A 72,089-nucleotide genomic window follows, 5' to 3' on the forward strand; every position below is an offset into this window, starting at 1 on the left:
CTGACCCACCTCCTTGGGCCTCAGCTTCCTCCTTCTCGGCAATGTAGAGCAGTGGTTAAAAGCTCAGACTTTGGATTCAGATCTCATGTCTACGTGACTTTCCTTCCTAGCTGTTTGACTTTGGGCAGGTTATTGTTGGGGGGAAACTCTTGGGGTTTCTGCATTGCGACTCCCGCCCACCGTAGACTTGGAAGCAACTGAATGGTAGGCATCCATTCATCAGCTTTATTACTAATAAGGCTGGATGGGACCTGTAGGCGAAATCAGTTTTCTGAAGTCTAGACGTCTGGATTCATCTATGGGTGAATCTTACCCAGGTGTTCAAAGCAGGCGGAGAACTGCAGGTTTTCTCCTATGGTTGTACTCGGCTCACCAGACGCAGAGGCGGAGGATGTGTGTGTTGGGGGTGGGTGCTGGGTGGGGACAGCTGCTCTGAAAACGTCGAGAATTGGAAGGGAATGAAGGACACCTGCTCCGAGCTTTCCTCAGTCTCCCTAATTCGACACATCACGTTGGGAGGCGGAAATGCAAGGTGGAAGGACAGGTAGAAGCTCCTTCCCAATCCTCCTGAGAGGCCTGAAGTGTCCGCTGGGTGCACAGGCAGAAAGCCGAGGAGAGAAGAGACCGTGCATCACTTGATCTCGTGTGAATCAGATCCTGTGCTTCGTGTCCAGGTAAACTGAGCGGCCGAGCCCGGAGTAGAGGCGGAGTAGAAATGGTCCACACCAAGTGGCCATCAGCCACATCTGCTTGCGTGCTTTCAACAAATGGTTTATTGAGTTCCAACTCTTTAATAGACACCCAGGGGATATAAGAATGAATATGACAGGAGCCCTTCTCTCAAGGAGCTCACAGACTACTGGAGGACGAAAATTGCAAACGAGTGGGTGCATCAGGGTGTTACAGGTGCTATGAGAGGGGTAGGTTCCAGGTATTGGTGCAAACGAGGGCTTGGCTGGTGCAGTGGGGCGGGGAGTGCTGGAGCTCTGGAGTTAGCCTGCCTTCTTTTGAATCCCAACTTGGTTACTTAGTTGCTCTGGAACTTTGGGGAGGTAACTTAAGCTTTCAAAGCCTCAGTTTTGTCATTTATAAAATGCAGATGATAATGGTAACCACGTCAAGTGATGATGCATGTAAAGTGCTTCGTGAGATGCTTGGCAGGTACCTAGATGCCAAGGTAAATGCTACTTATCATTACTGTTACTATTACTATTATTATTATTGCTTAGTGGGAGTTTAGAGAGGGAACACTTGAGCTGAGTCATGAAGGATGAATGGGAATTGGCTTTGCGGAAGTTAGCAAGAAGTCAGGGCCAGCGCACGGCACAGCTGCAAGGGGCCTCGTTCCCACTGTAGTCTGTGTGAATGGCTCCCCCTGGAGTTGTGCGGTGCACAGTTTCCACGGCAATATAATACGCAGTGGCCTGGAAGTAAGGATGTTCCACCAGCAGGAGGAAGGAGCTAGGTCCCAGCAGGACTTCTCTTCTTCAGGCTGAGTGCTGACATCCTCCACACCAGCTGGTGTCATGGGGACAGAGATGCTTAAGGAATCACAGCAGCTACTGCAAACAGACAGAGAACATCTTTGGATAATGTGACTTTGAGAGCTGCAATTCCTTGTGGAGACCGGGCACACCAGTCTGGACTTCATGCCCGGCCTTGTTCTAATGCAAGCATCCAGCCACCTTAATCTTATGCTGTTGGTATGAAGCCTAATTTAAGACAGGTGTGTGTTAAGACAGGTTGGACATCCAGAAGGTCCAAGAGGCCTCTCAGCACCTTGGTCTCTGTCTCTTCAGGGCTGGGCCCAGGTGTAGATCGCCGATGTTGCCCTGGTTACAATGCCTTGGTGAAGAACACGGCATCTCTCCCTGACCCATTAGGCTGTATAAATGGAGGTTTGGCCGAGGATTAGGGCCCACGCCCTGCCTGCTGTGGCTGTCTCTGCCGCCTTTCAGAACTCCAGATTCTGGGTGGGCCTCAGTTGCCCGATTCAACTCTTGTCTCATTGGACCTGAGATACCATTCTGCTTCTCTCTGACTCAGCTGATTTTGCTGGACTCAAGCTCCGGTCTCCTTTAGGAAAGCTGTCAGGTTTGAGCAGCTCACCATTAACCTATTTTTAAATCCTGGGGCCACCAGTATTAGTGTGTGACCTTGAGCTATTTACTTAAATTGTCAAAGCAATCAGTTTCTTTGTGTATAAAGTGGAGATAGTAGCGCTGACCTCATAAGAATGTTGCGAAGATACATGGGATTTGATAATACAAAGTGCTTAGTGAATGATACAAAAATAGTTGTTTTCCTCATGTTGGGGGCACTCATAAATTCTTCTTGGATGGCTGCTCTGATTGCCCTTCCTGAATGTCTGCCTTGCCCGTTGTCCAGAACATCTGGGTACCTGTGACACATAGGTGGTCACCCTAGCAGCAGGGGCAAAGCCTCCTCCACTTGCCCCATTCTACTGAGCCCCAAATACAGTGAGGCCCCAAAACCTCTAGTATCACTGAATTTTGATTGGAACAAGTTTTTTCCCGCTTTTGTTGACTTCCTCTAGAAATTTTCTTTTTCTTAAAGTTCTTGAGTATGTCAGGAATAAAGAATTTGATCCAGTGGGTTGAAAAGTATTTGCCAGTATTTTTGCCTTATTCCCTAGATGGCTGACTCAGAAGGCAGGGTGTCCCAGCATCAGCCATTCCACTTCCCCCATCTTTGAAGGGATGTTTACCTTCACGCCAGTTTCCTGCAATTTACAACACTAGACATTAATTTTCCCAGATCCTATTGGTGCTTCCAAGAGGGAAGTTGAGTTGACTTGCTAGGAAATCCACCTCTGGTGCAGATAGAAAATAGTTCCAGAGACAATGCACAGAGAGGACATCCCTCATCTTGACAGTCATGGTCATTCCCTAGAGCCCACTCCAGCCTGTCTGAGAATCGTGGGAGAAGGTACTAACCATTTTTTTTTTTGTCTAAATCCAGCACTTTAGTTTTCTTCAATAATATTGGTTTTGTAAAATGATACATGATAATGATTAAAGCAAGTCACACAACATAGAAAAATGCAAAGAAGCAAACTAAAGATGATGTCCAATCTCACTACTCAGAAATGACCACCTTCAATATCTGTGATCATAATTCCATCCTTTCTCCCTCTCTCTTCTATGCGGATAAAGAATAAATAGAAACGAATAGGAGTATTCTATGTGTGTCTTCAAAACCAAAAAAGTATTAAGTTAAATAATCTGCTATTTCGTAGAAGTAAGGGAACAGAGAATTACCAAAACCTCACATAAACAAACATTTATTTACAACTAGTAATACGTTTCTGAAAGAGCCTACCAAAGGCAAAAACATAAAGATGATAAAAAACTAACAGCTTGGGGTTACTATATTTTTTGAACATGTGCTTTAAATGTAGACAAATCTGTAAGTCTCTATTATGGCAACCTCAGAAATTAGAATTCTCACACTTCACTTATCCTCTGTCTCTTCTTTGTTATGTGATAATTTTTATATTTTATTTTTAAACTGCAATTATTGTGGCTTGATAGCTCTAGCTTTATATTTTGATATACTCATTTTCACCACCGATGCTTTTAAAAACATTCTAAAATCTGATTTTTCTTTTTCAGAGTTCTTTATTTTGATTCATCTTTTGGTTGGCTGGATTTGATAAACAATTCTTTTTTTATTATTTTCAAAGGGCACATTAAGCTATATTCTCTATTTTTTCCCCCTTTTTTGGTATGTTCCATTTGGCTGTTGCTTTTGAATTTGAAGGACAACGTCCTTGTATGTAAAATTCTTGGGTCACCCTTTATTTCCTTGGAATTTATGATCTCTGTCTTACGCTGTTGAGATGTTTGACGCCAGCCTGAATTTTACCCTTGTAGGTAACTTGGTTTCTCTGCTTATGTGTCCATGGTATTTTATGACAGTGAAGCTAGGGGTGGGGGGATATGTAGGTAGGAGTGAGGTGGTGATGGGAAGATGAGTGACTATTACATAAGGAAAGGTAGTGTGGTAGGATGTGGGAAAAGAGCGGCCCTAAGGGAGAGGACATTGAACTGCCTTCTGCATAACTTTGCAACTCGTTAAGAAGAAATAGAGCCAGTTACCAAAGAAGTTGCTCTCTAGGGGACAAGAGTTTTAATGCAAACTGAGAATATGATTGCTTTACCTTGCACAGAAAATGGTCTTCCTTTCTACAGCATCTTTGAGGGAAGACCAGAGGAGAAACGGCACATTTCTATAAGCAATTGCAATGGCAAATCTACCATTTTTCCTGTTTAAAGAGTCAAGTTTCACTTTCCTTGCTAGCAGGAAGGCCTTCAGCTCAGATACCTCCAATTATTTTCTGTTTGGCTTCGCAGACCATTAAGCAACGGATCTGGCCACAGGCTCAACCCTTCCTAATGATGTTTTTCTTGGGCTAATATGAAAAACCAGTTGGCAATTGCCGAGTAACCACACGATGACAACTTGGCGGGGGGACACAAAGGGTCCAGGTGTATGACAAATGGCAGAAAGAAACCAGAATGTGATTTGGACAATACTGAATCTGCAAAGCATTCGAGGTACCATTAAAGAGATGCCTGTAAATCATTCTCTTGGAGGGTCTGACACAGATGGAGGGTCTGACACAGATGGAGTCTCTGTGGCTCCGGAAAGCAACCATCGCTGCTCTTGAAAGACAAGTGGAAAAAATGACCCTTTGAGTTACAGGCTCCTCCATCCATCGAGGCCTAATTGGTTGTCCTGGCTTTCACGTTGTCAGAAAGCCAAGTTCTATGATGATGGGCCAGCAGAAAAGAAAACATCATCAGCCTCAGCACCCAAAAAGCCACCACGCAAAAGAAGGGAGGGAAACATTTGAAATCTGACTTGCATTCTGATTTTTCCATCTTGAAAAGAAGTTCTGATGGAACTTACAATCTAAATAACGTAAATAGAATGCTTTTGAAGTGCTAATGAGAGCTACCATTTCTTGTGTATGTACTCCCTACACATACTTTATCTTATTGGATCCTAACAACTCTGAGAGGGAAGGATGATTACGATCTCTGATCCTGGTAACTAGTAACCTTCTCTCTGACCATAGAACTGTCTCTAACTCTAGGGGGTGGCGTGGGATGATGACCAGAGAAATAGGCCTTGGCCTGTGTTCTCTATAAAGGGGTCTCCTCCCTCCACTGATGTTGTCTCAGGTCCCCGCTGGTAACTGGGGAGCCGACGGTCTACTCCTCTGCTGTTGCTGTGTCAGCGTGCTCGGGACCCTACCTCTAGGCCGGCTCCTTCTTTTCCTCGGACACATAATGATGGAGAAGGGTTAGTGAAAATTCAAATATAGCACCAGAAAGCCACTGCTCTGATCTTCGGGCTCTCTCTTTCCTCATCCACGTGAGAGTGTATCTTACAATACTTCTTTCCCTTGGCAAATTGCCCCCTCTAATTCCTGCAACCCCAGCCCCTCAACAACTTGGGACTTGGAAAACTCCAGGCCTCGTAGCGAGGCACAGTGCTTTCCCTGCTTGTACAAAGGAGGCTGAAATGCTCCGTCCAAGTAGTGACCCCTTCTTGGCCGTGGGCAGAACCATGCTCGGGTGGCTCTTTCCAATGCCGTTGGTCGGCGTTGACTGCAGTGGAAGGGGAAGGGCAGTCCTCTCCTCTAAGGGATGAGTTGGGAAGGTGGAGGCTTCTAGAGGTGAAAAGACTTGCCTGACTGAGCAGAATTAGAACGTGGCGGAGCTGCAACCGAAACCCAGACTCCAAATCCCGAGCTCTCAACCGTCATGGCGGAAATGGGGGAAAATTGAAAAAGCGATTCCAGAAACGACCAGTAGTCATTTCTTTCTGATCTGTCCAAACCTGACTTCTTTGCCAGCAAAGACGAGCCCAGACCTCTGACTTCTTACTGTCATTCCTCCTGCCGCCCCCTGCCCCCAACCCCACCTGTGAGTGCCTGCCTCACACTGACAGGTTCACTCAGACAACAGCCCGTCTTCCCTCCGGCCCCCATCCCTCTCTGCCCAGAGATCCCACTTCTTCTTCTCAACTATCCTCCTTCCTCCCCGACTCCCCACCGGTATTATCTCTTCTGGATGCAGAGCTGCCTTTGAAGTCAACCAGGAGATTTCATTTGGGGAAAAGAAAAATATGTCTGGAGAGGGCGGCAGAGGGAGGAAGATGGGCAAAGGGCCTGGCGTCCTTCACCCTTTTCTCTCATCTCTGACCATTCATCTGGTGGAACCACAGTATTGAAAAGATCTGAGGCCAAGGACCGGGAGAGCATCAGTTCCCGGGATGGTATTAAGCACTTGGAGAGGGACAAGAAATCAATTCATCCAGCAGCTTAAAAAAAAAAAAACGAAAACAAACCAGCAGAAGTAGGAAAAAAGCCCTGCCTTCTCCCCAGTTTCCAAGGAGCCCTTTGATAATGCAATGACTCTAGGCCATACACATTGGTCACATTATTTATCACTGGAGCATGAATGTCCTAACCACATCCAAGGGCTTTCACTGGGCTCCTTAAATCATCCAGGACCACAATGAAATGCAAATAGCCTAGTGGAGGACTGGAGCAGAGGAAAGGCGTCCTGGCCCCCAGCCTTCTCCCTCAAATCTGGGGGCAGCCCCAGGGCCCGGGAGGGACTTTCTCCTTTGTTCCCCTGCCCGGCATCCTGTGTTCCTCTGTCTGGCTGGGATGATGGAGTTGGTTTATGCACTGGGTTCTTGGAACTTTTCTTTTTTTGTTGCCTGTTCTCGAAAATGGTTGAGGCCTGCTCCAGGAATGGAGTACCCCTGCAGGTAATTTACTTTCCCCTACATGCCTGGAGAGGGTTTCCATCTTTTCTCCCAGAGACTTTGTAAGTATGAAAAGGCACAATGACAGTGGTAAGGTTTTGGCTGGAAGTGAGTTTGAGGAGGGAAGCAACAAGGCTCTTTAGGGCCGTGGGCTTGGGGTCTAGCTACTCCTTCCCCCACTCAGCTCACTGTGTGATTTCTGAGTGAGTCATGTAACCTCTCTGGTTTCTGTTGCTTCATGTGTAAAGTGAGGGCTGTAATGGATGTTTAAGGACTGCCCCCCCCCACCATCCCTCATTTCCCTTACCTGCTGTACCCCAAATTCTCCAGCCATGTGGTCTGGGTGAGGATGACATTCCCCCTATCTCCAAGGATGGACTCTGGCTTGGGCCAAACAGCAGGTGGCATTCTTTCTTCCCATCATGATTGCTTCAGAAATGGGCATATGATCTAAGCCAGTCCAATCAGAGGGAACCTTAGGACTTTTGCTAGAAATGCTGAGACACAGACTCTATTTCTGCTGGATGTGAGTATAGAATCACGTAGCTCTGCGAGCTGTTGCCGGTCATCTTTTAACGCCATGAGGGGACAGACTACTCAAGAATGGAACAGACATCAAAGAAAATGGACTACTATTATTAAAAAAAAAAAAAGGAAGAAAGAAATCAAGTCCTCATCTCAAAATATGAATGCTGGACCAAGCTTTGCCTGAAGCTTCTTCACTTATCCCTGGACCATTCAGTTATGTGAAAATGAATTCCTTTTATTGTCTGAATTTGGTTTTCTAAAGGCCAATGATTTAGGATTGGTCTTACTGCCAGAGAATAGACATTTTTAGCTTTAGAGTTTCTTCTAGAGGGAAAGGGAAAAAAAACAACTAAAAAACTTTTTTGTCCTCCTAGTTTGTTCTAGGAACTATGTTAGGCAGGAGAGCGCACTGGTGAAGAGGCTTTGGTTCTGTAGTTGTACAAATTTGGTTCAGATCCTTCAAACCCCAAAGGTGAGTCAAACTCCAAACCCAAAGGTGAATAGGTCCAAGGCCCTTGAAGTACTTTATCTTCTAAGACCTCGATTGTTCACTTGAGGGATTTGGGTTTCACAATGTCATGAAAGCTTTAGGTATTTAGCTTGATACAAAGCTCCTCATAGGGTGAGTACATTTATATGCATTACGCTTGTACTGGGATAATTAATCCTGAAAGCGAAACTAAATACTAATCAGAGAGCTGGCTGACTCATAGAAGCCCATGTAAGTCTCCTTACTTTGGCTCGGTGCTTGGTTGGTTCTCTGAAATCTGATCAGTACATTAATGTTCACAGGACCTGCTACTTTGCAAATCCGATGAAATCTCACCGTACCAGCTTCCCTGATATCCTGGGGAAAAAACTGGCCAACTACACATCTTGCTGGGCAGTGAGAGTTAGGTGTGTTTCTAAATCCATTTTCTCTTTGGGGAATGGAGATTGGGGTTTGATCGATTGTCAATAACTTGTGGCACTTACAGACAGGGTATTTACCAGTACCCAGATCTGGACTTGTTTATTTCCTCAAGTATGTAGCCTAGGTGCCAAGATTCCCTGTCCCAGCTCGGGATTTACACCGAGGACAGACATTTCTAGGCAGCTGAGCGTTCTCACTAAACATCGAATGTACCATCACATTTCTCAAGAAAGTGAAAGACACCGCCTCTTTCTTTCACTTGGGGTTCTTTTGGCTATAAGTGATAGAAAACCCAACCCGTTGTGGTATATGCAGAAAGGGGAATTTGGTAACTTCTATAAAGGAGTAGTGTAGAGGCAGATGCTGGATGCAGCCATGGCAGGAGTCGGGGCCTGAATGACACGATAGCCAGTCTCTGCTTTATCCCTCAGTTCTGTGTTGCCTTCATTCCCAGACAGCCCCTACCTTCATAGTTGCAAGGAGCTGCCTTTTCACTGCTAAACTGTTCCTAGCGGGGCATATTTGAAAGGAGCAGCGTGGAAATGGGGTTCTAACAGTTTATGCTGAAGTTAGATCATGGGGCACTAATGCAGCTTCAGCAGGCTCGGGGGCCTTGAGTTAAGGGCAGTGACTCAGGCCAATCTGCTCACGAACGAGGATCAGAGGCTCACGTAGAGAAAGGGACTGACTGGTCCACGATCAATAGCTGTCCCTACTTTGTTTCTCTGGACCCCAGATCCCAGATCTTCACACCAGGATCCACTGATGTCCTGACCCCCATGCTGGCAGATCTGGTTTTATCCCAGTTCCCGAGTAAGCCTGAAAGAGCTAAGAGAGATGTGAGATCTGGAATAAAGTCTATCTGGGTTTCTGTTGCTTCAGCTTTCCCGGAATTCTTCTCTTCCTTATTTTGGTGACAGTAAATTTCTTTCCTCTGGGGACATTACTCCATTTAGATCAGTTGAAACCAATATTCTTTCATATGAGGTGGGCCTATGACCTTGGTCAACTAAAGTTTATATTCCTTTGGTCACGGTGATTGATTCAGGGAAAGGATGTTAGACAAGCTGGGGCAATCAGAGATCTTGCCAGAACTTTTACTCCGGAGCTACTGAGTGAAAAATCTTGCATTCGCCTTCTTGCTCTGCATAAACAGCTACAAGTTTGGAGCTGACAGTCACAGACCACTTTTGCCACTACGAGGAGGGAGCCTGTTTGGGAACGAAGCCAGCACAAAGGCAAGCAGAGGGGAGAGATGCGGGGAAAGAGAGAGAGACGGGGATTCCTGAATACGTCACCGCCTTGACTGTTTAAAATTATGTGACTTAATTCCCTCTTGTGCTAATTCACATTGACTTGGGTGTCTGTCACCGGCAACACTAAGAATCCTGGCTCATTTGGTTAGGATTTCTTGATGGCCCACACTGTGGCTCGTTGGCAGTTTTGATGGCCACCACGGGCATTCATAGGTTGGGTGGATGCAGGAAGCAGGAGGGAAAGATGTTATTGGAGGTGGAAGTGACATCCTCCCTGAGGTGGTTCTATTCAATAAAGCCAGTCCTCTAAGTTGGGTTTAAGGGCAGTAGAAGTCTGGTACCTGGAAAAGGAGGAGGCTTGTTTGTGAGCACAGGAGAGGGGGCCCCTTTGGGAGAGGAAATTCTCAGGAATACCTGAGATCTTGCGACAGGGGCGGGACTAGAATCAGAGAGATACGGTTTATTCCTCTTAACTCAGCCGCATTTTGCCCCGAGGCTGGTGTGTCTTCGAGAAACACCGGGGATGGAAAGGATGGCTTAACCTAGGGATAATCTACAAAGTGTGGTTGCTATGGTGATTATGTTAGATAATGAAAACATTAATCAGATGAAGGACAGTGGGGTGGGTTTCGTGGGGAACTAGGAAACCCTCCGGGTTAGAATTCACCTCAGATAAAGAGTAGAGGCACAGAGGTTTGTTTCAGGGGACACAGAAGCATCGTAACATGGTGGGAGCTGTTTACACAGCGTATATACATCACTGGTTGTCTCACCCAGCACTGAAAGCCTCTTGAGTGTGTCCTCAGGAAATGAGTGCTGAGAATAAAGCAGAAGTTATTTCAAGAGACTCTAGCAATGCTAGGACATCAAGGCAGGCTGTGACAATGCCAAGGTGTCTAGGGGTGGCTTTGTGAGTCACAGAGTTTGAGGCAGCAGCAGGAGGGTAATGGAACACTTGTTCATGATCACACCTGAGATCCTCTAGTGACTCCAAAGATGGTGGAGGGACTGTGTCGGGGAACCCTCACAGGATTAAAGCTAGAGAAACACTTGCTTCTCCTCTTCGGATCCCTAAGATTAAGTCTTGTCCTTTCAGTGAGCTAGGCTTCAGCCTCTCTGTCAACCCCTTGGCCCTCCAGCTGGCTCCCCTGGGTCCTGAAGCCCGAGGAATCCTCATCAGCGGTGGACACTCGGGGGTTATTCAGATCCTTGGGGAAAAGCCTGGTGGGCAGTGTCTTCGGTGATTAAGGTAGTGAAACGAGAGCAGAGGTGGAGGAATACTTTTTAGATGTGACAACATTGGGTGTCCTCAGCCTTCCCACCATTCTGCTCTGGCATAGAACCACTCTGTGTCTTGCTCTTAGATCTGCAGAGCGATACGTCAAATGCCTAAACATGCCCAGCTTGGAAACATGTGATATGTATTGCCAGCCTGGAAACCAAATTCCTTTCGAACGCTTGCATAGGTTATGATTCTCTCCTCAGGCAATGGAGTAGTGATTAAGTAGACATTTGCCTACAAAACACAGATGACACTTCAATCTTTGGGATCTTGGATTCTCGAAACCAACCTGTTAAACTGAGACAGGGCTCACGCCTGTCTCTGAGATGGTGGACTGCAACTTGCAAACTGGCCCCTCTGAAACGGTTGTAAATTAAAGCCATTCCAGGGACAAGCCATTCCAGCTGAAGCTCATACTGAAACTCTGGGCTTTGGTGACACGAGGTTCATGTTAACTATTTGGGCAGGTCTGTGGGCTTTATATATGGTAACCACACGGTTTGACAAGCCACTTAGGGGGAAGACAGGACAGATACCAAGTCTGGAAACTTCCTAAAGCATCTGGTGTGTCTGATTGCCACAGGTATTATCTAGGATGCCGTCCACATCTGATATTCAGGTGGGCAATATCAAGGTGACATTGTTATTTATTTCTGTGACCTGGCAAGAGCATAGGAGGTGACAATGCAGAGAGACATCTGAAAAGTTAAGAGGATCATGTCTCTCTCCATCAGATGCAAGGGGTTGGATTGCAAAGATGACCAGTCAGTTAGTTATCTGGGTCTTATCCCATTCAGTTATAAGTTCTGGAGATGGATAATTTTTTTCCTGTCTCAACTAGAGGACAGAGGTAGGTTAAAAATCTAAAAGCCATTCTTGTTCCTCAGGGCAGAGGGTTTATCTCAGTACTTCTTCAAGGGTAGCAGGTCTGCACAGTTCCCAGCACATAGCAAGACTTCAATAGATGTCAGCTTGTGTTGTTAATATGACATGTCACAGAGGAGAAGGCCCTAGTAGAGAATACACGAGCACTGGAATCTGAAACCTGGATCTGAAATCAGGCTCCACCACTTCCTCGCTGTGTGACCTAGGGCAAGTTATTTAACCATTCTGAGCTTCAGCTCTTCATTTTGTGTTATGATTGTAATTCCAGGCTCCCAGAGAGCATAATTCCCTGAAAGTAAGTGGTTAATTGTACCCTATATAAGAGAGTCATCAAGAGGAGAAGGGGGAAGTGAAGAAACAGGAAAAATTTATGTTCCATTAAACTTGATGGATGGGTCCTTTTATCTATTTAAATTTCATACAATCTTTTCTGACACAAATCCTCAAACTGGCAAATTTAGCATTGCTGTGCTTTAAACTTCCTATAGATACTTATTCTCTTTAACATGTTTTCTGCAAAGCAGAGTCCTTTGTGTTGTTCGGTCCTGGGCTGAGTAGTGGGTGGGGGAGAGGGGTTGGGTCAGGAAGTAGACTGGGCTGAGACCTACTCTTTGTGGGGTGGGTAGCACTTCATTATTTTGGATGGTTTAAGTACATGGCTATTCTAAGCCTGTGCAGCATTAAGTATACTTTCCTCTCCTTAGCAAGAGTGGTGTCACTAAAAATAACCAGGAAGTTGATGAGAAGAGAGTGGGTAGGTTTGGGAGGGTTGGGGGAGTTGAGGAGACCACTCCATGCAAATCCATTTTATAGCCTGTGGAACCTTCAAAAGAGGTGCAATAGCGGAGTAGTTAACTACCAAATGCAATCCCTGGGCGTGCCCTTTAAGAATCCTGCTTCTTATAATACTAGCCCAAATTTATTTTTAAGAGTCTGTTTTCTACCACAGTTTCTAGTAACTGTTGGGAATTTGGAGAAAAAAAAATCTTATAAAGGTTTTGCGTCAAATGCTCTATTCTGGTCCAGTGCCACGCACAATAGGAACTGCACGGTGTGATGGAAACAACGCTTAATTAGGAGTCAAGGGACCCGTATTCTCCTTCCAACCGTGACTTTAGTTTGCTTTGCAGTCTTGGGCACTTACTTTCCTTCTCCGGTCCTCAGTTTTCCCATGTGTAATATGAAGATCTTCACCTAGATCATGTGATTTAAAACTTTAAAAAAATGTATCTGTAAGGAATATAAATGAATTCCTTGAAATGAGTCCTTTATGAAAAAAGTAAAAGCTGCCCTGTGTCCCTAAGACTGGGTCCCTGTTCAACCCTGATGAACTCCCAGATTTCAAATTGAAATCGTACAAATTGAACGGCAGATTTCGATTTGAAAAACCACACAGCAGAGCATCTTCAACCTCATGTTCAGGTCCATCATTCCTTAGACACGTGTCCCATAACAAATACAGGAGATCAGAAGGTTTGGGACTGGGGTGGGAGGGGTGAGGACCGTCTCTGAGCCTGAGGTCAATGCTAAGTGGGCGCAGGGAGCAGTGCCTCTCGACGCAGTAGGATCAGAATGCAGCGGGGCTGGAGGGTCACATGGGGTCCTGGGACAGCACAGAAAGCCCCCGCCCAGGCTGGCTGCTGGGGAGGAAGAAATCAGGTCCTAAAACTCTGACTGCCATTTGGCTGCAGGTGGCTGGGAAATGGTCGGCTGCCTTGGGATCAGGGCACAACTGGGGCTAGCCCTGCCAGGGCAAGAAAGATGCCTTTGGGTGGCCCTGAAGGTACTGTTCCTCTCTGCTCATTGACTCTCAATCTGGGCCATTTGAAACCAGCCAGGCAGCTCTTGGAGGTAAGCAGAAAATGCTTCACCTTCCCCTCTGCCAGGACAAATGTCACTGCTCTTTGAGGTCCAGCTGTACCCCAAAGCCCTTCCCAACAGTGGCAGCACCTCCGTTTAGCAGCCTCGATGCACTTTTGGTCTGATCCACTGCTGAGTCCACCTGTGGGCCCTGGACCGCCCTAGTTCCCAAACCAGTCCTGGGAAGGGTTGAGAAGTGTTTCTCTAAAGATGTTCCACAGAGCTCTGCTTCCATAGGAGATGAACACACACTCCATGAAAACTGAAAATCATGGTCAAATACATTTGGGAAACGCTGAGCTAAAGTTAAACAGGTTTCTTCATTATGAAGTATCTCAGAGTTTTGAAACTTGAAGAGGCAGGCAGGTGCGGGCTTTCTAAACGAATTTATTTTGGCCCCTCTCCCTGACCCTCTCGGCCCCTTTTGTTTTCATCCAGCATTTGTTCAGTGATCTAGAATTAACTCTGGCGAAGGAAATGGCAGCCGAATCACGATCGCCCAGTTGCTGAGTTCAACCAACAATTTTTGAGCACCACGACGTGTCAGGCACTTGACTGATGCCGGGAAGACAAAAAAGCGTGAGTTGCACACTTCCTGCCTTTCAGAGTCCATGACCTCCCAAGGCCGTCAAATAAGCAAATAATAGTTGCAGACACAGCATGACAGACTCTCCAGCTGGAGGATCTCCAGCACCGAGCACAGTGCCTGGGACCCAGGAGACGCACCTATCGGCTTGGACTGCCTTCAGCTGTGAGTGACAAACAATCGTCACATAGTATCAACAGTTTACACAAGTAAGGAGTTTATTTTTCCTACTGTGGTAGACTGAATGATGACCCTCAAAGATGCCTTCATCCTAATCCCTGGAACCTGTCAATGTGTTCCCTTAAAGGGCAAAAGGGACTTTGCAGATGTGATCAAGGATCTTGAGATGGGAGGTTATTCTGGATAACCCTGAGGTCCCCAGTGTATCCTGGCGTGGCCTCATACTCACAAGGATCCTTAGAGAGAAAGCCGGAAGAGTCCGAGGGACGAAGATGGTGTGATGACAGAGGCAGAGATTGGAGTGAAGCATGTCGCAGACAGAGGAAGGGCCTTGAGCCGAGGAACCCAGGTGGCCTTAGAAGTTGAAAAAGGCAAGGAAGTGGATTCTTCCTTTGGTGCTAACAGAAGGGATCAGCTCTGCCAACACCTTGACTTTTACCCCTTGAGACTAATTTTGAACTTCTGGCCTTCAGAACTGTAAGAGAGTAAATTTGTGTTAAGTCACTAAGCTTATGGTCATTTGTTACAGCAGCAATAGGAAACTAATACACCCACCTAACAAATATCTGGAAGTAGGCAGCCCAAGGCGTGTGCAGCTGCTTGAGAAAGTCATCAAGGGTCTGGTCCCTCTAGCTCCCGGCTGCACCATCCTTAGTGCCTGGCATTCTTCTTCGCAGTTGGAAGGAAGTGCTTCATCTCTAGGCATCCTATCCACATTCGAGGCGGGAAGGAGAGGAAAAGGCCAGGGGAAATGGAAAATGGTATTTCCTTGGAAGCCTTTTATTCCCATTCAAGGAAAGAGACCCTCCCTAGAGCTATCTGCCTACTTCTCGTTGGCCAGAACTCTGTCACACAGTTACCTTTAGTTGCAAAGAAGGCTGGGAAGGTGAGATTTTCTTTTTTTAAACTGTGCATATTACTTTCCTGAATGAACTGGGATTCAGGTGGTAAGGAAGAAGGTGAGGAAAGATATTGGAGGGCAAATCTAGTATCTGCTACAAAGCTCAATAAACATCTGTTGGACTAAAAGAACATTGGAAGAAGGGAAATCTGGAGTCAAGTTGTAGCTCTATTAGACCAGATGAGAAGGGGGGCTGGTGTATGAACTACAGCAAGGATGTGGGGATGGGCAGAATGGAGAGATTTCAGAGGTAATTTGGATCCACTGGGCTTGGTGATTGAGTGGAGGGTTAGTGATGACATTGATACATTTCTGACTCAAGTAGCTTGGATGTGAGGCAACCTACCAGGATGTGGAATACAAGATGGGGAGAAGTTCTGGATGGTCTGAGTCCAAGGTGTCTGTGTCTAGTTCTTCTTCTCAAGGCTCTTTTGCTCAGAACCTGCAATGTGCCCGAGGTGATTTCTCAGCGAGCATGTACCTCTACTGGGTGATAGTTCTTTTTGCTTTTCCTCGTCATCCCATTCCTGTCTCTCTACTTCTTACAATGATCCAGTCACAGGACCTTATCTTATTCCCCCTGCCTGGCCAGACCTGAGCCCCATCATGGATCCAGCCACATTCTAGCCTGTTCTATAGTTAAAGCATCTTGACGAGATCCTGGTGTCCTGCCAGACTCCAGATGTGGGGGACTCTGTCTCACTGACGCACTGGCAGAGGTCGTGCTGCATCTGGTTGGTTTGGGGTTTTGTTTTTGCAGGGGAGCAAGCGGAAGGAAGAGCCTCTGTTTATGGTGCTTCTGGGCACTTAGTCATGCTTGGAGTTTTCTGCTTCCGCTGTGGGTTGCTAGCTATGAAACTGGCCCTTCAGGTACCCTTAGCCCTCTTCTAGAATTAGGACCAAAGATGTGGCTGCTCTTTGGATACCGGATTCTACAGCTGTGCATTTGGTGTTGGCCTCTGGAGCTAAGGATACCGGATTCTACAGCTGTGCATTTGGTGTTGGCCTCTGGAGCTAAGGATACCGGATTCTACAGCTGTGCATTTGGTGTTGGCCTCTGGAGCTAAGTCTATCTTTTTTGCACTTGGATGAATGATTTGGGCTTTGTCTTGTGTGGCAGAGATTGTGAGTGTTCATCAATATGCATGTTTGCCCCAGGTGTCTGGCTAAATGACATTTCCCGGCCTTCCTTGCAGTTAGGAATGGCTGTGTGATTGAATACTAGATAGTAGTAGAAATGAGGGGTGCCACTTCCAGGCCTGGCCATAAAATCCTTTGTAGGGAGAGACCCCCTTCCAGGAGATCTCCATAAGAGGACTTCATGGCCCTAGGGAATCATGGAGGCACAAGATGGGAAGAGTCTGGGTCCCTGAATCATTGTGTGGAAGGATGCTTGCTGAACACCTGTGTTGAACTGTTACCTGACAGGTGATAAACTTCTGTTGTGTTAAGCTGCTGAGGACTTGGGGTTGTTCATTATAGCATCTGCTGTTACTTATACATAACTAACACAATCTGGTTTCCTTTCTTCTGAAAGGAAGTGTAAGAGAATGGTTAAGAGCAGTTATGGGAAGGAGACTGTCTGAGCTCAAAATCCAGCTCTGCCACTTACCAGCTGTGTGACTTGTGGTAAGTTACTTTACTTCTCTGTACCCAACTCGTTCATCCTTAAAATGGGGATAATAACATGTTCAACCACATTGGATGAAAATGAAAATGTACGTACAGTACCTGACGAGTATCTGGCACATAGTAAATGCGATATAAGGATTACTTCTCACCTTTTCCTGTCAACCTCAAATTTTAATGATCTCAGGCCCCTTGGGAGGGGGCCAGCCAGACCCTAGGTATCCATTCCATTCCTCCTGGATACCTCTCTCTTCTCAGTAATCCCAGGGATTATGGTCCCATCCACCCACATTAGCACTGAGCTACGTGCCTTATCATAGGCTCTTAACATTTTTATATGACTTTTATCTCTGTTTATGCTGTCTCCTCAGTTAGACTGAAAGCTCTTTGAAAGCAGGGACCATGTTGGATAATTTTATTTATTCAGAACAATAAACAGCACTGAGGAGATAGTAAGCACTGACTAAACTTGTACTTTAAGAACTGGATATGTTCTTATCACAATATAGTACTATGCCCATTCATCCTAACACTTTTACAGGACATAGATAAGCAACAAAAAAAATATATAAAGTGCAGCCACAATCCAGCATCACAGAGCACACAGCAGTTTGTAACTGTTCAGAAGTGTTTGGTGCTTTCATAATATGTATACTGGATGCTATGTGATTATCAGAGCTAATATTTATCAACCATTAACAATTTTCCAAAGACTGTGCTGAGAGCTTTGCTGAATCATCTCCTCTAAGACTCATAACAACAGTGGGCACTATTATTTTTCCCACTTTGAAGATGAAAAAACGGCATCTAAAAGAGGTTCGGTAATGTAGTAAGTCACACAGTGAATAAGCATAAGATCTGGTATCCAAACAGAGATCTGATCGCGAAGACCCGACTTTATCCAGCAATTTCCTGTCCTATTCTTTCCCACACTGACTCTCTGAGTGGCCCCAGGCATCAGTGGGATTTGCCATGCCAGCTTTGTTAGCGTAGGCATCTGGCCCTACCTGTATTCAGTGCCCCAGGACTCCGCCCCACCTGCTGGGAGCTGTAACTGACTCTTCAGATCCCCTGTGCCTGTGTGTGCCAAGGCAGACGTGAAGCCTTCAGCTGGACAGATTAGCATCTCAAACTCAAATCCGCCCCCGCATCTCATCTCAGACGCATCCAACACCCAGCGACTCCCGGTGCTGAGGCGGGGCCGGCCAGGAGCCAGACGGTAGCTGGTGTCCGCCCATCGGGGCATTGTCTGAAACCTGCATGGGATTAAGGGGAGAGCCTCCAGGCTCCAAGGGATGCTCCCTCAGCTGGCAATGACAATGAAGTCGGCAAGTTATCAGAACTTCAAGGGAGGGAGAGAAATCTCACGGGCATCTGTGCTCAAAAGGGGATGCTGGTGAAGGCAGTGAGAAGTTTGGACCGGGTCTCCAAAATTAAAGAACACACAGGCTCTGACAGCTGCAAGGTCCAGCTCGCCTGGACACCTCCTCTGGAGCCTTTTATTCAGGGCTGGCCCACATTCGTGTCACAGATTCTTACAGGGCTCTTGGGGGGATGATGACAGTAATGCTGCTGGGTAATATTTTTTCAGCCTTTACAAGCACTCTGCCAAACACCTTACCTACGCACGTCACATTTAACATAACACGCCAGTGAGGAAGGGACTATTGTCACCTTGTTTACATAAGAGGAAACTGAGGCACAGAGGAAAGAATTGTCTGTGCTTGTAGAGCTCGGCGGTGTAGGGCCTGGGCTCTCCCTCAGGTTTCTCTCATCTTCCACTAGCCTTAGCCCAGCTGCCCCATGGGCAGATAATCACGACAGCAGCCTGGCCTGGGAGAAGGAACACAAGCTTCAGCATCACCCAGATCTGGATTCAAATCCTACTCCCACCATACCCTGGTCAGCCTAGTATCCTCCAGCTTTGTCTCCTGATCTGTGAAATGGGAACAGCAGTACCAGCCTTCGAGGGCTGTGAGGATTAATGAAAGAATGCAGGAGATGTAGTATGTGCTGAGCAATGAGTGGTAGCTATAACTTTGAAAGTTCGCAACTTGAAGGTTCACATGTTGGGGACTTACGGTACTAGTTCTTTGGCCGCGTTCCAGGAAGAAAGAAGAAGAAAGCAACCGGGAAAAGACACACTTATTTACGACAGAAAAGCAAAACTTCCCTGGATATCCCCAACAGACTTCTGTTGATGCGTCATTGGTCACCTCCAGCTGACATTGCAAACAAAATTGGGGTCTGTTAGGAAAGGAAATGTAAGCATAGCAGTTGGGAGGCAAGGAGCTGTGTCACCAGCTCAGATTCTGTTGAATAATAATAAGATTCTATTGAAAAGTAGCAAGAATCAATGAGTAAAAGCAAGCCTAGGCATTTTGCCAAAAACTGTTGGTACTTTTACTTCGATATTGTATTTCATCTCCCTAGATTCTCACCCAAACCAGGTGCAGGAGGTATGTACCCACTCCCTGCTCTGGGCTTCCCATCCCACGGACAAAGGGTCTTGGCCAAATGTACATTCCAGAGCAGGCCGGTGGGGCTAGCTCTGTCTCCTGCTTCCTTTTCCCAGTCTCAGCTGTGGTATGGCTGAAAGAACAGGGTGTTTGGAGAGGAAGGATGGGGAGGGTGGAGGAATGTGATGGGCTATGTATATCACAGGGAGGTGTGAAGGCCCTTGTGGACCACGAGTGAGACTGTGGGCTTTGGAGCTTGACTACCCAGATTTGAATCCTGGCTCTGTCACTATCTGTGTGACCTTGGCAAGTTCATAACCTCTAAAGTATAGATAATAGTAGTGGGAATTTAAATAAATTAAGACATGAACAGCTCCTGGCATAAAGCAAGCACACTATGAATATTAATGATTATCAAGGAGCGTGGATTAGCTCCTAAAGACAATGTTGTAGGGCAAGGGTTGGCAAACTATGACCAGAGGGCCAAATCTGACCTGAAGCTTGTTTTTGTAAATAAAGTTTTATTGAAACACATTCATGTCCATTCATTTACATATAGTCTAGGGCTGATTTCACGCTATGAATGGCAGTATTGAGTGGTCACAACAGAGACCATATGTCCTGCAAAGCCTAACATATTTACTATCTGGCCCTTTACAAAAGAAGTTTGCTGAGCCCTGTTATAGTGAAACCTGCAATGCTAGTTTAATTTTGGGATTCAAAGAGATCAAGAGTCATACTTCAGTTTTTCTGCTTACTACTTTTGGGAACTTGGGCAAGTGACAGCTTTTTTTTTTTTTTAAGAATTTTTTTGATGTAGACCTTTTTTAAAGTCTTTATTGAATTTGTTACAATATTGCTTCTGTTTTATGTTTTGGTTTTTTGGCCCTGAGGCATGTGGGATCTTAGCTCCCCGACCAGGGATTGAACCCACACCTCCCTGCATTGGAAGGCAAAGTCTTAACCATTGGACCGCCAGGGAAGTCCCAAGTGACAGCTTTTTAAAAGATCGTTTTACTTCAACTGAAAAATCAGGAATGGTAATTCCTCTTTCCAGGGATGTTGTAAGGATTAGATACAGTAGAGATGGACCATTGTGCCCCAAACAGGTGCTTGATAAATAGAACCTATAATTTTCATTACTGTGGAAGGATTTTAAGCAGAGATTGGCATAATCAGACGTGCGTTTAGAAAAAAACCTTGGAGACAGTGTTAATTCACTAGGGCTACTGTAATAAAGTACCACAAACTGGGTGGCTTAAACAACAGAAACTTATCTCACTGCCTGGAGGCTAGAAGTCTGAGATCAATGTGTCAGCAGAGTTGGTTCCTTCTGAAGATATGAGAGGGAATCTGTTCCATGCCTTTCCCCTAGGTTCTGGTGGTTTGCTGGTAATCTTTGGTGTTCCTTGGTTTATAGACACATCTCTGCCTGCATTTTCACATGGCATTCTCCCTGTGTCCGTCTCTGAGTCTGTGTTCAAATTGCCCCCTTTTCATAAGGATGCAGTCGTATTGGATTAGGACCTGCCCTAATGACCTCATCTTAACTTGACCTCATCTACAAAGACCCTATTTCCAAATAAGGCCACAGTTACAAGTACTGGGGATTAGGACTTCAACATGTTCTGAGGGGCCATAATTCAGCCCATAACACAGGATGTGAGGGGCTGTTTTTTGGTGCTGGCAAAACTAGTGGTTGGACAACCAGAAGAAGGCTCTTTGGATGACCAAGTAAGTCAGAGGTGGTCAGGTGAGAAAAGAGGATGGTTGGAAAAGCATCAGGAATTAGGGTCAAGATAGAAATATGGAGGAGAGGAGGAAGAGTTGACAGTGACATGGAGATTTCTTTCTTGGCCAGCGGATGAGTTGATGAGGCCACTGTTGAAACTGGAAGGAGGCACTTGTTTGGAGAGAGCAATGGTGAGTTCATTGAACAGGAGTGTGGTTATATGGAGACAAGAGGAGGGAAATTCAGTGAAAAGGGGAGTGCGCAAAAGAAAACAGCATGTATTGAACATGTAGTGTGCCACGTATCATTCTGGAGGACCAAATGGTAACTTATTGAGGTGAGGCATGATTAATACTTCTTGATGGTGAGATTAAGTCACCCACAGCTAGAGTGGACAAGCTTTGGGGGGAACCGGATGTTGGGAGACTGGCTGGATATCTTCTGACATCATGGCCCTGAACTTCTCTTTAATAACCATATTTAGAAACTCAAAATGGATTAAAGACCTAAATGTAAGGCCAGACACTGTAAAACTCTTAGAGGAAAACATAAGCAGAACACTCTATGACATAAATCACAGCAAGATCCTTTTTGACCCAGCTCCTAGAGAAATGGAAATAAAAACAAAAATAAACAAATGGGACCTAATGAAACTTAAAAGCATTTGCACAGAAAAAGAAACCATAAACAAGATGAAAAGACAACCCTCTGAATGGGAGAAAATATTTGCAAATGAAGCAACTAACAAAGGATTAATCTCCAAAATTTACAAACAGCTCATACAGCTCAATATCAAAAAAACAAACAACCCAATCCAAAAATGGGCAGAAGACCTAAATAGACATTTCTCCAAAGAAGATATACAGATTGCCAACAAACACATGAAAGGATGCTCAACATCACTAATCCTTAGAGAAATGCAAATCAAAACTACAATGAGGTATCACCTCATACCAGTCAGAATGGCCATCATCAAAAAATCTACCAACAATAAATGCTGGAGAGGGTGTGGAGAAAAGGGAACCCTCTTGCACTGTTGGTGGGAATGTAAATTGATACAGCCACTGTGGAGAACAGTATGGAGATTCCTTAAAAAACTAAAAATAGAACTACCATGCAACCCAGCAATCCCACTACTGGGCATATACCCTGAGAAAACCGTAATTCAAAAAGAGCCATGTATCCCAATGTTCATTGCAGCTCTATTTACAATAGCCAGTACATGGAAGCAACCTAAGTGTCCATTGACAGATGAATGGATAAAGAAGATGTGGCACATATATACAATGGAATATTCCTCAGCCATAAAAAGAAATGAAATTGAGTTGTTTGTAGTGAGGTGGATGGACCTAGAGTCTGTCATACAGAGTGAAGTAAGTCAGAAAGAGAATAACAAATACCGTACACTAACACATATATATGGAATCTAAACAAACAAACAAAAATGGTCATGAAGAACCTAGGGGCAAGACGGGAATAAAGACGCAGACCTACTAGAGAATGGACTTGAGGACATGGGGAGGGGGAAGGGTAAGCTGGGACAAAGTGAGAGAGTGGTAGTGTGTATATGGACATATATACACTATCAAATGTAAAATAGATAGCTAGTGGGAAGCAGTCGCATAGGACAGGGAGATCAGCTTGGTGCTTTGTGACCACCTAGAGGGATGGGATAGGGAGGGTGGGGGGGAGGGAGACGCAAGAGGGAAGAGATATGGGGATATATGTATATGTATAACTGATTCACTTTGTTATAAAGCAGAAACTAACACACCACTGTAAAGCAATTATACTCCAATAAAAACGTTAAATAAATAAATAAATAAAAATAAAAGGGAATGCCATAATTCTAAAAAAAAGTCATGTACCACAATGTTCATTGCAGCTCTATTTACAATAGCCAGGACATGAAAGCAACCTAACTGTCCACTGACAGATGAGTGGAGAAAGAAGATGTGGCACATATATACAATGGAATATTACTCAGCCATAAAAAGAAATGAAATTGAGTTATTTGTAGTGAGGTGGATGGACCTAGAGTCTGTCATACAGAGTGAAGTAAATCAGAAAGAGAAAAACAAACACCGTATGCTAACACATATATATGGAATCTAACAAAAAAAAAAAAAAGGAAAAAAATGGTTCTGAAGAACCTAGAGGCAGGACAGGAATAAAGATGCAGACGTGGAGAGCAGAGTTGAGGACACAGGGAGGGGGAAGTGTAAGGTGGGACGAAGTGTGAGAGTGGCATGGACTTGTATATACACTACCAAATGTAAAATAGTTAGCTAGTGGGAAGCAGCCACAAGCATAGGGAGATCAGCTTGATACTTTGTGACCACCTAGAGGGGTGGGATAGGGAGGATGGGAGGGAGACACAAGAGGGAGGGGATATGGGGATATATGTGTATGTATAGCTGATTCACTTTGTTGTAAAGCAGAAACTAACACACTATTGTAAGGCAATTATACTCCAATAAAGATGTTAAAAAAATAATAACCATATTTAGGCATCAACCCTACTTGCCTCTCAATGAATGTCATTCTGCGCTTGTCAGGAACTGCCCTCATTTCTGCCCAAATGCTTCCTGTTCTGCCGGATAAGCACACCTGGTGGAATCAGGCCAATGCCACATGTTGATTGGTTCCTGCCCAGACAGAAAATGTACTGGAGGCTTCCTGGCTAGTGAACACTATTTTTTTTCTTAAATAAAAGCCCAATCTCTTATTTCTCAGTGTCCCTATCTGTATAATTCAAGATTAAATGAGGCAAAGTGAATCAGTTATACATATATATATATATCCACTCTTTTTTAGATAGTTTTCCCATATAGATCATTACAGAGTATTGAGAAGAGTTCCCTGTATAGCAGAAACTAACACAACATTGTAAATCAACTATACGCCAATAAAATTTTTTAAAAATAAAATAATATTCCATCCAAAAAAAAAAAAGATTAAATGAGACAATGCAGGCCAAGCCTGAGCACAGACCTGGGCATGTTATAAGCACTGAATGCATATTAGCTTTTCTTATTGTTATTTCTGGTTCTGGTACCTGTATCTGTTCTCTTTTGCTCTGGGTTCTTCTTCCACGTTACTATCAGAAAGAGCTTCCCTAAAATTCAAAACTGACGCAGGGACTTTTCTGCTTCTGTTTGCTCCCCAATGCCCAAGGAATAAGATACAATGAACTCAGCTTGGTGACCCCCTCCAATCTCATTACCCACCATGCATCTCTTCAGACTCTGCTCCATCCCCACAGGACATTTGACTCTTCTTGGATAGATTAAGGCTTGTAATCTCTCTGTGCCCTCTCTTATTCTCTTCCCTTTGTTTCCATACCCGGTAAACTCTTAGACTTTCTTCAAGACTCAGACCAACCATGGTCCATCAACCCTCAAGGTCACCTTTAGCTACTCCCAGGCAGAGTGATATTCTCCACCTTCTATGGTTCACAGTTCTTTGTCCCTATCATTGAAATAGCGCTAACCACATGCCATCAAAACACTCTGATTGCTCATCTGAAACCAGGAACTTGGGTCCAGGATAGATGTTTTTTCTCTTGGTAAGCCCTTGAGATTCTTTGTGATTAATGCAGGTGGATGTGGCTGCTCTTTCTGTTGTGAATTCTTCCATTCAATCTTTATTTCATGTATTTATTCATAAAATCTGGGTATAATTGGTGAATAAAATGATCTGCCCTCACAAGGCCCACTAATCTAATTTCTTATCCATTTCTCACATGATTCAACAACAAAAAGGATTTTCCATTTTTGCTTTTGGGAGTTTGTATTATCAAAATGATAGTTTTCCCACTCACTTTCCAAGAGTGAAATTACCTTATAATATTGAATTTATTTTTTCCCTTCACTCATATGCTCTTATTTAAGTTTTAATTTTTTAAAAATCGAAGTCAAGTATGTGTCTGTAATTTAAAAAGCTAAACCTCTGTCCCAGTCTTCCCCACCTGAGTTCCAGTCCTTAAACATTTTTTAGCTGTTTCATGCTGTTTTTCTGTTATGTTTATATTGCTATCATGACTTATCACTTTGGCTATTGCCTTAACTTTCTATTAAGGAAGATGAAAATTTAGCACCCTTATTCCATCCTCTACCTTCACTTGCCCTCGCTCCTTCCTCTTGATAGACTTATAGGCTAATGCATGCTAACTCAAAAGGTATTCAGCATTTACAAGTTTGCCAGCCGTTAAGCTCAGCTCCAAACCCACCTTCTGCTACTCTTCTCTGTGATGCTGGTGCTGGGACTTTGTACCTTTCATTTTCTCCTTTACCAGCAACTTCACAGAGGAGATTGGGAGGTCGAAGGAGAACTTCTCATTTCTTCCTGTTCCTGTCAAAGTCACCCTGGCAGTTGGTTTCAGCCTCCAGTTTGTTTTAGTACCAGGCCCATGAACCCTCTCAGAGCTACAGCACAAGCCAGCACAACCTCTTTCCCCAACTCTGTGGAGGGCTTCTTCTGCTCTTGCTTCTGTAAGCCCAACCTCTTGACTACTTAGGTGTCCAGCACGATTTACTCAAATGTATATTTTTTGCACCAATGACTTGAGAGACCACCTTTATCATATACTAAATTTCCAAATGTACTTGGTCTATTTCTGGATTTCCAATTCTATTCCATTGGTCTATTTGTCAATTCATGTGTCAATCCTGTTTTGTTTGTTTGTTTAAATTATACTGGCTTTATAGCATGTTTCAACATCTGGTAGGGTTAGTTTCCCTTTTTTAGTGTTCCCTGGTTCCTCTTCCATGTTTGTTTTTCCTGAACTTTTCTAGTCCTGCAGGTATGGATGATTCTGATAAGATTAGTAATGAAGAATTACAATCTTCTGAGTCATTTCACTGCACTCCTGCTGTAAGTGGCACACAACTGAAGTCCCTCTTTGTGCTGAAAGCTACTCCTCAATGGATTTACACGCCTAGTGATCTATACTGCCCTATTCCACTGTACAGGTCTGTGGCAAACAACTCACCAATGCGGTGATAGCTTTAGCAAAACATGACTTTTAACAACAAATCACAGTCCTTTAACAAGAAAAGGTGCTGATGATTTTAAATGGCTATTGGAATATCAAAATAAACAAGGTAAACCTTTGGCTAAAAAATCACACTCAGGTTCAAGGAGCAAGTTATTTAGTAGCAGAACTTATTGCCCCCAAAAGGAAAAGTCACACAGTTGGTGAAAACCTAATAAAGCTAGAAAAAATAAAATGAATAAAATGGTAGGAAGAGATACAGGAGGAGAAAGGGAAACATTCCACTTTCAAGCCATTTGATTAGTCGATGCATGGATGACACCTCACATGATGATGCAGAGATCTGTGTAATAAACCGAGAAACAATAGGTTTTCTATTGAAGCTGAGGAGTCAATAGATTTCACCAGTAAATGTCATGATGTGGTATTTGCAAGATTTGTAAATGATGGTGAAATTCAAGAAAACTTTTACTGTTACCAGAAATGATTGTCTGAAACAAGCGAAAAACCATCTATATGTATTTTTTATAGATACAAGATGTTTTATTTTTATTAATTTGTATATTTGTTTATTGACTGCTTTCCTCCAATAGAATGTAATCTTCCTTTTTTTTTAAACATCTTTATTGGAGTATAATTGCTTTACAATGGTGTGTTAGTTTCTGCTTTATAACAGAGTGAATCAGCTATACATATACATATATCCCCATATCTCCTCCCTCTTGTGTCTCCCTCCCACCCTCCCTATCCCACCCCTCTAGGTAGTCACCAAGCACTGAGCGGAACTCCCTGTGCTATGTGGCTGCTTTCCACTAGCTATCTATTTTACGTTTGGTAGTGTATATATGTCCATGTCACTCTCTCACTTCGTCCCAGCTTACCTTTCCCCCTCCCTGTATCCTCAAGTCCATTCTCTAGATGTGCGTCTTTATTCCTGTCCTGCCCCTAGGTTCTTCAGAACCTTTTTTTTTTTTTTTTTTTAGATTCCATATATATGTGTTAGCATACGGTATTTGTTTTTCTCTTTCTGGCTTACTTCACTCTGTATGACAGACTCTAGGTCCATCCACCTCACTACAAATAACTCAATTTCGTTTCTTTTTATGGCTGAGTAATATTCCATTGTATACATGTGCCACATCTTCTTTATCCATTCATCTGTCAGTGGACACGTAGGTTGCTTCCATGTCCTGGCTATTGTAAATAGAGCTGCAGTGAACATGTGGTACATGACTCTTTTTGAATTATGGTTTTCTCAGGGTATATGCCCAGTAGTGGGATTGCTGGGTCGTATGGTAGTTCTATTTGTAGTTTTTTAAGGAATCTCCATACTGTTCTCCATAGCGGCTGTAACAATTTACATTCCCACCAACAGTGCAAGAGGGTTCCCTTTTCTCCACACCGTCTCCAGCATTTATTGTCTGTAGATTTTTTGATGATGGCCATTCTGACTGGTATGAGGTGATACCTCACTGTAGTTTTGATTTGCATTTCTCTAAGGATTAGTGACATTGAGCATTCTTTCATGTGTTTGTTGGCAATCTGTATGTCTTCTTTGGAGAAATGTCTATTTAGGTCTTCTGCCCATTTTTGGATTGGGTTGTTTGTTTTTTTGATATTGAGTTGCATGAGCTGTTTGTAAATTTTGGAGATTAATCCTTTGTTAGTTGCTTCATTTGCAAATATTTTCTCCCATTCAGAGGGTTGTCTTTTCATCTTGTTTATGGAAAAACTATCTATATTTAGTGTTTTGTCTTTATATCTAGAAACACAAAGTCTGTCTTGGAGGAGCTGTGTTGGTGGCTGTGTAGATGAAGGCCCATTAGCAGTTGGCTCCAGGAGAGGTTTCTTCATTCAGAAATTTGGTGGCTTTGCAGAGGGATTGTTCTCAACAAGAGTTTGAGCTGAAAAGTGAATGGCAGGGGCACTTTCAGGAAAACTGTTGGCCAGATTTGCTGAGATCTTTGAAGGTGAAGAATGGCTGCAGAAATCAGCCTACCTCGAGGACACTTTTCATCACATGGGCCAAGGGAAGAAGTCTCTGCAAAGCCTTAGGAAGAATGCTTTGACTTCAAGTGTGAGATTCTTGGGAAAAATCACGTTGGGAGAGGACTGCTTGACATGTTTGCTCTGGTGCTTAGGCTTGCGAGAGAGGAAGGCTAGTGGTGTGCAAGGCTTATCATCAACCACCTAGAAGGTCTGCAGGACCAAACTGAGTAGTAGTTTCCCTCCCTTTGGACACACGTGTCTGCCAGGATGAGGGACCCTTTCTCTGAATCTTCTGCTCTGCCGGAGAACTTGACTTTGAGAGAAGAGGAAGAACTCTGCGAGGGGCAGTCAGATAGTACATGGGAGATGAGGTTTACTGACCTGCTGCTTACAAGTTCTGGTTTCTGTGAAGAGGAATATCCAGGCTTGCATAGGAAATCAAGGGCCGTTTTGGTACCGTTTCCAGCTTCCTACATGTATGAGCAAGCTTTTCCGTGTGTAACACGCACCAAGAGTCCGGACATAAACTGTCTCACTTCAGTTGGAAAATCCGTATGTACTGATCTCAGGTTTGACCAAGAATTTAGTAGACATGCAGTAAAAAGAAAAAATTATTTTATTATAAACATAACTTTTTTTAATGCATGCACATGCCTATAAGAAATCAAGAAACCAACACATGTCTATAATTATTTTGGAATAGCTAGGCCTATAGTTCAGTCTGACGATGTTAACAAGAATATTTTTTTTTCAAAGTCTTGTATAAATTTTCTTAGGCTATATTTTTATTCATATTGCTTTGGTTTATGATTTCAGTAGCTTTACTATTCAACAGTGTCAATACATTGTCATGTTTTAAATAGTATGTCAAAAAATGGACAAACTTTATTTAGATTAAATATATAAAACCTCTCGTTAGGAAAATTATATTCTGTTTTATCTTAAACCAATTAGTTCACAGAAATGTATTGTGTTCTCCTTGTAAGTTTTAAAAATGTGGAAAAAGAAAAGATCGCTTTCAAGAAATGTTAAGTGTTATTGACTATTTTTTTCAACGGAGTTTGACTTAAAAAGTAATTCTCAGTTTTAAATAAGGGAAAAAAACACTACTCTCGCATATGCCATATACCATGTATCAGACCTCGTTAGCATCCTGTATAGTAGAAATTTATTGTAAGATTTTTAGTTCTACTTGCATAAATTAAAAAGGATTAAATAGAAAGTTAAAGAAAGGCAAGTCTAGAGAGTGCCTGGTTCAGTTTCATCAGTGACCCACTCTTTTTCCCCTGCCCTGGGTATCTGATGAGATAGGGGACCCTGATGTCTAAGGCTTCTATTATATGGATGTTCAACCAGCCCCATTTCTAGCCTAGATGCACTTCCCACTTCCTGCAGTATCTACTCCTTCTCTTCCTGAGACGTTCCAGGGCTGCCAGTCATGAATTAGCTTGCCTCTCATTGCTGCTGGATGGATAGAGACTCCCCACCCCGAAGTGGGTGATGCACCATCACTCAGCTACTCACTCGTATTTGAGCCACTGCTTGCCTTCAACTCTGTCCTCGAACCCTTCCTGTTGCCTCTTTTCTCAGACTTTGCCCGCTTTCAGCTTCCTAGGTTCATGCCGGCCCCTTCCCTCTCCCCCATCCCAGCCGATGCCCTGTCATTTATTTCTGGAGTGGCTTATCTTATTTGAAGATGATCCAGGTCCCTCCCATCTCTGAGTCCTTATTTGCCACTTGTTATCTAAATAGACAGTGACTCACCACAAAACACAGTAATACAACCACTAGAGCCACTTAAAAGGGAAGATAGGAATGCACTGATTCCAGGTGGTGTGGCTCATCTAATCAGGGTGCCTCCCTTTAGGTGGTGGTGGTGATGGCAGCAGATCAACCACTCGCAAGTCCCTTATACAGAGTATTTATAGAAGCTTTCATACCTCTACGAAGTGGGTATTCTCCATTCTGAAGAAGAGGAGATGGAAGCTCAGAGGTGCTAGTTGACTTGCCTCAGGTCACAGCTGGTAGAGCCAAGACTGGAAGGGAAGTCTGCCTGACGCCCAAGTCCGTGTTTTCACGCTGCCTGTTGCTTTTTGATTTTAGCTCTTTTCTGAGCCGTTTCAAGAGAGAAGAGACTTTTTTGCCCACCTGTCTATTTAGTTTCTGAACAACTATTTCTACTTAGGGTTCCTGAACAATGCCAGCAATTTGTTTCCAAATGTACTCAGTTAAATCATCCCTTTATAGATGTAGCGCGTTGGCTCATGGATGGATTGGCTTCCGTTTCACTCATCTCTGCCAAACCCTTCCCTGGTACCCAGTAAGCAAGAGCTGTCAGTGTTTGTACCGTGTACAGACCTAATTAGTAGCTTTAATCAATCAGTACATCAAGTGCCTTCCCTTTTCTGCTCTCAAGATTTCCCAGCGCGCCCACAGCATTGTTCTCGGTGATGCGTGGTGGTACTGCCTATTAAGGTGGAGCCCAGCTGGTGCTCGTATTCCGTGCACCTGCCCAGGTCACTTGGTGCGTGGATTCTGGCTGGGATGTTTGTGCTGGTCAGAGGAGCCCAGACGTTCTGTTTGTTACTCTCTGGATCATGTGATCCTAGAGTGTTTGTCTCAGATAATGTGTTCTGCCTGCAAAGGGGAAAGTTCTAACACTAATTGGGTAGTATTCTCAAGCCAAACACTGTACTAGCTCTTTTTACATACATTATCTCATTTAATTCTTACAGCGATCCAAGAGAGAGGCGGCGTGGAGTTATTTATTCATTCATCGATGGATAACATGGAAAGCACAGCACGTTCTGGGTCTGTGTGAGGTTGCCAAATGCTGTGGGTACAGGGGCAAATAAGGAAGAGACAGATTCTGTCCTCGAACATGTATTTCAAGGAAATCACAAACATTGAAACACATACTTACAAGTAAAGTGGGTGTTGCGAAGCTAACAATGAGATTATTGTTACCACTGCAGTCTACAGGCTCTCTTACTCTGCTCACCAGGGCTCAGGCCCTCTGAACCCTATTATCTGCATTTCTCAGTTATTTCCTTAACATCCTATGAAGTCTGCAAAAACAAAACCCTATTTTCTGTTGATGCAAAGAGACTGAGGGAGTTAAGTAACTTGTTCAAGTTCCCATTAACAGAGTTGTTTTGAGGGTTAAAGACGAAATCTGGAGTAAGTAGGGCAGGCACTGCAGGAAGGGGTCAGACTGCCTGGGCTCACATTCAAACTATGCTTTTTATTAGTTGCTTCGTCTGGGAATAATCACTTCATCTCATCGTGTCTCAGTTTTCCCCACCTGTAACATGGGAATAACAGTAGGGCTCACCCATGGTTATTATTCCCATGTTACAGATGAGGAGACTGAAACAGAGATATTAAGTCAGAGGCTCAAGGTCAGTGGAAAAGCCAGGACTCAGCCCAAGTCAATCTAATTGCAAATTAATGCTTTTGCTGTCATTGTTACCAAGATCTCCAGACGTCAGATATTTTCTAGGTGACCTAGAATGTCAAGTTGATTCCCGGACCCCCTTATAATGGTGTCAAACAGGCTAAAATGCCAAAGTACTTCTTGAGAGGTGCCCTTGGGCCTCCACCATTTGATATCTGACTCTGGACACATTTCCAGAGCATATTCTAGGAGCATCACTTCTGAGAATAGTTCATTTAAGAGGACTGTGCTTGGGCTTCCCTGGTGGCGCAGTGGTTGAGAGTCCGCCTGCCGATGCAGGGGACACGGGTTCGTGCCCTGGTCCGGGAAGATCCCACATGCTGTGGAGGGACTGGACCTGTGAGCCATGGCCGCTGACCCTTCGCGTCCGGAGGCTGTGCTCCGCAACGGGAAAGGCCACAACAGTGAGAGGCCCGCGTACCGCAAAGAAAAAAGAGGACTGTGCTTAAATATAAATATAAGGTGTATAAATATGAATTGGCAAAAGGGAAAAAAAAGTTGATTGGCCTTCAATGCAGAGAAGTCTTCTGGTACATGTGTGACTGTGTGTTTGGTTGGGGTGCGGTGATTTCCCTTGTGGAGGGAGTTTCTCTTTGGGATAATAGGGACCCCCTTTCTGCCAGAGATAAAAGAAGGAGCAGCTCTGTGCAAAGGGGCCCCCACTGAGAAGGGTCAAACCTCCATTAAAGGTGTCTGTCTTGTGTAACCGGTGTTCAGAGGTGGCCTTGCCAAGAGCATTTGTTCTCTGAGGACATCCGTATACAGAAAGCCTGGCGTTTCTTCGGGACCCGCACACGTGCTCCTGGGCTGCCAACACACTCCCTGCCTTTGTTTCAGCAACAGCTGATAACCCCCGTTAACATCTCGCTGCAGATACTGGCAGCCTCACAAGCCAGTCCTCACCTCTGGGCAGATTGCTCCAGAACGTTCCTCCCCGCCTTCCTCCCCACTTCCACGACCTTATTAGGACCAAACCTGTTTCTCTTTTTACCTCCGACATGCATCTTCTTGCCTGGCCTCTTGTTTTTCTCCTGTGCAGATTTATGAAGAAGATTCAAGGAAAACCCCCATCCTCAGCTAGTCCTAGGAAGAAGACTTGCTTCTAAGAGGCAACTCATGGTTTGCATTCCGGTCCACCCTGCTCCAACCCTGTACATCACGGATTACAAATGTAAACCCATTGTACATATGTCATTTAACCAGTCACCGAGTTTGGGTTTTTCTTTCTCCTGAGTCTCTCTCAGAACTAACCATTTCTCTTCACCTCCATCAGCACACCCCGATGCAGACCACCATAGCATTTTGCCTGGACTTTGTTAATAATCTCTGAAACCTTCCCCCTGGTCTCCCTGCCTTTCCTCTTTCCCTACTCAAATCCACACCCTGCAGTGATCTTCCTAAAATGCAAATCTGACCTTGTAAGTCCCATGTTATAAGTATAAGCCTTTAAACACTCCCCTGGCACATCCAGGACTGAAGAGAGTGTCTGGGTCATGGTGGATGCTCAGTAGAAATTTCTGGAATTCAATAGAGTTGAGTCTTCACGTTAAGCCAAATGAAATATCCATTCAGATGACTTAGAAATGGCCTTGTCTTGTGAACCTTATTCTTTTTGTACTTCTCACCTTTATACTCATCTGAAGTCCTTTCTTTCACTTTAGAGACACTTTTCTCCATAATTTTGTGTTCAGTGACTTTGGGGGGTGTCTTACGGAAAAAAAAAATTACCTCATATTCCAATTAGAAATGGAATGTTACAACTGGGAGGGACTTTTGAAACCATACTTTTGGTTTCAACGGGTTCTACAACATATTTGAGTCCCTGATAATTTCACTCATGGGCACACTGTTAAAAGATTCAAACAGCTACATCAGCTTCCATCAATATGGGGACCAAATCTCAACAAAGGGCACAGTTTTCCACCCAGGAATGAGGACAACATCCGTGAAAACACAAAGAACAATTTTGATTTTAATTTATTGGGCTAGCTTCCTCATGAGGCTTCTTGGAGATCAACTAGTGTGACATTTAAGAGGTGAGAAAACTGAGCCCAGAGAATGGAGGTGAGTGTCTCTAGGTTACAAAGACAGTGAACAGCAGAGCATGGATTAGTCCTTTCACCTCCTGATTCACAAAGCATGAGCCCCCTAAGTCATCCCCATTGGAAGATTACCTTTACCTAAGATAATCAAATACCATAGACCACGCCAATGACCCTAGCTAAGCAGGTGGAAATTTCAGTCTATAATTTTCCCATTTTCCTATAAGATAGCATCACTTATCTCAATATCTAAAAGCAACAGTGGAACAGTCAAGGAAAATTGAGCACTGCTGTAGACGAGGCCCTGTTCTAGGATATACATACATTACACAGAGTGCGATTATCACAGTTTTTACAGATAAGGGAGCTGAAACCAAAAGAATTAAGCCATTTGCTTAAGTCTAACTTCTACGCTGAATTTGAACACAGATCTCTCTGACTCCTAAGTGTGAATCCATTTTCTTTCATCAATATTTTCTCCAAATACCTTACAGACCACTAAAACTATAAGAAAAATAAAATAAAGGAATTTAAGAGCAACAGAGATAATACTTTAATATCCCTGCATATACTTCTAAATCGCTGTCAGAGCACCTCATTAAGCAGTGTTCTTGATGTGCAGGGGTACAGAGAACATACCCAGTTTCCTACCTGATATGAGCAATGCGCTTAGGCTTCAATGTAGAAAGTGACCAGAAGAAGCCATTGCTCCAAAGGCAATTCTTTCAAAAGAAGGAAACACAGGTAGATATAGTACAAATGTTGGTCCCATGCTCTGGCAGAAGCATTGGTAGTATGGCACTGGAACGGGGTGTATCATTTTTTTTCCTTTATATGTCTCTGGTCAGAAGTTTGGATTTATCTCAATTATCGATTCATAGAAATTTATCTTCATTGGTTCATGCAAGTCTTTCCCTCCCTCCCTTCTTCCCTTCCTTCCTGTCCATACACATTCTTTACACTCATTCTCTTCCCCTGTAAACAACCATTGGGTTTATTATGTATCTTTTATTTGTATGCGTTACTACATAATGTATTATTTTTGTTTATATGAATGCATTTTTGGATTTTGCTTCAAATTTTTAAAATTTCAGAATAGTTCTAGATTTACAGAATTTTAGAATAGTTCGATTTACAAAAAAAAAAAAAAATGGCAAAGATAGTAAAGAGAATTCCCATGTATCCCATACCAGTGCCTGTTTCACTATTATTAACATTTTACATTATCATGGTACATTTGCCATAGTTTGAGCCAATTTTGACTCATTATTCTTAACTAAAGCCCATACTTTATTAAGGTTTCTTTAGTGTTTATTGAATGTCCTTTTTCTGTTCTTGAATCTCATCCAGGATGCCACATTAAATGTAGTTGTTAGGTTTTCTCGGCTGTGACAGGTTTATCACACTTTGTTTTGATGACCTTGACAGTTCTGAGGAGTACTGGTCAGATATTTTGTAGGCCGTGTCTCACAACTGTTATTTGTTGGATGTTTTCCTCAAGATTAGAACAAGGTGACATTTTGGAGGAGGTAAAATGCCATTCTCATCACATCATATTAAGGGTGGCTACTATCAAGCCAAGCCTTCTCACTATTGATGTTAATCTTGATCACCTCTGAGGTAGTGTCTGCCAGGTTTCTCCACCTTTCCCCCCTTTTCTATACTATCCTCTTGGGAAAGAAGTCACTATGTGTGGCCTCCACTTAGGGAGCAGGGAGTTGTGCTCCTTGAGGGCAGGATATCTATAGAAATTATTTGGAATTCTTCTGCATGGGAGATTGTCTACTCTCCCCCATTTATTTATTCAGTAGTTCATAGACTCAAAGATATTTATTTTGAAACTCTTTTCAGTTGGCTCCTTTGTCCTTTTGACAAGCCCTCATCGTTGTGGGTACTGTTTCATCTTGAGCACTTCCTTACTTTCTGGAACTCTAAGGTGCTCCAGGTCATCTTATATGTTTCATGATCCAGTCCTAGAATCAGCCATTTCTCTAAGGATTATCTTCCTGCGGAATAGTATTAGAAATCTAGATCTAGGCCCTGGTATGCTCATTGTTATATGGGTGTCATTGCTTCTGTGATCCCTCACCTGACAGAGCAAGAAAAATAACTGAATGTAAATATTTCTAAATGTAAAAGTCCGTATCTATATTAAGCTAAACATGAGTTAATACTGATGTCTCCAACCCCAATTCATCACTACATAGATCATTCTAGGCCGCTCCTTTGCTCACCTGTGATCTCCCCCTCCAACAGTGAGAAATTTGGTTCCCATCACCTGCCATCCATTAATTGTTCAATTCCAGTATATTGTATAGTGGTTTCAGAATTGTTAACCTGCACCCCTGTGGAAATGACTTCATCAAGAACAGTACAGTTCTCTGATACACTTCCCATTGCCTTTAGTCTTTCAGACTCCATGCCTTTCCAAAATTGCTTTGGTTAGATCTTATTTCCCTACCCCTTTCAATGAGGTTATTTCATACATTTGGAATACATTTAAAATCTTTTGTCACATTCTGCATTTTATCCTGGATCCCCTAACCTTCTAAATGATTTTTAAAATTTTGTACACATTAGGTTTACTCCTTGTGCTATAAAGTGCTATAGGTTTTGACAAATGCATAGTGCCATGCTTCTACCATTAAGTATCATATAGAGTAGATTCACTATCTTGGAAAAAAAAACCCTGTTCTTCACGTATTTAACTCCACTTCACCCCGAACCTCTGGTAGTCATTTATCTGTTACTATCTCTATAGTTATACCTTTCCCAGAGTGTCATATTAATGGACTCATGCAGTATGTAGCCATTTCACATTGGCTTCTTTCACTTAGCGATATGCATTTCAGATTCAAACGTGTCTTTGTGTGACTTGATAGCTCATTCCTTTTTATTGTTCAATAGTATTCCATTGTATGGTTGTATTACAGTTTGTTTATCCATTCACCAATTGAAAAATATCTCAAAAAATCTCCAGTTTTTGGTGATTATGATTAAAGCTTCTATAAACATTTGCGTGCAGGTCTTTGGACAGACGTAAGTTTTCAAATCTGTTGGGTAAATACCTAGGAGTATGATTGTGGGATCATATGGTGAGACTATGTTTGGCTTTGTAAGGGACTGCCAAACTGTCTTCCAAAGTGGCTGTGCCGCTGTCAGTTCCCACTAGTAATGAACGAGCGTTTCTGTTCTGTATCTTCACCAGCATTTGATACTGTAGTATTTTTTGTGTTTTGGAATTTAGCCATTCTAACGGGTGTGTCGTAAAATCTCATTGCTGTTTTTTGTGACACACCTTTGATTTATGTAAAAGACGTTGTGTTACGTGTCTCACTTGGTTTCTTTTTAAAAATTAAACACTGTGTTTCAGAGATAAATCACATTGGTATATGTACACTGAATCCATTGCTTCTTACTGCTGCATAATGTTCTAACTCATGAGGGTGGTGGTAGGGGATGAAACTGCCTTCACCACTAGCATCATCCCTCCACGGTATGTCAAAAATCCTTGTAATCTAGGGCTTCCCTGGTGGCGCAGTGGTTGAGAGTCCGCCTGCCGATGCAGGGGACGCGGGTTCGTGCCCCGGTCCGGGAAGATCCCACATGGCACGGAGCGTCTGGGCCCGTGAGGCATGGCCACGGAGCCTGCGCGTCTGGAGCCTGTGCTCTGCAACGGAGAGGCCACAACAGTGAGAGGCCCGCGTACCGCAAAAAAAAAAAAAAAAAATCCTTGTAATCTAAGTAAAATCAAGGTAGTTTTTGTGCAAATGTGGCTTCAGGGCAAGTTTCCCAGACTTCTATTCTAGAGTAGTGATGCAGTGGTGATAATCCGGGTGTGTGTGGGTGAGTGTCTTGATCAGATGTGAGATGTATTTGTTTTATTTACAACCACTCTCTCCTCCCATGACACAAACTAATCAATTATGGCTAAAAAACCCCAACATGCTGGGATGAATCTGAATTCAGAATCCCAGGTGGTGGTTACTACCAGTTGGTGAAGTTGAGATGGGGAAAGAAACTCTTGGACCATCTCTAGACTAGATGATACCTGAGGTCCTTTTCAACTCCAAATATTCTGTGTTCTGTGGGTAGAACTGATCTGACTGGAAAGTTGGGTTCATGTCAGGGTGTGGTAGTAGACAAGGTAGGAAAAGGTAAGAGGGAGGCATATTATGTATGGTGAAATAGCTGAGTGCCTACTATATGCTGGACATGGTCCCAGGGGCCCTACATACATTCTCATCGGATGAACACAAAGTCCTACTGCATCAAGGTTTATTCCCATTTTCAGGTGAGGCTCCAAGGAGGTGGAGTCACTTTCCCAGGAAGACTCAGCTAGCACATGGCATCCTGAGATTAGAACTGAGGTCTGTCTGGCTCCAAAGTTCATAAAAGTCTCCCTACATCCTGGATCGTCTCATATGGATCTTCAGTGATGGCCAAGGAGTTTGGGCTTTATATAGCAGGCACGCTATATTGCTGGTGGGTTTTGAACAGGAAATGGCAGGAGAGGTGTAAAGGAGAGTGTTAAATGTGAAGTGAGTTAGTTGGATTTATTCCCTTTATAATTTGCCTACTGATTGAAGGGAAATTTCTTACTATGACAGTTGGATCATTTCTGTTGATGCAGTGGTGGAATCACGCAGGCAGTCAGATGGAAGAGACAAAGCTTACTGTGTGCTGTTGAATGATATGGTGCCCAGCTTCGAATCGCAGAGGCACATAACTCTGATGATAACGTAACGCATTTAAAGCATTTGTTTATGGCTCTTTATCTTCTGGAATGCCATATAAATCACAGGGACTTATTTTCACTGACTGTAACTAAGCGTAAATAAGTTTTTCACCTTGTGGTTTTGGCCTGGACTGTTTAAATTGGACCAATTTCATTATTGACTTTTGTCCCTTCTTCATACATTGTTCCATCAATTTCCCCAAAGTCATTTTTCTTGATGTCTTGCCTCCATAAGCTTTGTTGGGGTGCGGGAGGGTAAAGGAGTTACTGACATGTCAAATCCTGACTGCCCTTGAGTAGTTTTGAGTTTGTAGTTTGGCTGGTTCACTAGCAAATTTCTTTCATTACTAGATCAATACTTTCCTCATTTCTTTCTTCTAGGATGTAGGTATGGAAATAATGCTTTGGACCTCTAGATATGCTCAGTAACTATATGAAGTCATACTAAGGAACCATTTATACATTCAATATGCATTCACTCCGTAAATATTTTAAACAATGAAAAATGAAGGGTTCTGGAGTGGGTGACCCAACTCCAGAACCCTTAGAGGTAGCTTCCTAGGATAACCCTAAGTGTACTGCCTTATGTTTGGCTTGTTAGAAACAGAGTCTAAGGTGGAGATGCTTTTGCAAATGTTTACTGAGGGAGCTCTCTTAGGAGAATCTGTAAGGAAAAGAGAGAAGAAGCTTAGCAAAGATACAGGTTCAGCTGAAATCTAGCCTTTGCTGAATCCCATGGGGAGCTCTACAGCACAAAAGATGTTACAGAGTTATGATACCCAACCAGGTACATTTTGCCCAACACACAGCAAGCCGAAAAGCTGAGACGCCAAGGTTTGCAGTAGAGAAGGCCTATTCGCAAGGCAACCAAGCAAGGAGACGGGAGAATGAATCTCAACTCCACCTCCCCGAAGGCAAAGGCTTGGGGTATTTATGGGATAAAGAACCAGGGAGTCTGAGGAGTGGGAGCGTGGGGAAAGGTGATTGGAAGAAGGTGCAATAATCATCATTCTGCACAGGTGTAACAGCTACAGGCCTCAGCACATTCAAAAGGTCACTGGGCGGACACCCATGCATACCCATTTGGAGGGTCAGGGGTCCTAACCGGTCTTAACCAGCTCACCTCCAACTAGATGCAGCTGTCTCTAAGTTCTTGGTAAACATCTTATTGTTTAGGCCACGTGCCCCTTGGAGGACATGTGAGTCTTTTGTGGCAACAATTAAGATGACCTTGATTTAATTGAAGGCAGGTGAAATGGACTTGACTAATAATAATTATCCATGATTTTAGTGATCTCATTTTGAAGAAAGTGGGATGAGGTTTTTATGCCAGTATCAGACAACTGTCACCTGCAAGCGACCCTTTGGGAAGGAGGGCAAAATCTCTCTGAAATCCCTGGGCAAGAAGCTTCTCATAGGCTAAGGGCAATTTTTTCTTGTTTGTTTGTTTTTGTTTTGTTTTGTTTTGTTTTGGTAAAGGGTACTGTACAGCTGTGAGCTGTTAGTAGCCAGCTGTCAGATCATCTAGGGGGTGGACACACCAACCCAGGAAAGGAGATTGGTGGGGGGCACCCAACAGCACTTACTGTAGCAATGATCTTCGTTGATATCATATGGAAATATGGTTCTCTGAAACACATTTTAGGAAATATTGTGGCATGTGTCAGGTACTGGAGGGGGAATGGCATGAACACATAATTGCAATACATCAGCTCCATCCAACATTTACTTATTACGGCCTACCTGCTGACAGGCGCTGCGCTAAGTATAGGGTGACCAACCCTCTTGGTTTATACAGGGCTGAGAGAGTTCCCTGGATTCAAACCTCTCAGTTTTAAAACCAGGACAGTCCTGGGAAAACCAGGATGAGTTAGTCACTCTAGCTAGGTGCTGGGAACAGAAAGCGGAGTAAATAATAGCATGCCTACTTCAAGAACCACAGAATCTTCTAAACTCAATGAATGAATTGCCGGGGATTCCTAGAGCAGATGGCTGCTAACTTTGCCTGTGGGGAGTCATGGAGGAGGAGGCCTTACGCTGTCTTGTGCTTTTCTAAAACCACTAGGCTGTACCATTTCTCCTGGGCCCAGAGAACTCCACCTGTGCGCTTCTCCTGAAAGCTCATCTTCTTGCCTGGGGCCAGCCCAGCTCCTGCTCTAGCAGCTACAATCATACTCGAAAAGATATGAAGGCTGCAGAAGTGCTCACAGCAGATGAAGTCTGCTTCTCGATCTCTCTCAGGATGGAAGGGGCTATTCTAAATTGCAGCAGGGATATTGAAACTACCACCCACATTCCCTTCTTCCTTCACTCAAAAAATATTGAATACCTACTAAGTGCCAGGCAAGATCTAGCTACTGGGGACACAGCAGTGAACACAACAGACAAAAACTCCTTACAACTTACATTCTAGCGGCAGAGGCAGGCCATCATTGTGACACATGGTGATAAATGCTTTGGTAAAAAGCAGGAAAACAATTTAGGAGGCTAATGAAATCCAGGTGAGAGGGGATGGTGGTTTGGATTGGGGCAGTGGTAGTAGATACAGTAAAATGTATTGGGGTTACGGATGTCTTTTGAAAGTGGAGTGATCAGAATTTACTGATGGGTTAAATGGAGTGTGAAAGAGAGGACTCAAAGGAAGACTCCTAGGTTTGTGGCCTGAACAACAGAAGGATGTTGCCAATTAGTGCGATGGGGAGAGCTGTGGGAAGAGAAGGCTTGGGAATGGGGGGTAGACCAGAAGTCCAGCGAATAGGCACCCAAGTCCAGAAGTTGAGTACGCAATTGGATATATGAGTCTGGAGTACAGGAGACGCCTAAGCAGAATACATAATTTGGGGAGTCTTTAATTTCTAGGTGGTCTTGAAAGTTATAAACTTGTATGAGATCACTAAGGGAGAGGTGAAGAAGAGAAGAGAAGAGGTACAACGCCTGAACCTTGGGGAATGAAGAAGGTCCAATACAAGAGACTAGGAAGGAGCAGCCAGCAAAGTGAAAGCAAAACCAGGGGTGTGTGTTCCCCTGGAAACCACGTGAAGACACTGTTCCAAAGATGAGGTCATGCTCAGATGCAAATCAAGTAAGATAAAGACGGAGAATTTATCACCGGGTTCAGCAACACGGGGATGATTGATAACCTTGACTAATCTAAGTTTTGACCACTAAAATGGAAAATTATTTCAGATTATGTTATCCTCTGGGATATCTCCCAACTTTCCTTTGAAAGATGGCCCAAGGTTTCCAAAAGAGTGTCAAAGTTTCGCTTTTTTGATTCCCAGACTGTGGTAACCACAAGGGCGGGGATCTTATTTATCTCAGTATCTCCGGACCTCTGAAAAAATGCTTGGTACACAATAGATGTTCAGAAAATATTTGACACATAAATGAAATGGATGTGATGTTCAGTATGCAAGGCTCCTCCTTTTCCTCTTTCTTTTCCTTATTATCCTTCTGTATACTGTCATCTGCTTTTTAAATTTCTCCAAAAGATGAAAGTATGACCATTCACAGATCTGCATTTTTGATAAAATGAACAATGAAAGACGAGAAAAACATACAACAACAATGATAACAACAATCATTCCCTGGGAATTGATTGTGCACCTGGCACTAGACCCAGCATTTCACAACTATAATCTTCACAGTGACGCTGTGAGGCAGGCAGTATCGTTCAATGTTACCGTTTTATAGCTTAAAAAATTGAGACTCATGGAGGTTATGCAACATGCCAGGGTCTTTAGAGTAGTGATGCTATGCAGTCACCGAAGCCCATTTCGTTTTCCTTCTGGGCACACGGCTCGATACCTTTTCCAGTCTCCCTTGCAGTTTGGTGTGGCCACATGACTGACTCCATAATGCAAAGTGAGTACTGTGATATGCACCCCTTCCAGGCTTGACCCGTAACAACCTTACATGCATAATCCTCTCTCTCTCTTTTTCTGAATACAGAAGCTAAATAGAGCCATCTCTGGGACCTGGTAAAGCCACAAGAAGAAAGGAAACTGGGTCCCTACTCTGTCAAGGAGGACCATTGACATTAGGCTATGCAGGAATAAGAAGTAAATTAATTTTGTTAAGCCATTGAGATTTGGGAATTTGTTTGTTACTACACCTAGGATTACTTGCCTTAAATGGTTAAACAACTGGTAAGTCTGAAGGCTTCTTTTACTGGGCAGAGGCAGGGGGAACTGGAGGTCACAAGCATAGACACCGTGTCAAAGACAAGGGACTTAAGTGACTGCACAATGCATGCTGTGTGCTGAGATCTCTAACCTTCTTCCCCACTTTGATGGCAGGATGCTGCCAGGATCTTTCCCTTCCAGGCCAGAGATGGGTAGAGACTTCTCTGAGGACTCTAACCTCCAGCCAAGAAGAAAGACTGAAAGATACAAACAAAGGGGGTTTCCTAACACATGGTCTGATAAAGTCAATGCTGACAGGCTCCATTCCTTGGCTGAGAGCTTCTAATCAGGATTTTTTGGTTCCTCACTTTTATTCATAACAAGCAACAGGGATTATCAGACATTAGAAAAGGCTCTAACATGAAATACAGAAACCACAATAAATGAGCAGAGAATGCAGTGGAGAGGAAATACAGACTCGAAGGAAATGAAATGCCAAAGAATCTTTCATTAATGTTCTTAAGAGAGACAAGATAGCCCATGAATGAAATGAGAAAAAGATGCTGTAAAATAAAGAAAGGGAAGAAAATGAGCTTTTGGTAATTAAAAACATGAGGGCAGAAATAAAAATCTCGGTAGGACTGGAAGACAAATTTGAAAAAATATCACCAAAACTTGAGTAAAAAGACAAAGAAATAAAAATAGGAAAGAAATTATAACACTATTAGAGGACTGGTCCAAAAAGAATTCCAGAAAAAGAGAACTGAAAAAAGCCCAGAGGAAGGGTGGAAACAGTCTATGAAATAATTTAAGAAAATTGCCCAGCATTGAAGGATTTGTATTGGCTGATCAAAAGTGTTGTCATCTAGGGCTTCCCTGGTGGCACAGTGGTTGAGAGTCCGCCTGCTGATGCAGGGGACACGGGTTCGTGTCCCAGTCTGGCAAGACCCCACGTGCCGCGGAGCGGCTGGGCCCGTGAGCCACGGCCACTGAGCCTGCGCGTCCGGAGCCTGTGCTCCGCAACGGGAGAGGCCACAACAGTGAGAGGCCCATGTACTGCAAAAAAAAAAAAAAGTGTTGTCTTCTAGTGCAAAGGGGATGGAAAAAAAAATCCATCCAATTGGAAAAATCGGAAAAGATCCAATTTCATGATAAAAGTTTATCATGAGATTTCTGATTAGTGGAGATATGAAAAGAGTCTACGAGTTTCTGGAGAGAAAAAAAACAGATTACATTATAAAGGTTCAGGTATCAGAATAGCTTCAGCTTTTCAATAGTAGTACCTCCCAAAATTCTAAAGGTAAATAACATCCAACTAACAATTATATACCTAGCCAAATCATTCATTATAATTGAGGGTAGAATAGCAATATTTTCAGATATTTAAGGTCACAAAATGGTCTCCAAAATCCCCTAGAGGATATACTTCAACAAAACGAAAGAATAAATCAAGAATGAGAAAGATGTGGATACAGCACATAGCAGAGACCAAAGAGGAGAGAGGTGAGGGGAATTCCTGGAAGGACGGTGAAGGTCTATCCCAGGATGGCAGCTGTGTCCACACATGACAGGCAACCCACCAGATCTGAGCAGAGACAGACCCACAGAGTGCTGTCAATACCAAGTCCCCAGCTAACTCGAGGACAGAACACCCGGGAGGGCGTGGGCTGGGCTCTGGACTAGACCTGGCTTGACCATACGCTCAGTGACTCCTTGCTCTCTGCCCTATGCCTGGCTGCTTGCATAAGCTGAGGACACTCTCTTCACCCACAGCAATGTCCTGTTTTAACCTGATCTTTTGAGCTGGATGCGGGCCATGTCATTCAGAGCAGCCCACTCTCTCTGACTATACTCCTTCCGCATACCTAGTTCTTGTCCCACACTTGTCTTGCCAGATAAGCTGTCATGTTCTAAGTGAGCTCTATGTTTTGAGGACTCATGTGTGACCTTGCCTGGCGGCTTCCCCTGCAGGGGCTCTTGTACAACCTCAGGGAGGCTGGGCCAGACTATGCCCTAGAGACTCAGTTCAGCCTGTCTCCTCCTGTGGGTCTCTATTTAGAGGGGACACGTGCAGGTTTGTGCTGCTGCCCATTTTCCAAAGCTAAACATATTATCTGGGTCTTCACGCGTAGGTGAGAGACCCACCCAAAAAACCTCCGTGGAGGAATGATTAACACACAAGGTAGGATAGTGGTTACTTCTAGATGGGGCTGAAGGGAGAGCCATGTGACTGAGAAGGGACCCAGTGGGTATGTAAGGGACTAGTGATGTTCTCTTTAGTAGCTGGATAGTAGTACACGAATACTTACTTTATCGCTATCATTTGAAATGGTTCTGTATGTATGATCCATTTCAAAATTTTCAGAAGGATAACAGTTGAGCCAAGCAATTGTCTGGGTTCCTTCCAACAATGATGAGCTCTGAGTTTATGAAGCTGAGTGGAATCGATGGACAGAATGAATCCAATGGTACAATTCATTGCAATCTATGAGCTGGCTCTTGGGCGGATGGCACTGATTTGGTACGAATGACTTCAGGTCCTAGAGAAAAGGCTGGTGAACTGCTGATGGAAAATAGGGGTCAGAGGAAACCCTGTGAGGTTTGTTGATCATAAACTGCTTTCATCCTTGTATTGCTTTCCCCTCACCTGGTCTACTCTCAACAGAGAATCCAGAAAGATCCTTTAATAACTTAAGTCAGATCATTTTATTCCTCTGCTCAAAACTCTCCAAAGAGTCCCCCTGTCTTACAGAGCAGAATACTGAAGGAGGCGGTCCTATATGATCTGGCCCCACGTCACCTCTATGACCTCCTTCCCAGCTGTTCCTTCTTCCCTCCTATTTGTTCTGTCTCAGCTACTCTAATCTGCTACTCTTCCACAAAGTGGCCAGGCATGCCTCTGCCCCAGGGCCTTTGCACTTGCAAGCTTCCTTTGCCTGATGAGCTCTACCTCCTGAAGTCCCCAGGGCTTGCATTCTCATTTCCCTCAGGTTCCTACTGAAATGTCACTTTGTGAGGCCTTTCCTGGCCATTATTTGTGAAATTTCAACTCTTCATTTTACTCTTAACATCCTTGTCCCATTATATTTTTCTTATTGCATATACTTTTTGGTTCTTTTTTATTACCTTTCTCCCTCCTCGCTTTCCCCTCCACACTAAAACATAGGCTCCATGAGGGCAGGATTTTTGTCTGTTTTGTTCACTGTAATGGTCTTGACACATAGGAGGAGCAACGAGGCAACACTTAAAGTTTTCCTCTTGTCCTGCCTGGTTCCAGGACTCCATTTTCTGGTCTATAGCATTTCCTTACATAAGCAGTAATTAATGGTATGGCTCAACAGTGGATGTTGATAAAGCATCTTCACCCTGAAAAGCATGCAGATGCCAAGGTTCATTATGATTAGAAAGACACAAGGGCCTCTGAGAGGCATGGGAATGGCTCAACCTTCCAGGCTCCAATGGCACCTTCTAGATTGCCTGAGTTGCCCTGCTGGCATGCTTTGAGGCCTCTCAGACATAATTTAGCCGATTACTTGACATGCATACTTCTTATTGTCTTATAGCGCTTTCATCAAGCTACGGCTTATGACAGATCAGGACAAGCCTAAGTGAAAACAGAGATTTGCTCTCTCAGTGGAGTGTGTTCCAGCTGACAGCGGAGAAAACACCAAAGACTACTCGGGGCTTAACGGGAATTATTCCTTCTGTTTGATTTGGAAGGCTTTGTTCATCCTAAATAAGAAGCATTCAAAGACTTCCTCAAGCCCAGGGATTGAATTTGGTCAGATACCCCATTAGGGATGGAGGATCTGGGCTGACTTTTTAGAAGGCAAATGCGAAACAATAGTGAAAACTTCCTCAGTAGGCAAAGGGAAAATTCACAACCTACAAAACTCTTTGAATAGACCAGTAGATTTACTGTGTACACAGCAGAGACTTTAGTTACGAAGGAGGGGGAACATACCCACAAAACTTCCTCAACCTAAAGGTATTCACCCGGAGCAATAATTTATCAACCCAGAAATAAAAGATCTGGACAGAAGCATTATGGTTTCTTGGCAAAAAAGCAAGTCTGACCGTCTTTGCTAAAGGAAATGACTTGGGCTCTTGTCACAATACTTATATTTGCATATTGTTTTATATTTTACAAAGCACACACACTCCATTGGTTTACCTTCCCAATAGTTCTGGAAAAGGGACAAGTCAGGAGATACGGTCTCCATTTTGCCGCTGAAGAAACAAGGGTGCAAAGAAATTAAACGATTCCCTTAATGTCATTTGTACAGAGCTGCCCAACTTTCTGTGATGATGGGAATATTCTATATTTACATTGTCCAATATGGTAGTTACTAGTCATAGGGGCTATTGAGCCCTTGAAATGTAGCTAGTATGATTAAGGAGCTAAGTTTTTAATTTTTAAAATGTTCTCATTAACTTCGATTTAAATAGGCATTTGTGGCTAGTGGCTACCATAGTGGACAACACAGGAGTGAGTGACTCAGCTGAAACTCCAATCAAGAATGACTGGGGCTTCCCTGGTGGCGCAGTGGTTGAGAGTCCGCCTGCCGATGCAGGGGATGCGGGTTCGTGCCCCGGTCCGGGAGGATCCCACGTGCCGCCGAGTGGCTGGGCCCGTGAGCCATGGCTGCTGAACCTGCGCGTCCGGAGCCTGTGCTCTGCAGCGGGAGAGGCCACAACAGTGAGAGGCCCACGTACTGCAAAAAAAAAGAATGACTGAATCCATGGCCATAGCTTCCTAGTCTGGGCAAATTCTAATCAATGATACAAAAGGATGTGAAATTTGTTAAGAATACCGTAGCTTTAGGAAAGGGTAAAGTGGAATCAGTCCCAGAGGCACACCTGGGCTTAGACCTGCTGCTGCTCGTCATGTAGGCAAATGCCTGCAGCCTGGTTTTTAGAGTAAAGCACAGGATGAAATCTTGTTGCCGTGACACTTGCCATATGATCTCTTTGTGACTTCCATCTTCGGAAAACAGGAAAAGGCCTTAGCCTCCTGACATATGCTAGGATGATAAGCACCTATTTAATCTCTGTCACTGTAAAGAGAACAGAGTATCTCCTTTGAAGTGAGAAAAGTTGCCTTGTGAATTTAAGCAATTCTCTTGGGATGGGATGGGAGGGGGCAGGTAGAGTTAGGCCAGGACTCATGTTTCCCAGCAAAGTCCCAGATCTGAGAATGTGTTCGTATTCCATGTTACAGGGGAGGGAGGGAGGGAGAGAAAGGGGGCACTCAAACTTAGTGGGAGCTAGTTGTTCATTTGTTTCTATGTCCACATTGTGATTTCAGAACTATTACTATAAAGCAGGGTTTCTCGACCTCAGCACTATTGATATTCTGGGGCCAATTTTTTTTTTTTTTTTCTATGAGAGGCTGTCCTGTGCATTGCAGGATGCTTAGCTACCTCTCTGGCCTTTATACACTGGAGTAGGACCCCATCCCCCAGTTGCGACAGGTGTCTCCAGACATTGCCAAATATCTCCTGGATGTATCCAGGTTGAGAACCTCTTTTGAGTCACCTTACATGAACCTACCCTATCTCATTTTGCTTGGAATATTTAAAAACTCAGGTTCTTTTTTTTTTTTCTTCCTCTCCAAAGCCCATTGTTATTGTGTTATATTGTTTTTAACTTTTGGTGGCGTTTGGAAAAAGGCATTAAAGTAAATTAAAACCAGAAAAGAGAGTAAGAGCCTTTAATGTCCTTCCCTTCCTTCCCTGATCTAATAATGTTTCAAATATAGCCCAGTATAGAGATTGCATTCAATACATATTTTCTAGACTGTGGGCATGAGTGAATAAAGCTCAAAATATCATGTCTTTCATTTGGGGACATCGGGTGGACCAGACATTAGGTTCTAAATGGTCAGATAGAAAGCCTTGAGGGAATCTGAACTGTGAAAGTTCTACGGGGGGAAATCCTAATTAGAGTCTTTGGAAGATATTCTAGAATCAGGATCCCAGAGATCAGCTACAAAGACAAAACTTCAGGGCTAGGCATCCCATGACTTGGGATCAGACGAACGTAGTTCGGGTTCTGGCTTTTTTGATCGTTTCGTATGTGACCATTAAGCTTTTGGTAATCATGAAGAAAAGTTAGATCCAAAGATAGAGAATCAGAAGAGAAAAGAGGTGGAGCTGGAGCAAGTCAGGAACTGGAGAGGAGGTGCAGGATAATTGCTGTTATGAGCTCGATGAGGGCAGGAGAGCTATGCTGCTGGAAGATGCAAAATCGCAGGGGGTAATTTTAATCTGCTGTTGTTTTAGGACGGGTTCCCCAGAAGCATGACAATTTGCACAAGTAATTTATTGAGTGTGCTCCCAGGAGAAGCTGGAAAAGTGTAAGGAAAGTCCATCGGAGAAGAGAAAGCAGTTGGTCAAGGGGACGATTTCAGGCAAAGTTCTAGTCTCAGCCTGATCCTGCAGGGAACTCTGGAGTATGAATGACATCTTGAGAGTTTGTCCCACCTGGAGGCAAGGGAGCTGGGCTTTCCTACTCCCAACCAGTCAGCCATTGGCTAGAGGCTGCCTTGAGAGGATTTAAACCATTGGGAACTTCTAGCTGTCTGTACATAGGGAAACTGGCTCAGTGGTTCTAGACTATTTCCCCGAAGAAAGTCGTAGATAAAGCGGTTAGAAGTAAAACACACAGAAACTGGGGATAAACGTACAAAACCAGTATAAAACAGATCTGAGGGAATCCGGGTGTAGCACTGACAGTGTCTGTTCCAGGTCAGCTGAGTTACTACTTGATCAGCATAATTAATAGCCTTGTAAGTGATTGTGAAGTTGCTGAGAACAAAAGAATTGGATGTATCAGTGCTGATTGGGAAGGACTGAGGCACAAAGCAGGGCTTTGGAGGTGGTGAGACACGGGTCCTGAACTCTCTTAAGGTATTCCTGACCTGCTCCAGCTTCGGGCCCTCAGAGCTTTGCACTCTTGGACTTTTAGCCCATTTTTGTGAATTCAGGATAACTGCCTTTCTGGGCCCCGGGCATGGGCTAGACCAGGCTGACTAAAAGGCCCAGGGCCCAAGAGACTGATGATTTATAGATTGGCTCTAGATTCTTGGGTTTGTCATCTAATGATCCCAAGGTGGCTTTTGGAGTAGGACAGGCCTGCTCTCGAGCCTGGCTAGTCTCTTATCTTTGGAACATTCGACGAGTCACTTGACCTCTCAGTTTCCTCATCAGCCATGTAAGGCCCGACCTCACAGGGCTGTCAGGCAGACAACAGGACATGAGTTACAGTATGTAAAGCACAAAGTAGGTGAGCAGAAAAGAAAAAAAGAAGGATTTGCTTTCTTCTTCCGTACAAATGTCTTTTTGTTGTTGCAGGCATTTTGCATCGCTTTGGGGGGAATGCAGGAGCTAGGGGAAAAAAAAAAAAAAAAAAGAGGAACCTACATTTTGGGTTACTTTTAGGAATTAAAATTTGTAATCATAGTAGCCAGATTCATAAGAAACCACCCATACTTTCTAGGTAAGTATAGCTTATATAATTAGCAGCACCGCAGGCCAAGGCAGCCACAACTGCTGACCCATTGCAAAGCGTGCCATGTGGTCAGCAGCTCAGAAACTAGGGCAGGAAGAAGGCACTGGAGAAGGCCACAGGGCATCTGGGTCTCCCCTGGGGCAACTGGCAAAGGTAGCTCAGTGTTCTGGAGATTCATATCCAAGTTTATTGGATTTTTATCCAAAGCCAGAACTTGAGATCAGCCACAGTTAATACTGGAGAGATTAACTGTTCCATTAGGAAAGGATGGCCATTAATTAAACCCCAGAGGCTGTTGGGATGAGTTACAGCCCAGCAAGAGGGGCAGATGGGTCCTGCTCTTAAAGGAGATGGAGGGATACAGAATGGGCTTCCAGTGAGCTCTCTGTAGCTCATGTCCTATTCGCCCTGGTTTAGACAAGATTTTTTTTTTCTTAAAAAGTTTTTGTTCGCAAAGTCTATAAAAGCAAGACAATTTATTATTGGTTCAGGTATGATGGTGGTCCCTGAGACAATGGGTTCATTATTTGGTATTCTGAAAAATCAAATATAAAAAACCCAGTATTTTGCTAAATAATCCTCTTCTCCAAGTAGCTGATTTATACATAACATCTTATTTTTAGTGGGAAGCTAGAACGAGTTCATCTAAAACAAAGGCAAACCTGTGGCCCAGTGCAAAATACACAGGGGCCAGATCAGTCTCTGTAGCTGGCTAAGCTGGCATCACCAGATCCATATGGGGATACTGTTTTCATTAAAAATACTTCAATCAGTCTTGAAGACCCTCAGGAGGAGTCTGAGATTCTGCAGGACGAACTAGCTTCTTCTAGGGCATATCCTATCAGTCAGGGGCTGGCAAATTTTTCTGTAGAGGGCCAGACAGTAAATATTTTAGGTGTAGAGGTCACATGGTCTTTGCCACAGCTACGCAGCTCTGCTGTAGTAGCTCAAAAGCAGCTGCAGACAATAGTAAACGTATGAATGTGTCTGTGTTCCAATAAAACTTTATTTATAACAGGTGGTGGGCTGATTTGTCCTGTGGCCCTGGTTTGCCACCTCCTACTGTAGAGCATATGTTAGAAGAGCAATTATAAACTAATGACATTTATTTAAACACCAACATTTTTATTGGGTTAGAAACAATGACTTCAATGACAATTCAGTTATCACAACAATAACATTTTAAAATTACTCTTTTTTAATAATAAAATAAATACTTTTATTATTGACAAATGGGAAAACACAAAAAATAGAAATATGAAAATACCTATAATGTGTTATGGTAGACAAATTGGGTTCGCTATTCTGACACCCATCCACCCCCTTCCTCCTTGCCACCCTCTATTATAGAGGTTAGAAAGCCAACATTCTTACTATCCCAGTTTCTTTACGCTAGAGATAGTCATAGGGCTCATAAATGTGCAACGGAATGCAAAGGGAAGTCTGTATGGAAGTTTTAGGGGTGTTGGGAGGCCTCCAATATAGTTTTTCCTTCACTGATAAAAGAAGGAAACCATTTCAGGGTATTTTCCTTAGCCCCACTCTTCTTCCTGCTTGGAATATGGATGCGATGTCTAGAGCTACAGCAGCTGAATCGTCCCCTAGGGGTGAGAAGCCAACAGATTAAGTCTGACGAAGAGGAAAGACAGAAGGATCCTGGATCTCTAGTGGCAGGCACTACACTAAGGCACATTGTCCTGGGTTGTCTGTCACGTCTCAATTCTTGTCATACGAAATAAAAACAAAACCCTATTTATTCAAGCTATCGATAGTTGTCTTTTTGTGAAATGCAGTCAAATACATCCCTAACTGATTTTCCACAGAATCACTAAATCTCGCAGAAGAGCTTACATTGGGAAATGCTAGTCTAAAGCCGTCTTTGCGTATATGTCCAGGTCTAAGCCTAAAATTCAATGTGTGGGTAGGAGTTCTTGGTTTTTGAATACGATAAAGTGGATGCTTATTTAAGGTTGTATTTTTAGCCTGGAATAAAGCTTCCCATTCCTTCGCATACAGGTTTTAGTTGTAAATCTGCAAATGGGATGGGGCCTTAACATTTAGAATACCCCTTGGGAGTAGGTACTTAAGAAAATTGTATTACTCTTCCACACTGTAGTGAAAGTTGCTTCTCCTATGAAAAGCGTGGCATCCAGTGGAAGTGAAAATTTAATATCACTATAAATTACTTGCTTGAGGGAAGCTAAGGTTCAGAGAAGTGGCTGCTACCTGGCAGGAGTGGCAGCAGAGTCGAGCTTCCACCTTGAGCATCGTGCCTTGTGCAGCAGGACAGTGGCCCCATTGTTTCCGGAGGCGAGACCATTCCGGACTCCTTCTGGGCAGGTAACTCAGGCCAAGTTGTGTCATCCAGACAGATTTCAGAAATGCCTCTCCTCCCAGGAGCAAAGGAAACTAGACACCAGGTTGCTATTTGTTGCCTTCTCTGTTCATTTCGAGAGCCATTCCACACTCTCTAAAACACCCCCTTTCAAAAGCAATGATGAGAATACGCATTTGGAATCTGTAATTGTGGCTTTACTGAACTGCATTTAAAGCATAATATCTAAGAATAAAGACCAGTCACAGATGCCGAATTGCAACCCCTAAAAGGGTCAAGGGTCAGGGAGGCCTCCAGAGGCTAAACTCTGGTTGCATGCATGCCTTTGCTTGACAGCGTAAGTCATCTTAAATATTTTTATATGTAAAAAGAAACTTCTACAGGCAAATATTCAGCTGAAAATGTGAAATCCTGAAGCTCGTGTCCATTATCCATGACCTAGTTTGAAAACTAAATTATTTTGGAGTTTTGTTTCATTTTGGTGAAATTCATTTCGGAGTTTTGGATGAGATTATCTTCTCCATATTAGGCTGGTGGGAATATTCATGTATTTCCTGAATTTTTAGGACAGAGGACGGCAAACTACAATCCGCGGGCTAACTTTGGCCCACCACCGTTTTTTTTTTTTTTTTCATAAATTAAGTTTTATTGGAACACAGCTATTCCCACTCATTTATGTCCTTTCTATGGCTGATTTTGTGCTACGAAGGCAGAGTTGGGTAGTTAAGACAGAGACCATTCAGCTTGCAAGAACTAAAATATTTACTCTGTGGCCCTTAACAGAGAAAGTTTGTTGAGTCTTGGTTTAGAAGAACAAGAACGAAAACTTCCTGTAAACTCACAAAAGGTGGCTGAGTGGAGTGTAGTTGTTAGTAAGTGCTCAATAAATACTTGTTGAAGGAATGAATCAGGGAGAAGACATGAAAAAAACCTAGGTTTTTACTTCCTGATGCACTGTGACCTTAGTGCCTCTTCGGCGAGGGCTGCCTGTATAAAGGAGGATGACCCACCTGTTACTGAGAACCTACCTTAGGCCATCTTTAGCATGTTACAGCCAAGGTCAACTTTAGGTCCCGCAATAACCTGGCCTGTAGGTATAATGGCTTAGTGATGACTCATTTTCTTGTGTTTGAAAGCTCCTTCATTTCATTTTAGGACTCCAGTTCTATTCCAGATGGTTGAGGTTGCTGGTCATCTGATTACCTGATAAGTAATACAGCTTTAAGAAACTGTCTATATAAAAATTATTTTTTATTTACACAAAAGTTAAAAAAGTAGTAGAGTTCCTGCCTACCCTTCATTCAACTTCCCCTAAGGTTAACACCTGAAGTCCACAGCACAATGATCAAAACCAAGAAATTAACACTGAAACAAACTATTAACTAAAATATAGATCTAACTCAAATTTGACCAATTTTCACAGAATTCTCTTTTAGGATCGCATCCAGGATCCCATATTGCATTTAGTTATCACGTCTCCTTGCTCCTCTAGTCTATGTCAGATCCTCAGTTTTCCCTTATCCTTTATGACTTGATCCTTTTGAAGACTGTGGATCAGTTATTTTTCAGACTGTCTCTCAATTTGTGTTTGTCTGATGTTTTCTTGTACTTAGACTAAAGTGATACATTTTGGTGAGAATACCACAGAAGTAATGTGTCTTCCTCACTGCATCACTTCAGATGGTACACGATGTCAATACGTCTTACAGCTGGTGATACGGACCTTGATCAGTTGATTAAGGTTGTGCCTGCCGGGTTTCTCCACTTAAAGATATGCCAACACCTAGATGCAATTAGATATTTCACCTACTGGAACTGTTCTAAATGCTTTACATCAAATCCAATTCCATCTATAGTCTTGCACAGGATACTTTTCTTTTTAGTTTATTAATGATTCTAAATCTCCAGGTTATGTTTACCCACAAAAATCCTTGCAAACGGTCACCATTTTTATTTTGAACTGGACTCTAGCAAGGAAGATCGGATTACTTTCTGTTTTTGCCATCTTGTGATTCCTCTTACCTTATGATCCAAAAAGAAAAAAAAAGAAGAAAAAAATTTTCTTTGCAATCTACCACTATCTGCACATATTCTTTCTTCCTGTGCAGTGGAAAAGTGTCTTTCCCCCATATAAGGTCAACTCCTCACCAGTGTGTTGAATCACAGCCCCTCCCATCTCACCAGGTTTAAGTAATGATGGTGGATCCTTAGGATGGAAAACCATGCAGCTGGTAAATATTCAGTTGTAGACTATTGACATGGGAAAGTCTTCACAATGTATTACCATGTAGTTACCATTTCCAGTGCTTTTCATTCTTTTGTGTATATCCATATTTCCATCTGGTATCATTTTTCTTCCATCTGAAAAAGGACATCCTTTAATATCAATACTTCTTAGAATTTAACTCTGTTGGTGATTAATTCTTTCATCTTTTATATATCCTCAAAAGTTTTTCTTTTGCCTTTTAAAAACACCTTTACTATGGGCAGAAGACTTAAATAGACATTTCTCCAAATAAGATATACAGATTGCCAACAAACACATGAAAGAATGCTCAACATCACTAATCATTAGAGAAATGCAAATCGAAACTACAATGAGGTATCACCTCGCACCAGTCAGAATGGCCATCATCAAAAAATCTACAAACAATAAATGCTGGAGACGGTGTGGAGAAAAGGGAACCCTCTTGCACTGTTGGTGGGAATGTAAACTACCATACGACCCAGCAATCCCACTACTGGACATGTACCCTGAGAAAACCATAATTCAAAAAGAGTCATGTACCACATGTTCACTGCAGCACTATTTACAATAGCCAGGACGTGGAAGCAACCTAAGTATCCACTGACAGACGAATGGATAAAGAAGATGTGGCACATATATACAATGGAATATTACTCAGCCATAAAAAGAAACAAAATTGAGTTATTTGTAGTGAGGTGGATGGACTTAGAGTCTGTCATACAGAGTGAAGTAAATCAGAAAGAGAAAAACAAATACCGTATGCTAACACACATATATGGAATCTAAAAACAAAAAATGGTTCTGAAGAACCTAGGGGCAGGACAGGAATAAAGACGGAGACTTAGAGAATGGACTTGAGGAAGCAGGGAGGGGGAAAGGTAAGCTGGGACAAAGTGAGAGAGTGGCATGGACATATATACACTACCAAATGTAAAATAGACAGCTAGTGGGATGCAGCCACCTAGCACAGGGAGACCAGCTCGGTGCTTTGTGACCACCTAGACGGGTGGGATAGGGAGGGTGGGAGGGAGACGCAAGAGGGAGGAGATATGGGGATATACGTATATGTATAGCTGACTCACTTTGCTATAAAGCAGAAACTAACACACCATTGTAAGGCAATTATACTCCAATAAAGATGTTAAAAAAAACCTTTTATTGAGATGTTATTCACATACCATACACTTCACTCATATAGAGTGTATAATTCAGTGATGTTTAGTATATTCACAGAGTTTTGTAGCCAAAACCATAATCTAATTTCATATTTTCCTCACCCCCAGAACAGAGCCTGTAGCCATTAGCAGTTACTCTGAATTCCTCCCTCTCCTTGACCTTCCCAGCCCTAGGCAACAAATACTCTACTTTTTGCCTCTGTAGATTTGCTTATTCTGGGTATTTCATATAAATGAATCATACAATATGCAATCTTTTGTAACACGCTTCTTTCACCTAGCATGTTTTCAAGGTTCATCCATGCTGTAGCTTATATCTGTACTTTATTCCTTTTTATCACCAAATACTATTCTATTGCATTCATCTTTGTTTTTAAAAGATATTTATGGTGGGAAAAGAATTCTAGGATGATAGTTTTTTTCCTTTCAAAACTTAAAGTATGTTACTCTACTGTCTTCTGACTTCATTGTTTCTGAAGATAAACCTGCTGTTATCCTTTTCTTTGTTCTTCTGTATATAACATGTCTCTTCCTTTGGCTACTTTATTTTTACCTATTTTTTATTTGTATTGAACTATATTTGGTTTATAATATTGTGTTAGTTTCAGGTGTACAGCAAAATGATTCAGGTACATATATATTCAGATTATTTTCCATTATAGGTTATCACAAGGTATTGAATATTGTTCCCTGTGCTATACAGTAAATCCTTGTTTTTTTTTTTTAATCTATTTTATATGTAGTGGTTTGCATCTGTTAATCCCATACTCCTAATTTAGCCCTCCCCTCCTTCCCCCTTTGGTAACCATAAGTTTGTTTTCTATGTCTGTGAGTCTGTTTCTGTTTTGTATATAGATTCATTGGTATCATTTTTTAGATCCCACATATAAGTGATATCTTATGATATTTGTCTTTCTCTGACTTACTTTACTTCATATGATATTCGCTTGGTAGGTACATCGATGCAAATGGCAACATTTCATTCTTTTTTCTGGCTGAGTAATATTTGATTGTGTGTGTGTGTGTGTGTGTGTGTGTGTGTGTGTGTGTATCTATATGTATCACATCTTCTTAAACCAATCATCTGTTGATGGGCATTTAGGTTGTTTCCATCTCTTGGCTATTGTAAATAGTGCTGCTATGAACATTGGGGTGCCTCTATCTCTTAGAGTTAGCATTTTCATCTTTTTGGGATATATGCCCAGGAGTGGTATTGCTAGATCATATGGTAGCTCTACTTTTAGTTTTTTAAGGAACCTCCATACTATTTTCCACAGTGGCTGCACCAATTTACATTCCCATCAACAGTGGAGGAGGGTTCCCTTTTCTCCACACCCTCTCCAGCATTTGTTACTTGTAGAGTTTTTGAGGATAGCCATTCTGGCCTGCATGAGGTGGTACTTCATTGGGGTTTTCATTTGCATTTTTCTAATAATTATCAATGTTGAACGTCTTTTCATGGGCCTGTTGGCTGTCTGTATGTCTTCTTTGGAGAAATGTCAGTTTAGGTCTTCTGCCCATTTTTTGATTGGGTTGTTTTTTTTGATACTGAGTTGTATGAACTGTTTTTATATTTTGGGAATTAACCCCTTGTTTTTGCTCCTCTGGCTACTTTAAGTGTTTTGTCTTTTTTACTTGTTTTGAGAAATTTGATTAAGATGTACCTTGATGTATTTTTTTCATATTTATTGTATTTGGGATTAACTGAACTTCTTGAATTATAAATTGAATTGAACTGAACTATAAATCTTGGATTTATAGTTTTCAAGAAATTCAGAACTTTTTTGAGTATTATTTCTTCAAATATTTTTTCTGTCCTAACTTTCCCCCAGTCCTTAAAATGGCAGAATTTATTCATCTTATAACTGAAAGTTTGTACCCTTTGGTCTTTTTTTTTTTTTTTGCGGTACACAGGCCTCTCACTGTTGTGGCCTCTCCCATTGCGGAGCACAGGCTCCGGACGCACAGGCTCTGCGGCCATGGCTCACGGGCCCAGCTGCTCCGCGGCATGTGGGATCTTCCCGGACCGGGGCACGAACCCGTGTCCCCTGCATCGGCAGGCGGACTCTCAACTACTGTGCCACCAGGGAAGCCCTTTGGTCTTTTTTATACCTTCCATGCCTCTACTTAACTGTGGAAAACAGTATATATATATATATATATATATATATATATATATATATATATATATATATAGGAGTGTAGTTATAATAACTTTTAATGTTCCCTTTGCTATTTCTAATATCAGTGCCAGTACTAGGTTTGTGTCAATTTGTTGATTATTCTCATTATGTGTCAAATTTTCCTGTCTCTGCAAGCCTGCTAATCTTTGACTGGATACCAAATAGTGTGAATTTTACCTTCTTGGTTGCCGGCTATTTTTATACTCCTGTAAATATTCTTGACCTTTCTTCTGGGACACAGGTAATTGGAAATAGTCTGATGCTTTTAGATCTTCCTTTTAAGCCTATGAAATGGGACCAGGGCAATATTTATTCTAGGGCTCCCTGTTCTATCCACCAATCCTGAGACAAGACCCTTCCAAGCACTCCATCCAATGCCCTGTGATGTATGAAGTTTTCCAGTTTGACTCTTGGGAGTAGATACTCTTCCCTGCCTGTGTGAATGCTGTATGCTGTTCCCTCTCATCCTTTTGGATGACTCTTTTTCTGGCCTCAGATAGTCTTCTCATATGCCCACACCGTTCAGGTTTCTGCTGAATACTTAAGAAGAGTCCTCTGTGGCCCTCTGGAGTTTTCTTTCTGTGCAACTATCTCCCCTACAGGACTCCGTCCTGTCCTAGCTCCCTCAGTCTTCCTGGATTCTCAGCTCTGTGTCTTCAACTTAGGAAATTCATGGGCTGTTACCTGGGCTCTCCCTCCCTCTCCCATGGCCTGGGAGCTCTTTCAAGACAGAAGCTAGGAAAACCATTGGCTCACCTTGTTTTCCATCTAGTCTTCATTGCTTGATGCCCATTGTCTTCAAAAGCATTGTTTCATATACGTTTTTTAAGTGATTTCAGTTGTCTCTAAAGGAGGGTGAATCTAAGTTCCTGTTACTCCACCTTGGCTGCAAGTGAAAATCCTTCATCGTAGAGTTTTAAAACCAGAAAGAACCTCAGGGCAATTCTTCTTTTCATGAAAGCACTGAGGCTCCACTGATTCCTGTGGTCTAGATTAGAAGGAGCCCTGAACTTGGTTGGGATGCTGTGTTTTCATCTTGCTTCTCTTATTAACTACTTGTGTGCTCTTAAGTAATTTGCTCAAGAAAGAAAGGATTGGGCTTCCCTGGTGGCGCAGTGGTTGAGAGTCCGCCTGCCGATGCAGGGCACACGGGTTCGTGCCCCGGTCCGGGAAGATCTCACATGCCGCGGAGCGGCTGGGCCCGTGAGCCATGGCCGCTGAGCCTGCGTGTCCGGAGCCTGTGCTCCGCAACGGGAGGGGCCGCGGCAGTGAGGGGCCCGCGTACCGCAAAAAAAAAAAAAAAAAAGAAAAGAAAAAGAAAGAAAGGATTGACTGCTGCTACTTCCCCTGCTTGCCCTTCTTCGCCATCTCAGGAGTCACTGAAAACAGTTTACCAAAGACTATTGACTTTAGTGTATCAGCATGTCAGTACCATGTCATAGTTCAAAACTGATTAGAAACATGAGGGTGGCTCTAACTGATGTTGCTCCACTAAGAGATGACAGTTGACAGACAAAAGGAAATGACAAAATTATCATTTAGTGGGACCCTTGAGTACAGAGCTATAGCCTTCTAGACCTCACTTGAGTGCTTTATAAAGCAGTGAAGTGCACAATACCTACTAAAAATTTCCATCCAAACAGTATGGAAGTTAACAGTAACCTGAGCTCCCTACAAGAGTCCTTAAATTGAAGCTTATAGATATCAGAACTGTTGGGCGATAGGACAGTGCTGTATGTATATGTATATGTCTAGCCATGATGTTCAAAAGCAGCTCTTCAGAGCCCCCTCTAGAGCGCCCCTGTATACACCTTGGCTTAGTTACTCCCTGACACCTCACCCTGCATGTTCTCTTGAGAGCATTTATCACAATCTGAAATTGCCTTGTTGACCCCTTTCTTCTTGCTCTCTACCTCCACCCTTACGCCCACCATTTGGGTGTGAGCTCCCTGAGGGCCCAGGCCTCCCTCACTGCTGGGTTTGGTTCTTCACCCGGGGCCTGGCACACAGTGGGATCTCACTGAGGATTCCCTGGGTTGATGAATGAAAGAGTGAAGCCCCTACAGGAATTCAGTACCACTAGGAAGGAGCAGGACAGCAAGAAACTGAACTCGTGTTGGAAACTCTCTGTCCACCATCAGTTCTGACCTAAGCTGTGTTCGTTCGTTTATAAAGCATTTACCAAGGACTGACTCCGTTGGAGGTTCTGCACTGTGCCCCAGACCTGGGACAGTTTACTCACGTGGCCTGGACCTTATTTTCTTCCCCTGCCGATGGAGACAGTGAGATCTACCTCCCAAGATAGTCATGTATGGAAAACACGCACAGCTGTGCTCTACATCCATGTAAGAGACTGTTGACTACCTGTTTTTACATAACTTTATTTTGAATTTCTAATCCTTCTAGAAGAATCTTTATGACCTCAATCTGGGAAGACTTATATGTCTTCCTATATTTATTATGGAAGTCTCTCTGCTGATATAACCAACTATAGTGATTTTTCTTTACCTTTTTTTCTTTTTTTTCCCTAAGCCTTTTGGATTTTCTCAGGGAATGATAAGATGTCTTCATCCTCTCTTGACACCTCTCCCTGAGATTTACAAGTGTAGGAGGACTGTTTGGAAGTTGGCCACTGCAGAGGAGAAGAGGAGAAAGGAAAATTTGGTGTTTGCACATTGCCTTGGTTACAAGCATCCTCTCCCTTCTGATGAGGGCCTGCCCTCCCAGATAGCCTGGTTTTAATTTCCCCTTTGAAATGGGGACTGGACCTCGTTGCCAATTTAGATTTCACTGGTCAGCTGTTTGGCAGATTTTGGCCCCCTGAGGCCATTTCTTTAGGTCAGGCTACTCACTGGCCCTTTTGCAGCCATGTCTCCTTGGTCTAAGTTTTGATTTGGGTTAGGATGAATGGACTTATCACTGCTGCTTCCTGCTTACCCTAAAAGAACCACTCTGGCCACGATGGTGCTGTTGGATGGGGTGTCACCCCAGGAGATAAGAATGTGATGAAACTCTATCCTATCAAATGAAATACGCTGTGTTTTAATGGATGCATCACATGGCTGGATGTCACGAAACTACTTCGATGTGAAAGGTGACCTCGTGTGAGGGAGAGAGTGCAGATATAGTTGTAGGAGTGGTCTGAGAGCTAGGCTTCACATTGGGGTGACACAGTCTGGTTGGTTGTATGGATCTGGGCAGGGTCTTCATTGGTCAGATGGAATTAGCTGCCCAGGTTCTGTCCCTGAAGGTGTCAGGAACTGCTTATGGGGCAGTGAATCAAGGGAAGGTTTTGTGGACCAAGGTGAGCTGGCAGAGAGGGACCTAGAAGGATGTGAATATGCAATTATTAAGCTAAAGAAGAGAGAAGAATGTAGCAGACAAGAGGTAGAGCAGGGCATCAAAAGCTAGGGGAAAAGTGAGCTGTAAATTGAAATGATGGGACTCAGGAAGAATTATAACTGGGGGAGAGAATGAGTGGTAATGAAAAGGGTGAGATAAAGAATTTAAGGGCAAGATGTGGGGTGGAGAGGCTTGTATTCAAGAATCTGAAATCACAGAGGCTGGACGCCTACTAGGGCATCTCTCGGATGGAATCTCAGGCGGATCATTTTTAGGTGTACAGGGATGGGGGCGCGTGGCTTCCTCATTCTGAGAATTCGGGTCAAACCACGGTAGTGTGAAGATGATATTCGTATATGTGACAATGCCTTGTAAACTGTAAAGCAGTTCAACTGTTAGTGATTATTGATGTTTACTCTATGATAATAACAACCATGTGTATCTTTCCCCTTCCCAGGCCCCTGGGAGGATCTTTTCCTGCCAGCTGGCCTTAGTCAAGTCGCCTGCATCCATCAGAGAGGTTCTAGCAGTGGAACCGACAAAGAGAAAGGGCCAGCCCCTCCAATCTTCTCTTCCCAGTGGTCTCCTTTGCCCTTACGCAAAATTGGAAGAGGGTGGGGAGGAATAGCTTTTTCTAGGCCAAGAAACTGTCCTATTGAGCCTTTCCTCCAGAGCAATGGGGCTCTTCTCATCCTACATTCACATAACCAGAAGGCCTTTGAAGAATTCTTCCAAGTACAAAATGATTTCCTGGAAAATGACTCGCTATCTTCCCCGTTAGAGATACAGGCAGCTGGTAATTCAATAGCAGCCTCCCTTGCTGAAATGAAAATCGTAAAGTTCTGCACTGTGATATGCATGCAAAGTGCCAGGCACTATTAGCAGTGATAATGAGGTGAAGACATTCCGGCCAAGAACAGTTGAGTAACTTGTCCAAGGCCACACAGCTCATACAAGGCAGAACTGGGTTTAGAAGTCCGGGTGTGGACTTCGTATCCCATTCTGTTTCTTGGCCTCTTAAATGTCACACTGTCATCTTTGGGATATTATATCAATGACCCCCACATCGTCACCCTATTTCTGGAAGAAAGAGTATGTCCTTTGTGAACCATGCTATTCAGTATTAAAGAACGCGTTTTGAGTCTGGGGCATATTGTGAACAGTGTTTAACATTCTTGAACTTGAGATCTGGTCATCGTGGTCTGCTCTCTTTGATGGTAAGTTAAACATCAAGGCTGTAATAATAGACTCTGCATGTCTTAATAGAGAATAAAAGCCGGGCATTTTGCACGTGCACAGGAAATTCCTTTAAAATAATCAAATATTAGGAGCTTATTTTTATTCTTAAAATAAGAAGTTGATTTATCTTTCAAAGTTCCTTTCCAGAGCTCTCCTTAAACAGTATATTTTTCAGATGGCTGTAACATTAATGTCTGTTCAACCACATGTGTAAGGCACAAAAGCCCATATTCACCCAGATGATCATTAAGCCATCATCTTCTTTCCTCTGGATCATTGCAGGAGCCTCTTAACTGGTCTCCCTGCTCCTGCCCTGCCCATTCTGCCCCTCCACCCCTGCCTTCTACTGGTCTTTTCTTCACCTCGTACTCAGAACGAGCCCTCTGAAATGAATGTCTGAACATTTCACTCCTTCCCTGCTTTGTTTCTTCTTTCTAGGTCTTGTCTTCATTCAACAAATGTTTGTGGAGCCCTTACGCTGTGCCAGGAGCTGTTCTAGGTGCTGGGAATATATAGTATACTACATTAATATTATAACATATAAATATTACAATACATTTATACAATATATTATATAACACTTTAATATAGATATTAATATATTTTCTCTATATATCTTTATTTATAAATATTTGTATTTATTTTAAGTAAATCATGTTCCATGATTTGAAATTCAGATGGTGCCATCTTTACCTAAACTTAATTAACACAGCTTTTGTGTAGCTCCATGCCCAAGTGATTGCAGCTCCTTGCTTAAGAACTAACACATTTTCCCATCTTATTTGCCAGATGCAGAAGATAACCCATTGCATCTAGGAGCAGATGTATCGACTTGGAATCCTCTTTCCCCATTATGCTGCTCCCAGCACTCACATCCTAGCTGCCAACTCTTTAACCAAAGCTTCATCTACGGGTAGTATCATGATCAGAAACTTCAGAGCTGGGAACGTTGAACAATAAACTGGTCGCCAGTGACCTCATAACTGTCAACAGAAGACTCAAAGACAAAAGTTTAGGAAAGAAAAGAAGTCGACTTGTGACAAGTGAAGGGAGTCTGACTTCAGTAGGACCACCTCTTCCCATAGAAAACACAAAGCTATTTAGAGAACAAAACCACAAGATTCTCAAGGTTACCAAGCACACATCAGTCTGTTCGTAATAGGGAAAAGGCAGCATTCTGATGTGATTATCACATACAGAAAGAGTGTGACATATCTTCAGCTCTCAGCATTGCAAAAATCAGGAATATAGTTGCTCTCGCTGGGGATCCATGCTAATGCGGAAGTGCTCAAAGTTTCATTTATTCAGGCAACCTGAACCAGACATAATTTTTTTTATTACTTTCAGGGTGCAGTGCTCATGTGTAAATTTTTCCCCCCTCACTGCAGAACATGCTATGCATGTTTATTAATAATGGCCATGGGGCAAAATGTCAGTCAAAATTTCCTTGGTCACAGGGTTCAGCTTTGGCTCAGGACACAGCTCGTGCTATTGTTCTTCTTACTGGGTTTCTTGTTCTCCTCAACTGATCACCCATTTAACTAACAGGAGCTTCCATTCACTGAGTACCCATTAATGCGTGGGACCAAGGTGGGCCCTTCCTGTGATCATAGCTAATATTTATTGAGCTTTACTCTTCTGTTCTAAGCACTTTACATGTATGATCTCATTCAATGCTACAACAACCCAAGAGGTAGTTACTATTATAATCCCCATTTTACAGATTAGGAAACTGAGGCACAAGAAGGTAAGCAACACACAGCAGGTAAGCAGAAAAGCTGAGATTTTTAAAAATTTTATTTAATTTATTTATTTTTGGCTGTATTAGGTCTTTGTTGCTGCGCGCGGGCTTTCTCTAGTTGCGGCAGCAGGGGCTACTCTTCGTTCCGGTGCGCAGGCTTCTTATTGGGTGGCTTCCCTTGTTGCGGAGCACGGGCTCTAGGTGCTCGGGCTTCAGTAGTTGTGGCTCGTGGGCTCTAGAGCTCAGGCTCTGTAGTTGTGGTGCACGGGCTTAGTTGCTCCGAGGCATGTGGGATCTTCCTAGACCAGGGCTCAAAACCATGTCCCCTGCATTGGCAGGCGGATTCTTAACCACTGTGCCACCAGGGAAGCCCGAAAAGCTGAGATTTGAACTCAACTCCTGAGTCCTACCTATGCTATGCTGTTCCTACCATATTTGCATATTATTTTATTAAATCCTCACACGACCCAGTGACACGGGCATTATTACTCCTAAGATACAAAAGAGGAACAGAGAGTTTAACTCACTTGCTAAAACTATACAGAAAATGGCGATGGGGATTTGTATCTAGAACATTTTGTCTCCCAGATTTTCCAGTACACTCTGATGATGCCTTTAAGACACCCTGATTCCTGCTGGCCTCTATGTGGCCTTTGGGCAGCCCACGAGGCTTGACCCTGTGATGTATGACTCACTCGGTCCCTCGTGCCGATGTTCAGACCCCTGAGATGCATGGATTCCTTGAAAATGCTGTGATTAAGGATGAAGACATTCTCTTTTATTAAAAGAAATCATTCGCTTCCAAGGATCAGTTCTATGCTGAGATTCAGTTCAGGCTTCACTAAGAGACTTCAGTCTACACAGCCCTGCATTGCAGGTGCATTTGGGGTCAGGGAGAGAGAACAGAATTTGTCTAAGGTACAGCTGCCTTCTTCATTTTGATAAAGTACATCTTTAATTTGATTGTAGTTGACAGTTGTGATGCCATTCTTTTTTGTTAAATTTTAATCTTTTTATTGAAGTATAGTTGATTTACAATGTTGTGTTAGTTTCAGGTGTGCAGCAGAGTGATTCAGTTATATATATATTATATATATATAATATATATGATATAATATATATATTCTTTTTCAGATTCTTTTCCATTATAGGTTATTACAAAATATTGAATATAGCTCCCTGTGCTATATAGTAAGTCCTTGTTGTTTATCTCTTTTGTATATAGTAGCGTGTATCAGCTAATCCCAAACTCTTAATTTATCCTTCCTCCTCCGCCTCTGATAATCATAAGTTTGTTTTCTATGTCTGTGAGTCTGTCTCTGTTTTGTAAATAAGTTCATTTGTGTCATATTTTAGATTCCACATATAAGTGATATCATACGATATTTGTCTTTCTCTGTCTGACTTACTTCACTTAGTATGATCATCTCCAGGTCCATCCATGTTGCTGCAAATGGTATTATTTCGTTCTTTTTCGTGGCTGAGTAGTATTCCATTTTATAAATATACATCTTCTTTATACATTCATCTGTTGATGGACATTTAGGTTTCTTCCATGTCTTTAGCTGCATCCATCACAGAACTTATGATCTGACTGAGGATATAAAAATGACACTGAGACACAGGTGTGTACTGAGCTGTGTGTTACTCATGGGATGCTATAGAAGTTCACCAGAGGGATGCCTATCTCCTGGACAGGCCTCTTGGGGGATGAGGACTTAGCAGGACATGTAGAATCTGTATATAAGCAAGATATTTCAACAAACAAGAACAAAAAGTTTGAAGAGGAAGCCAGTGCAAAGATGTGCTTGGTAGCAGGGAGAGGGGAACTGGCATTTCCTGAGACCCTCTATATGTGAGATGCTGAGTTAGGCCTTCAATAGACATTATTTCAGTGACTCTTCAAATTAGCCCTGTGAGGTGGGTGGCATTACCCCCATTTTACAGATGAGGAAACTGAGACCCAGAGAGGTTAAGTCATTTTTTTAGACCATACAGCTCTTGAATGGTAGACTGGGGTTCAGACTCAGTCTTGGCTGGTGCCCAAACTCCTGCTCTTCCCACACTGCTCCCTGGGAGCAAAGATCTACACAGACAGCTTGACTCCTGGGATGGTTAGTTGTATGTCAGCTTGACTGAGCCACTGGGTGCTCAGCTATTTGTTAAACATTATTCGGGGTGTCTCTGAGGGTATTTCTGGATAAGAAAAACATTTGAACAGGTAGATGGAGTCAGGCAGATTGCCCTCCTCCGTGTAGGTGGGCCTCACCCAATCCATTGAATAGAACAAAAAGGCTGGGGAGGGAGTGATCTCTGCCTGACTGTCGGTGAGCTCGGACATCGGTCTTCTCCTGCCTTTGGACTCGGACTCGGACTCGGATTGAAATTCACACCATCGGCTCTTCTGGTTCTCAGGCTTTTGCACTTGGACTTGAAAGTACACCGTCCACTCTCCTGGCTCTCCAGTTTGGTGACTGCACATCCTGGGACTTCTGGCTTCCATGCCCATGTGAGCCAATTCCTTATAACCTCTCTCCCTGTCTCTTTAGCCGGGTTCTACTTCTCCAGGAAACTCAGAAGGCGAATACTTTGTGATCTCGTGTCAAAAGATACTTCTGCTTTTGATGAAGCTGCTTGGTGAAGGGACAGCTGCTGAGCTGGGGCCCCTAGCATGACAGGTCAGGGGTCTGGGCCCTTAGGGTTAAATGTGATGGACAGGACCATGGCATAGTCGACCAGCTGGGCCCAGCAGAAGACAGAAGCAGGGCCTAGAAGCAGAGGCTGGAGCCTGAGGATGTGTGTTTAGGAGGGTGAGTGAACCTGATGCTGCCCAGGGAATACAGCTGACCTCTTGGAAGCTTGCAGTGGGCACAGTCAGTTTGATTCCACAAACTATGTGACAGGCAGGCCCTGTGCTAGGGGGTAGACATACCAAAGTGAATCAGACACAAGCCTGGCCATCATCAGGCTCACAAATGAGTTTGCTTGGATGGGCAGAGAGAGCATTTCAATACAGCTTTACATGTGCCGCTCTGCTTTCAGCCTCCGTTTATTTGGCTTTGACTTTGGAAGATCGCCGATTGCTGAGTGCCTCTTCTGCGTGGTCTTTGGCATCTGGCTGTGTCTGTGTGATCTATGATCCTGTGACCCTGCAGGTTACAGCATGTCTACTCAGTGGAATAGTGAGTCACGTGATCGAGCTGTGTCACTTGATTCATTCTTGAATATGCATTTTCGAAGAGAGGACCACAAGGCAGATATATCCTGGAGTGAAAATTCTTCATATGTGTTTGACATATTGAAATTCTATTAGTCTCCTGGAGCAAAGAGGGTACTTGTTATTGCAAAATGCTGTAATAACTAATGATGGCAATAAAAGCTATTAATTTAAAATATAAAACAGTTATCGGACCTTTCAAATAGTAAAGAGACAGTGCAATGCTAATATAGATATTTTAAAGGGAGCAGGTTAGCAAGATAACTTTAAAAACAAGTTAATAGGGGCTTCCCTGGTGGCGCAGTGGTTGAGAGTCCGCCTGCCGATGCAGGGCACACGGGTTCGTGCCCCGGTCCGGGAAGATCCCACATGCCGCGGAGCGGCTGGGCCCGTGAGCCATGGCCGCTGAGCCTGTGTGTCCGGAGCCTGTGCTCCGCAACGGGAGAGGCCACAACAGTGAGAGGCCCGCGTACCGCAAAAAAAAAAAAAAACAAGTTAATAGCCTTTTTGATCCAACAAATGTTTACAAAGTTTGAATAACTATACATGACAGAATAATAGAGGTAATAGAGTTTAGATTAGAATGCTAATGCTCATAGATTTGATATGCTAGTATTTGTAATACTACTGAAATATCCTTTAAAAATTAGATTGAATTTTTTGATATTTATTTCCCATTTAGGCCATGAAGCTTCTGAGAAAAAGTTTTGTTTGGACTGCTTTACCTCTTGTGAGGATGAATTTTAAAAATTAAAATGCCAATTTTGGGCTTCCCTGGTGGCGCAGTGGTTGGGAGTCTGCCTGCCAATGCAGGGGACACGGGTTCGTGCCCCGGTCCGGGAAGATCCCACATGCCGCGGAGCAGCTGGGCCCGTGAGCCATGGCCGCTGAGCCTGCATGCCCGGAGCCTGTGCTCTGCAACGGGAGAGGCCACAAGAGTGAGAGGCCCGCATACCGCCAAAAAAAAAAAAAAAAAAAAAAAAAAAAAAAGCCAATTTTGCTTCCTCAAAGAAGGAAAAAAATCTCCAAAATCACATGAAATAACATCTATGATAAATCCTCTTCTCTTCAACCTAGACTTGACGGATATACAAAACAGGAAGAAAATAGGAGCGTGTAGGATACTCAAACTTCATTTTCATTCTAGTGGGTCAAACTGTTAAAAAAACAGACTTGACAAAAGTCCATCTTAGCTTTGAGGCAGTGGTGGCTTCACTTTGGTTAGTTCCTATGGGGCCGGGGGAGTAGGGGTGAGGGGGTAATAGCCAGGCCCCTAACATGGCACCAACATCCATGCCAGCAGTCCGCCTACTGGCACCACCAGCCAGGAAGAGCCTTGCTCCTCCACTACTGCAGGTGACAGAGTCTCGAATAGTCACCATGGTGACTGCTGGAGTGGTCAGTGCTGAGAAATGATTGGGCCAGCACACTAATGCCAAAAATATAAAATTCAGCTGCTAATATTTTTAATAATAAAATTGTAATATTAAGTCAGTTGTTGATCGAATTTCAGATTCACGCTGTAGCCTACTTTGCACCCCTTCAGACCCTTCCAGCCTCACCCACCTTATTCTAGTACCACTGTGGCCTCAGCTCTGAGAGGTCCCCAGCTTCCTGTAGGTGCCTCCGGGTGGTGCCCAGGCTCAGGTCCATGCATGAGCCTCCCACCTCCTGCCTGGGCTTCCCTGCTGGCACCAAGGGACGCTGCTGGACGCCCTGCCTTAGCAGTCTGGAGTCCAGGGGAGATACTACCCCCTAAGGTGGGCACTGACCAACTGATGATGGGCACTGGTGAATAAATTCTTCCCCTTTCTCTTTGCCACAGAGAGTCCTGAGACTCAGTGCATGTGGTTCTTGGGGGATGGTCCCAAAAAACCCCACAGCGAGCCACACTTAGCTGTGGCCAGTTCAATAATGCATCCTCTCCTTGGCTCCCCCCGTGGTAGTTCTAAAGGTGAATTGACAAATCCTTTGATATTCCTCCCCTCGACAGGTAGCGTTTTATTCCTTCTACTTGAGCGTGGGTGGACTCAGTACCTGCTTCCGGAGAATAGAATTCAGCAGACATCATGGGACATCACTTCCAAGATTAGGGTATAAAAGACTATGGCTTCCTTCTCTGTTACTGGCTGAATTTTTTGCCTGCCCCTGCCCCCCTCAATTCATATGTGGAAGCCTTAATCCCCAGTACCAGAATATGACTGCTCTTGGAGATAAGGTCTTTAAAGAGGTGACGAAGTTAAGTGAGGCCATTAGGATGGGCTCTACTCCAATAGGACTGGTGTCCTTATAAGAAGAGGAAGAGATACCAGGGATGTGCACACACAGAGCAAAAACCACGGGGACACGGCGAGAAGCTGGCCATCTGGAAGCCAAGGAGAGAGGCCTCAGGAGAAATCACCCCTGCCCACACCTTTGATCTTGGACTTCCAGCCTCCAGAACTGTGAGAAGTAAACTTCTGCTGTTGAAGCCACCCAGTCTGGGTATCTTGTTATGGCAGCCCAGACAGATGAAGATGCAATCTTTTTCTTTCAGATTGCTGACTCTGGGGGGTAACCAGCTGCCGTGTCATGTGAGCGGCCCATGAAGAGGCCCAAGAGGTGAGGAAGTCTCCTGACAGCAGACACATGGGTGGGCTTGCAGAAATCAGAGCCCCAGCTGACAACGTGACTGAGCCTGCAAGAGACCCTGGACCAGAACTACCTGCCTGCACAGCCTGGGGATTCCTGACTCTTACAGACTGTGTGCGGTAACAGTGGTTTTTTTGCGGTACGCGGGCCTCTCACTGTTGTGGCCTCTCCCGTTGCGGAGCACAGGCTCTGGACGCGCAGGCTCAGCGGCCATGGCTCACGGGCCCAACCGCTCTGCGGCATGTGGGATCCTCCCGGACCGGGGCATGAACCCGTGTCCCCTGCACCGGTAGGCGGACTCTCAACCACTGCGCCACCAGGGAAGCCCGTGTTTGTTGTTTTGAGCCACTGATTTTGGTGTTACTTGTTTCTCAGCCATAGAGAACTAATGCACCCTCCTTCCCTGCCTCACTGCCCTGGTCTTCACCCCTTCATCCCTTCGGGGATGGTCCTGTGGAACAGCATCTTTCCCTCAGACCCTGTGCCTCAGACCCTGCTTTCTGGAGAGAGACAGCAAGATAATCCACAATTTCCTTCCATGATGGTCGTAGCCCGACACATGGCTCTGGCTGAATACTGCCCTTTTTTTTCTTTTTAAAGATTTTTTTTGATGTGGATCATTTTTAAAGACTTTATTGAATTTGTTACAATATTGCTTCTGTTTTATGTTTTGGTTTTTTTGATTGTGAGGCTGTTTTGGTGGGATCTTATCTTCACGACTAGGGATCGAACCAGCACCCCCTGCATTGGAAGGCAAAGTCTTAACCGCTGGACCACCAGGGAAGTCCCTAAATATTGCCTTTTAGCATTTGGCCATTGGGGTCAAAATGTGTACTCAGTGCACCTCTAAGTCATTTCATGAATCAACATTTATCAGTCAAACAACTACGCTGGGCAGGAACGGTGTTAGGCTTGTGATAAGATAGTCAGCAAGAGTAGACGTGCTCCTTTCCTCATGGAGCGCCCAGGACTTGGGGGACAGCCTTGAAGCTAATACGTCTGACCTGTCATGGTGACCCATGCAGCTCCAGCCTCCCCTGAGCCCCTGGAGTGTGCACTTGGTAGGCCTAACCACAAGGCCCAGAGCCCTTCCTTCCAGCCTCTCTTTCATGAAAGGGCCACACATTATGCTCAAGACCTCAGTTCCCTGAACCTGCAGATCTAGGGGCCTGTGTCCTCCCCTTCCTTCTTTCAATAAGTGTTTGCTGAGAGCTGTTCTTTGGGAGACGAGATGGAACAGAGGTTACAAGCCGGGACTCAGGAGTCAGGCTGCCCAGGTGCAAATCATGGCCCTCACTCATTAGCTGTGAGACTTGGGCGGGGTAGGAAACCTCTAGGTCCCCATCTGTGGAGTAACAGTAGGTACTCATAGGGCTGTTGCCAGTATTGATGCTGATCACGTACTTGCGGTGCTCAAGAGAAAACCTGGCACATAACAAATGCTAGCAATTGTTCAGGGCTAGGCACTGGGAGGGAGCCAAACAAGATGAGTTTGTACCCCCCAAGAAGCTAATGAACATGAGGTCCAACTGTTCCCAGGCCGTGGAAACAGTACCTGGGCCTGGCTGGAGCGCAGTGCAAGCTTGTTGAATGAATAAGTGAAGGGGGTCTAGGCTAAATAATAGCCCCCAACAATGTCCCCATTCGAATCCTCAGAACCTGAGAATATTGCTTCTCAGTGTAAAAGGGACTTTGCAGATGTAATCAAGTTAAGGATCTTGAGATGGAAGATTAGTCTAGATTATCTGTGTGGGTCTAATGTAGTCACAAGCATCTTTATAAGAGGGAAGTGGGAGTGTCAGAGTCAGAGGAGATGGGATGATAGAAGAAGAGGCTGGAGAGATGTGACCAGAAGCCAAGGAACGCAGGTGACCTCTAGAATTTGGAAGAGGCAAGGAATAGATTCTCCTCTGGACCCTCCAGAACGAATCAGCTCTGACCTGGAAGATTGATTCTGGACTTCTGGCCTCCAGAACCGTTAAGAGTAACTTGCGTTGCTTTAAGCCACTACATTTGCAGTAATTTGTTAGCAGCAACGAGAGAACTAATACACCAGTGTCATACTAATAGGGGACTGGGCGATGTGAGTTCCCCTCACAAAA

This window comes from Phocoena sinus, chromosome 10, assembly GCF_008692025.1.
Source record: "Phocoena sinus isolate mPhoSin1 chromosome 10, mPhoSin1.pri, whole genome shotgun sequence".
Classification (NCBI taxonomy): domain Eukaryota; kingdom Metazoa; phylum Chordata; class Mammalia; order Artiodactyla; family Phocoenidae; genus Phocoena; species Phocoena sinus.